At 45.8% G+C, this 70,597-nt stretch overlaps 2 protein-coding genes across 6 annotated transcripts; one reads left to right on the forward strand and one right to left on the reverse strand.

Moving 5' to 3' along the window:
* Positions 1-8,710: 8,710 nt before the first annotated feature.
* On the forward strand, positions 8,711-39,844 carry POMGNT2 (protein O-linked mannose N-acetylglucosaminyltransferase 2 (beta 1,4-)). 5 transcript variants are annotated; one of them, XM_041407912.1, is made up of 5 exons: positions 11,075-11,127; positions 17,628-17,780; positions 28,845-29,071; positions 33,909-34,062; positions 37,527-39,844. In XM_041407912.1, exon 5 carries the CDS (start codon positions 37,619-37,621, stop codon positions 39,353-39,355), a length of 1,737 nt encoding a protein of 578 aa, XP_041263846.1. In that variant the 5' UTR covers positions 11,075-11,127; positions 17,628-17,780; positions 28,845-29,071; positions 33,909-34,062; positions 37,527-37,618; the 3' UTR covers positions 39,356-39,844. The 5 variants fall into 5 exon arrangements, with proteins under 5 accessions (XP_041263844.1, XP_041263847.1, XP_041263849.1 ...); XM_041407910.1 differs by lacking the exons at positions 11,075-11,127; positions 28,845-29,071 and adding an exon at positions 8,711-8,795; XM_041407911.1 differs by lacking the exons at positions 28,845-29,071; positions 33,909-34,062.
* Positions 39,845-59,206: 19,362 nt separating this feature from the next.
* On the reverse strand, positions 59,207-64,794 carry GASK1A (golgi associated kinase 1A). The gene is made up of 4 exons (XM_041407716.1): positions 64,006-64,794; positions 60,380-60,502; positions 59,992-60,095; positions 59,207-59,417 (listed from the first exon to the last, which is right to left on the reverse strand). Exons 1-4 carry the CDS (start codon positions 64,792-64,794, stop codon positions 59,207-59,209), a joined length of 1,227 nt encoding a protein of 408 aa, XP_041263650.1.
* Positions 64,795-70,597: the final 5,803 nt, after the last annotated feature.

A 70,597-nucleotide genomic window follows, 5' to 3' on the forward strand; every position in this document is an offset into this window, starting at 1 on the left:
GTAAATACCAGAAAGCTGCAAAGAATTCACACATTTAAATCAAGCTTTAGTGAAAGACACAATTTCCAAAGTATTGGTTTGCACATTTACTGTATTGTCTGCATCCCATACCAAGAATTACTCATTCCTGGCAGCATTTTTGCCTGTGAAACAGTATTTGCAATTACACTTCCTAAAAAAGTCCAGCACTTTACCTTAAACAGCCCAATGCCTTTTTCCAAACTCACCTGCATGGAAATACTTTTGATGAAATACCTAAGAAGTCACAACAGACATCAGGTCTAACTTCAGTGTAAGCATCCCTTCACGTGACACATCATTTTTGTGCGTGGAAAGGAAGATAAAAGCCCTTTCACCACTGGGTGCTACTCTACAAGTTAATCACTGCACTAACGTGCAGATGTTCTTTTGATACGACCTTTTTCATACTCCACACAGCGGGTTGTTTAGGTTTTCTGTGAAGAAAATTGAGAGAGACCCAGTGGGTGACCGGAGTGCTGCATGTTTGTTATTATCCCCCCCTCACTCATCATAACATCATATGAGTCTGTGATTTCTTTTTTTTTCAAAGTCTAATGCAGTCACTAGGAGCTGCTGCTGCTGCTGCAGTAGCACTGCCTGTGCAAAATTAAAGGATCGAGAAGTAAGGACAGATTTAAAATCTACAATTTAAATCCAAGTGGCACAAGAGGAAGAGCTTAATTTTCTCTATCATTTCAGGCGTGAAGCAGAAGGTGACCCCGTGGAAATAATTTTAATAATATAAATGAGATGGGATGTGTCATCTGCAAGGGAGGGAGCAGGGGGAAGGCAGAGCTCACAGAGGGCTGTAGCTGCAGGGAGATGGAGCAGCTTCAGATGGAGATGATTTTTCTGTCAGCACAAGGCACATGAGGGGAGAGCTGGGGTATGCTCACAGACAGTGGTGCTTTGAAAGAGCAGGGAAATGATCCTGTCTGAGAGATGCTCTGTCTTGCTGTGACATGAATGGAAGGAGCCAAACTCCCTGCTCAAATACACAGGCAAATGCTGTATGTTTTCCACTAAAAGAAAAGAAAACGAAAAAAAAAAGAAAAGGAAAAGGAAATGAAACAAAAAAGAGGGGAAGGGAAGGGAAGGGAAGGGAAGGGAAGGGAAGGGAAGGGAAGGGAAGGGGAAAAAAGAGTACCCATGTTGCTGTTACCCTGGAGAGTTCTTTTCCATCCTAGGTATGAATTCTCCAGCAAACAGACAGATGCTGAATTCATGCTACATCCTTGAGGCCCTGTGTTCTCAGAGAAGTGGAGCATTATTCTTTGCCTTGTTTTCATTTATTTTGCTGTGCTAGGTAAAAATTGAGCTCATAGGAACATACTCCCTGGGGCAGACAGAATCCAACAAGGGAGCCAGGTTTACTACTGGCCTGGCTCTCCCAATTCACTTCTGTGGTACCTAGGGCTGCTGTCAAGGAGGGCAAAGTTCTGGTTAAGTTGTGGAAGAGTTCACTGGGACCAAACATTCCCACTTGAAAACAATGCCACACAAGGACTGGTAGTTGGCATTGCCTTCTGGGTGGTCTGGAACAGGATCATCCTGAAAAGCAGGACAATCAGTTTCCATTCTCTGTCACAGTTTGGCCATCAGAGGAAAAGATAAAGAGAGCATTTGCTCTTGCTGAGAAGAAAGATCTGAACCTTTTTAGGCAGGAGCCAGCTAGTCCAGACTCCTCTGCAAGTGGGAGAAGGGTGGAATGATGACCACTTCCCCAGGTAGTGGGCAGTGGGGTTTATGGAGCAGAGGAATCATTGTAACTCATCCCCACTCAGATTTGGAACCACAATGGTTGAGCATGCATGCAAAACCAAACAAATTGCTGAAAATGAAAGTGATTGTCCCAAAGGAAGACTGGGGTGCAAAGCAAGGATTTCTCAGCATTAGGCTTGATGTTTCCCACTGTTTTGCAGGATGGACACGGCTCTCAAGCTGCAGTCTCGGGAGGAGGTATAATGCCTCCTTGTTTCATATATGTGTCATTAAATGAAGGTGATGAAAGTTAGGCTATGCTACACTGGGGCAAAGCTCACATCTTACAAAGAGCAGATACTGTAGAGAGCAAGAGGCTGGACTGTTCAACCATAAAGTGAAGGGATAGTTATGTCCAGACCTCACACTTTTCCTATGTAGGTGTAACACATAAAACTGATTCCTTTCCTGTAAAATCACTTTCTAAAAATAGGATATGCACTGCCAAAACCTTATGTGAATGAAGGGCATCATAGAAGTGCACAAGAGATCCAGGGAATGAGGATGATGTGTGGCATAAGCAGTTTTAAAGCAAAAAAAATCAAAATTCTCTCCTGTGTGACGGCTCAGTACCAATGTCAATAATCTCTCAGGATTTCAGTGGGGTGACCTGGAAGAGATGGCTGAAGAGAGGGTCTCCAAGGGACTGCTCATCTTGGTGAATTTCAGGTGTCAGTTTAATCTTCAGCATCTGAGCTAACCAGTGATAAACTAGGCATCCCAAAATATATTCTAGCTGCAAGCTACCAGATATTTTTCAGAGAGTTACAGATGGATACTTGGGAGCCACAACACACACTTAAAAAAAAAAAAATGGAAAGAAAATATTCTGCTAACCACAAGCTGGCAGAAAGAACTGTTAAAAATCCTGTCCCTGAAGAGCTCATGAATAAAGGAAAGAAGCTCTTTGAAAAGAGAGACAGAGCATGTGAAAGTCGAGGTGAACTACATCTTTATTTGTTATTACCAGCCTGAAGAGTTAAACGCTCTTTTATTTTTTACAAACACTTACATGTAGAAAAAAGGAAACTACTCCTCTGTGAAGACTTTGTTTTGTTATTTTATTAAAGAACAAATTCTTTTTCATGTTACCATTTGCTGGTGTTAGTTTTGTTTCTCAAACAGAAGCAGGGAAGCCCTGTGGTACTGAAACCCAGCTGATACTAGGTACTTTTAGCAGTAACATGTAGGTGGTATTTTACTTAATTTACAAAATCAGGTGCTTAAGGCTTTGCAAAGGCAGATCTGCAACTTTAATGCATCCCCTTGTGACAATGGGCTGGAATCAGCCTTTATACGTGCATAGTTTACAGGAAGAGGCAGAAGGAATAGATGGGGGATATTAATCAAAAACAAAAAAGGGAATTGATAAATTTTACCTCACGATATACAAAAACGAAGATAAAACCAGATGTATCAAGCCAAGTTAAAGACCAAAATTTATGTAGTCACAGTTTGGTGAACACACAGAGATGTTGCACATTTTCAGCAATGTCTCTTACTAACAGTAATTCTCATGGAAGCAGGACACAGCTCTCTGTTAGAGGAATTCCTGCCAGGAAGGGTGGGAAGATGAAAGAAGTTGTAGTGATAGGAGGCCCTCTTTGTGCAGAACTTCAGGTGTGAGAGGCGGGGTCAGAGCACACAGGGCTAGGAAAGCAAGATGCAAGAACATCATAAAATATGGGAATCATTCTCAATGAACAGGGATGCCAGGCACTGAAGTTGGAGGACTTGTAATGACAAGACATGGATAGCAGGTCTCATAAACTTCCTGTGTGGAAGAAGAGTGATTAAATGGATCGCATTTCCTCTGCATCTAGATCTCTCTCATGCCCTGCCACAGTGGCAACAGCCAGCATTGCTCCTGACACTTCAAAAAATGCCTCTGGGTGGGACATTGCTCAGTGCAGAAGGGAACGAGTCTCTTACAACCTGCATAATGTTTCTCAAGGATTCTGGGCCCATGCTCTCCTACTTTCTGCTGGACAGCTCTTCACCTCAGCAGCTAAATACATGACAGTACTGTCACCTTAAACAGGCAGACTACAAAACACCACAGACAGCAGAGCACCATCAATTCAGTCACTGAGTGACACAAAGTACTAAGAGTGATGAATCTTTCCTACACGCACAAGAAATGATTGATTTGAATAATCGCCCGAGAATATTCACATGACACTCGAACAGTCGCTGTCATGATTACCAATGTCTCTCTTCCTCACAGCAAGTCTGTAATTGGCAGGAGTGTCTTAGATAATTTATACAGCAACAAGATTTTCACACTTTCCCAGTTTTGGATAGTTGCTAATATTTCATGAGACAGTCATTTTGTCATATAAGGGAGCTTTTGGCACATCTGTTGATGCCGACTGCCATTGGATTTCTCCATTTTCCTGTCTTTTTTATTAATTGTCATTAGTCCCCACCTGTTCCTTTTTTGAATTGTGAAGATTTACTTTTAGTTGAATTTAGATTAGTGCAGGCCTTTTTCTATATTTAACAGAAACATCTACTTCAAGTCTATATATTAATGGATTTCCTGTTATAAGGAAAAATTCCTTATTGCTCACTAGTTTGCCTGTACCATGGTTGTTAAATAAGTGAATGGCTAAATAAATCAGGTGTTTGCTTGTCTAACTGTCCTGCATTCCAAACCAAGCAGCCTACTCCAAAAACCAAGCACGGTCACCACCGTCACCAAGAAGTTGTCACCACTCCAGGAGGAGCTAGGAAAAAGCTACTCTCTCCATTGCTTTGCTTCTATGCTAGTGTGGATTGCCACATATTGCTCACTTCTGTGCTCAGTGAGATCCCACTGCCAGCAGCAGAAGCAGGGGTTGGTGCCCTGCTTCTAGGACTGGAAGTCTTCTTTTTCTCTTAGTATCACCGTGAAACTAGTGGATAATTTTAAGTGCCGTCCTTAGAAGTCCTTTTTTGATCTCTCTTTGTATAGAAGTCATGTTTGCTCCCCTGTTTAACAGCACATGTGCTCATTTCACCTCATTTTACCTGCAACAAGATAAACAAAACCTTAACTTTCTTTGGCAACACAAGCAATTACCCAGCCCTTGAGCTTAAGGAGAGAAACACTGGGATCAGAGCTGTGCTTTCAGAACACCCAGTGTCCTCACCACCTCGTGGAACAAGTCACTTCAGTGGCAGCACTGCTCAGCAGCAGATTTATTTCTTTTTTTACTCCTGCATGTGTTCCACATCAGTGTGTGAAAAATTGCTACTAGAGGGCAGATACTGATCATGATACAGCTATTACTGGCTGCCAGGTGCTGCAGAGATTGGGGTCACTGCTTGCTTTTTCCAAAAGAGAGACAGTTTAATGAAATCTTGCTCTTCAGAGGCAAGAAAGAATTTATCCCCTCCAAACAAATTCATAGTCCTGAGGTAAAATGACATGAATATGTATAATTTCTTTAGTGAATTACATGAATTTGTAAGAGAGGTTTGAGGCATACAGCACTTTCAAAGTCCCTCGTTCACCTCTCTCTGCTGCCCGCATTTAGCATATGCTGAGTGGATGTGCAGAGTTCCATGGTGCCTTCAGTCCCAAATGGCTTCACTGATGTTTTTGGCTGAAACAGTTTTCCTTGGCAGGATGATTAGGCAGCAGCACACTCCATGGATGTTGCTTATTACCTCTTACAAGACCAGAATTACTGGTGCTCATCCAGTTTTACATACTGGCTGGTTGTCCCACCAGGCTCTGCTGAGCTGTGATTATACCACAGGCAGACTGCTACATCCCTTGGGATTGTGTGTCCCCCTACCCCCACCAAATGCATTTCACAAAGATGACATTTAAAAAAATCTGAGTGGCTAGATCCCAGCAAGATTCCAGTAGATCCTTCCCTTTGTCCTGCTGAGGAAAGGATAAGAGCACAAGTGCCCACAATTTGTGCAGCACACAGAGGTAGTGAAAAGCAAGGGAGAGCAGAGGCATTGGGTTAATGGCCAAAAAAGCTGAGGCAGCCTCACACAGAGAAACGCAACAAAGAAGCTAGAGGATCTAGTTGACTTCAGCTGAGCAAGGCTTGGAGTGCTGCAGTCCCACGTGTTGATGTTCATGAGCAGGCACACCAGTGACTCTGATGGGTGGAGTCAGCTTCCAGGACCCAACCCTCTGATATTTTACCATTCAAAGAGAGTGTACACACAAGAGAGCTACAGCACAGGTATAGAAGGGGATGTGAGGAGAGGATGTATGGGTTGGAAACATTCCAATGTTTGATTCAGGCTGGAGATACAGCTCTGCTTATTGAACTGTAAAGGGTGACTTAGCTGTTCTAGATCCCAGTTGTGAGCCTATCCTCTGCCTGTGCCTGCAAAAGCTGATTTATTTCCTGAATGGCCACATCAGAAGTGATTTGGGCAATATAACTGTGTGACAGTATGTTGAAGCTCGAGTTCAGGCCAGGCAGTGTCTTCTTACAGATCTCATGTTGTATCTACCAGCCTTGTGCAGATGTCTTGGGCAACCTAAACTGTCCAAAATTGCATTAGGGCACCTGTGCCTGGGCACCTGAAGGGGCTGACTCTGCCATTAGCATGTTCACACTGCTTCCAATAGGTATCCCCTGTAAAACCTTGCATTAAGGAAAACTCATCCCTACCCCGTACAGACGATGTGCTTTAACAGATGTGGGCCTACGAAGTTCTTACTCCAGGAATAACATATGAACTGTTTTGCATGAAAAGTTTATCAGATTATGCTCTTTTTCCTACTGCAGGTTATTCTGAAGCAGACATGACAATAAATCACCACAACCCTATGAATATTTCATAGAAACACATTTCAGCTTATGGGTGTTCTTCTTTTCTTGAACGATTATGTCTGTGTCTTTAGCCATTCATCGTCTGTGATACGTGACTGGCCACTTGATTCAAATTACGGTAGTGTCTGGCTTTTGACTGGTTCATTAAATATTTCATAACAAGGAGGAAAAGTAGCACTGCAGATTACATTTACGTGAATATACAAGCAGGTATTTGTGAAATCTTAGTCAGGATTTCTCCTCACAAATGCTTTGGGAAGATTAATAGATATCTCTAAACGTTGTTGAAATAGTGACTTTTTATTCCAGCGAAAATTCCAATTAAATAATGAAAATTATGATCATGATTACTTGGCACTGTTGCTCTACTTAAAGGGATGTGGGTCCAGCATTCTGAAGTGTATCCAAGACTGGACTATGACTAAGAAAATTAATGAGAAGCAGAGTAGATGGTATCTCTTGAAATGCAGTTCATTAGTGTAGTAGTTCTTGAACAAACTGAAAAACAAATCTCAGAAGCCTGACATTTGCCTTGTCAGTCCATGGGAGCTCAACACTAGAATTCACAGAGACTGTAATGAAATGAAATTTTAAGTAGCAACAAGCATTCCTGAAAACCCTCAGTTCTTGTGTGTATCTCTTGTAACACAAGTTGATTCTTCAGATTATTAGCTACAAAATCTGCAAGGCAGAAAAAAAGAGGCTGGAGAAAGGAACACTAAGCTTTTAGACTTGATTTCCCCCAAATAATTATCAGCTTTTCAGCAGCAAACTTTTCAAACTGGTTAAACTTTTGTATTAAATTCGTGCATGCATGTTTAGCAGTCTTGTCACTAAGCATACAAACACCAGCTAATGTGAAAGATGCTACCAAACCTCTATCTGTCCTTCCCATTGAGTGAAAGCTCTGTACGGGTTTAGAAATGGGAAGCTCGCATGAGAAACAAAAGCCTCAGTGAAGTGGATGACAAAAGCCCCAGTGACTTTGGGAGAGGCTGGGATCGCCTGCTCAGGTGATCCAGCCTATTGGTGCAGGCTTAGCATTGGTTTTTCAAGCTGTAATGATCTCTGGGTTGCTTTGGTGAAGCTTGACCAGAGCAAACACCACCATGTGAATGTGACCTGCCACCGCTGTCACAATTTCCCTGGTGGGAAGAAACTTTTCTCCACTAAGGATACCTGTGCCTGCGATCTGTCAGGTTTTCCTGGTGGATTTGGAGCCATGTACTCATCGTAAGGATGGCTGCCCTCTGCTTTACCACCTCTTTCTGCGTGGAAGAGGGCAAGGAGTGTGGGCAGAAAGGAAGGAGCCTGTCAGGCAGGGGGAGCAGAGGCTGAGAAAGGGACCCAGAGCCACAGGGGTAGGACAGTGTGGGGAGGTGATGGGAGGTACAGCAGAAGAGGAGGCTCAGGGAAGACTTCATTGCCCTCTGCCTGAAGGGAGGTTGCAGTGAGGTGGGGGCAGGTATTTTCTGCCATACGTAGCATAAGAGGACTAAAGGAAGTGGCCTTAAACTGGGACAGGGGAAATTCATATAAGCTACTAGAAACAAATTTTTCCCTGTTAGGGTGGTCAGGCATTGGAATAGGTTGCCCAAGTGTGTGTTGAAGTCACCATCTCTGGAGGAGTTCAAGAGACACTTGGACCTGGTGATGGGTGAAGTGGTTTAGGGGTGCCAGCGGTAGTGCTGGGTGGACACTTGGACTGAATGATCTGAAAGGTCTCTCCCAAGCCTTGATGATTCGAGGATTCTATGATTCTGTGAAGGCTGGAGGAGATTTGGGAGAAAGACGAGGAGCTGAAGGTGGGCAACGCAGAAGGCTCCAGGAAACCGATCAGCCGAGGAGGCAGGGCTGGGGGGGCCGGGAAGAGAGCCGGGAGGGAAACCCGCCGGGCTGCCGTGGGAGCAGGGGTGGGAGCCGGCACCGTGTGCAGGGTGTGCGCGGAACAGCCCCGAGCAGGGCCGGGGGCACGGTGTGCGCCGAACGCGGGGACAGGCTGTGCGCTGAGCGCCCAAGCAAGGCACTCGACCTCAGGGCCCGGCGAACTGCAGCCTCCACAATGCCCTTGGCCCGCAGCGGGCATGCGCGGCAGACGCCTGCCAGGCCCACCCGCCCCGTTCCCGCCCGCCGCCGGGCGGGGACACCGTGAGCGAGGAGGCGGCCGGGGCGGCGGGGCCGGGCCGGGCCGAGCCGAGGGGCGGTCGCTGCCGCGGGCGGCAGGTGAGGCGGCGCGGGGCGGGGGCCGGCCCGGGCTCCCACAGGGGGCGGTTCGTGGGGGGTGGCGGTGGAAGCTGTCGCCTTCTTCCCGAAGGGAGAGCGGGTGATGAGGAAGTGGGAGGAGCGGGGCCATGTCCCTCGTGGTCGGCAGCGACCCCACGGCGGGGAGGCGGACGAGCCGGGGAACCCTCCCGGAGCGGGGCTGGCGCCGCGGCCGTGGACAGCTCTGCGCGGGCGGGCAGCGAGAGCGCTCCGGCGGCAGCCGCGCTGAGGGTGAGCGGAGCAGGCGGCTCTTCAGTTCCAGCTGGGATAACCTCCCCAGAGGTCACAGGCGCTGCAGGTTTAAAGCCTACTGGGGCAGATAAAGATGTAATTATGTTCTCCTGACCGTTCTCCGTGATGGTTGGGTGCCTTGGGACACCACCCCCCTAGCCCCCCGACAGCTGTCTTCGGCTTCGAAAGCTTAGCAATGAATTTGCGAGTTTGACCCCAATGGATACGGATGCCGGGTTTATCGCACCCTGCACCTTCTTAATTATTGCGTGCTGACTAAGCATGGTGGGAAAGTTTCTCTTGCCTGTGTCAGTTCTGGGCGTATTGCACATGCACATTCCAAGGGTGGGCTCGCCAGTGTCTGCTGGGTCCCTTTGCTTCCTTCCAGCCCCCCTCAGTTAACCCGGTGTTTAAATGGGCTATGAAGATAAAGAAAAATAATTAAATTGGAGAGGCACACTCTCCTCTGATGAGAATGACTGTATCTGAACAACTGCTCAAGCCAAGGGAACGTATCAGTGTTTTCACACCAGTGCCATAGCTGTGTAACTATTGACAAATGCTGACTTTAAAGGGTGACTGCTGACTTTGGTAATAAAACAGAAACGGCTCTTTTTAAGAGCAATCTCAAAACGCTTGAACTGATTGATTGGCTTGTTAGCTCAAGCCTTGACTTAGCTGGAAACCAGAAGAGCTCTTATTCTCTGCAAGGACGTTCTCCCTGAAACAAATCTGACTTATGCTAAACACATCAGCTGTAAGACAGGGTGTTTATTTTGCAATGTCATTTTCAAAAGTGTGGTAGATACCAAATGTGTGAACTAGATACAGGAAAGCTGCCTTGCAGTCTGCTTTTCTGCCAGAGTGCATTTTGAACGGTTTCTGATTGCAAGGTGGCAGTTTTACTTGGAGTCTCACTTTTGTGTTTTAATTAGCTGTCATCAAAGCTGGAGTTCAGCTTCCAACACTTGTGAAGTGTGCCATGAACATGTACTCTGGATGCCTGGGTAATGTTTTGGAACTAGTTACTTAGAACCCACTCTCTATTAAGCAGTGTGGATTGAGTGTATGGAAATCTCTTTCCAGCTAAATTTCCAATCTCCTCAGTTGCATCTCATTGTGAACTTACTGAGGTTTGCTTCAATCATCTGGAAATTGAATATTCTCATTCCCCTTTTTCTCACCCCCTTTCTCTTAAAAGTTGTTGTTTTAAAGTGTTCCATAAGTGCTGTGGGTTTAAGTGGTTCCCTGTGACATTAACCCACATTCAGTTGCTGCTCCCCAGAGTTTTTAATGTGTCTGGCCTGTGCTCTAACATAGCAAGGTCTTTAGGAGGTGTTTTAAAACACAGAGACCTAGAGATCTTCCACGAGTAAAACTATCAAATGATCAGAGCCATAGATGACTTTTCTCAGCAGAAGAAACTGCTTTCTATTTAAAATGGCTTTTCCAGTCAGGGTGTATCTAGGCTGTGAGGGAGTGGATTTTTCTAGGAAGTAGTGGGAGGCAGGAAGAATCATGAAGAAGAAGGTGGTGCAAAGGAGAGCATTAAACCACAGAGCCAGAATCAGATCAGAGATCCTCAGCTATGCAGATAAAATTTCTTCAAGACGACAAAGAATCTTCTCACACTGTGGGACAGTATTTTCTTAGGTTGTTTTCCAGGGTGGTTGCAGAATTCAGTGTTGAAATTTACATTGAGAGGTAGAGTAGGTCTGTGAGTTTACAAAGGTCAGGGAAGAGTGGGCTAGGAAGGGTCAGTGGAGTTTTGGGGAAGATGAGTGACGCTCCCCTCTTTTGCTGGCTGTGTTCCTGTGGAAGCCAGCGGCTGTCCCTAAGGGACTTTGCACCATTGGCACAGGACACTGACTGAGGGTTAGCATTTGTTGGTGGTTCTGCTGTGCTGGATAATGGCCCTCTTCCTTGTCCTTTTAGGTCTTCCCCCACTTTCCTCCACCTTCTGTGATAGAACACGTTCCCTTCTCCACCAGCACACCACCTTCTCCGACACCACTTTGCCACCTTTCCCACACAACTGTCTCCCTGTCCTGGAAGCCAGCTGGTAGGTGTGAGGGGCTGGAAGAAAGCAGCTTTCTTTCTTTGCCTTCCAAGTGTGCAGATTCTGCCTGCTGGCCGGGCAGGGGAGAGAGGGCCACTCACACCTGGTCGTGCCAGCCAGCGCCCAGCTCCGCCTGCGTTCGGCACAAGCTGTGAGCAGGCACTGGGCTCAGCGCGGGGGAGGCTCAGCTGGGAGGCTTCAAAGCCAATTACTGGACGCAGTCTGTGTATGACAAGCTTCAGTTTCATTAGCTGCCTCCCAGGAGTATCGAGCTGTGCGGCTCACCTTTGCAGAGATCAGAGTCTCCTCTGTGATGCTATTAGGTGTTTTTAAAAATAGCTTCATCAATCCACTTTAAAAGAGCTGGTCTGCTCTGATAACAGTGCCTGCTGGTGCTTTTCCAGATAAGGAACTTGTCACTTTTCCTGCTGTCATACAAGCAGCTTCTGCCCTATTTAGAATACAGTATAAAAAAAGACTACAAAATAACCACCAGTCTTGACTAAAGATTTATGTGTTTAGTTTAGTAACAACTGAACACTCCTTATTTAACTGCTTTGGACAGTATTGGCTTATGAAGAAGTTAGGATCAAGCTAAATGCAGAGGTGAAGATAATAACTTCACACACCAGTGTCTTGAGGAAATCTTCATGATAGTGTCTCTTACGTAACAAAATGACAACAGGCCAAAGATTTTTTTTTTTTCCTTTCTGTCCCAATTAGAAATTCACTATCTTTAAAAAGAATCTGAAATACTGTGTTGTTCATGTATGTGTATCATCTGTACAATGGTGGGAAGGAGCCAGATGAAATAGTGTAAAACCAATTTCAATCTCTTTTGGGGGTCTGAAAAGAAGTTACAAGCAGTATCATGAGGAAGCTGCAACTGCAGGACATACCTAGTAATTCATTCTATAATGGTGTATGCAGGAGCAGTGTTCTAATTTACACATTTCTTTGATGTTTTGTGAGCAGATGGCATTTTTAAAAAGGTCCGTTAATTCTGTGGGAATTTGGTAATGCCTAATTGCTGGGGGATCAGAAAAGAGTAGTAGTCAAAGTGAGGCTCCTGACTTCTCTGCTCTCAAAAGGGATACAGCCCTCTGCAGCCTCATTTTTAAGCTACTATCCTTTTAGAAATCCTTGCTTAAGAATATTCACCAGTGCCCTCAGCATCAATTTGGAACATGCTGATTGGTCTTCATTAATTGGACTGTTTTCCATGAACCAGACACTTGCTATTACAGGTAAAAAGTACTGGGGTGATTATTGTGGGACATGATGCATTGTGGATTTTCATAAGAAAGCCCTTTACTCTTTCCCTTTTTCTCACTTGTTTCATGGTTCCTTTCCTTTTATTTTTCCTTTCTCTGTTTCTGTCTCTTTCATTGCACCTTTGACTTGGTTGGTGTACTTCAGGCACCTGCCTTAAGTGTTTGCAGCAAAGGACCTAAGTACCTATTTGCACTGTGACATCAAAGGATCACATTTTGAAATTACAACTTTTCCTTTGAACAAAAAGAAAAGGTTCCTGGTTGCTATGGTGATGAGCACTGTATAAATGCCTATAAATAAATAAACAGCTGATTCATGGGCTTTGATTTGCACTATTTTTTGCTTTTCTAATGAGATATAATTAAATATCAGAATGGGAGGAAGTGACTTTCGATTAATTTTATTAAATACATGTTACGCCTTCTGTTTTACAGTATTTCAGCTGAGAACGGTTAAATAGTAAGATGTGTATTTTTCTCTCTGTAGGAAGTTAATGGTTTGAAAAATCATAGTCTAGTATTTATAGAAAAAACTTTCAGATGCCAAAAGGCAGTCCACTAAAAAGATGGTGTCCATTTTCAGTTTACTCAGAACTTACACTTTGGGCTAAATGCCTATTTTTTTTTATCTTTAAGACACTATTAGAGCTGTTGCAACATTTAAGTTCCAGTCAAAAGTGTCTATAAATGTAATTATGTTCTTCTGCAGTATTTGAAACCCCACTGGTGCACAACAACAAAACTTGAAAATGTCACGGACTTTTTCTTTTATGTCAAAATGACAAAGGCGCAGTGAAAAATCATATATTCCTTGTTGAAGTTTGAGGAGGAGGGGAGAATTGGCTTTTTCATAAGCTTTTTGTTCTCGGGTCTGTGATGTAAAAGTAGCTTTCTCTCTGTGCTAAAGGTGATAATTGTAAAATGGATTGGATGGAGACAATAAACAGCGCACTGGAGTAATCCCACACACAGGTGTTTCTCACTCAGGAAACGGGTTTGCTTTGATTAACAGCAAAGGAGAGTCTATAATGGAAGGAGCTGTCCTTAGGGAAGGAAAAAAGGTTTGTGTGATACACAGAGCTACTCCTTGGTTAAAGGATCGGTCTGGTTTCTCGGTGGAAACTGATTTTGCTACACTGGTCTGAAGAGAGATTATCTCAGCCCTGAGCTGTGGAGTGCAGCTTGTGCACTGACAGGGAGTAGTTCTGTTTTCTACCACAGATTTTTTTTGTATTCAAAGCAACTGTCAGATTTCCAAAGGACTTGGAGCACTATCCTGTCCTATTAAACAATGATAAAGTAACACCACATCCTTCACTGTCTTCCTTCCCTCTGTGCATTCAGATTCGTGTCTGTTTGCTTTACCAATTAAAAATATATTTGACTAAATATCTTTTACTTCCAGGCGTGGGTAATTGGGAGGACAAGGACACGTGGTAGTTTTTTGCAGTTACACACAACTTCTTCTCTCAGAGCAAAACATGTATCTGTGCACAGCTGGAGAAGGCAGGGGCAGAACAGGAGCAAGGAATGGTGTCCCTGAGGGTCTCACTTGAGCAGTGACAGCCTGCTCCAGTTTGATTTACATTTCATAGGCCTGTCACTTTAGTCACAGCTGAGCTGCTGCTGTGGCCTGGCTGGTGGTGCTCACCTGAAGAACAGTGACAGCATCAGTGAAATAGCCATAGAGCTGCTTCTGAATGGAGTTTTCTGCCAAGGGACTGTGCTCATTTCTCAGAGGGAGGCACAGTGTCCCGACCCTGACCCTGTGCCACCACAGCACTGTTTCATGTGGGCCTGAGGCTGGAGCAGGTTGTGCCTGCTGGAATGTCATATGTACTCCACTTTTATCAAAGGCAGCTTTACCTGGATTGAGGGTAGGTTTGGGCTGTCAGTGTTTGACCTGCATTACTGACAGTGGACAAGGCAATCCAGGGTCTCTCCTAAAAGAGTTGCTGCAGAGGCTGATGAGGTTTGTAGGCAACCGGAACCCAAACAGAATCTGCTGCCTGCCAGAGCAACAGGGAGATGGGAAAGGTGGCAAACAGGGAGTCTAGAATGTGCTTCAAGTTTGCAGCTACTCCCAGGGCTAGCCACATGGTTTTGGAGACCAGGCTGGTGCTGGAGCAAGACCAGGCTCCAGAGTCATTGACAGAATTTTATCAATTGAAAAGCAGCATTGTTAGTAGTACATACTGCCTTTAACGGAGAGGCATCTTTATTTAGAAATCTTTTCTTTGGAGAGGAGGATGAAATACACATATAGATATTAATGACAGGACAAACTGTTAAGGACAAGCTGGAGATGTTGTGTATCTCCTTTTCTGGCATGGTTAGGACAAAGGGTGAAACAGTGCATATACCAGATTTTTTTTTTTCTCATTCCTCAGAAGGTCTGCTTATGTGTGGTTAGAATTTTTTTTCTGTCAGAATTTTTTTAATAGATAGATATGATCCAGGACCATCTGGTGGAATATGCTGTTGTCACATCTAGGTTTTCTGATGTATTGCCTGTCAAGTTATGTTGTATGTTCAAATGAATTTCTCATATGATCTGCTGACAGCTACTGACAGTCCTGAGATGGGAACTTGGAAGCCTGAGGGAAGAACAGAGGGGCAGAGCTAGCTTTAAAAATGTAGCTTTCATTTCTTTTGGTTGGTGGGCTTTTATTTCTGGTATTTAAGGGTGACTTTTTTATTGAAGAAAGGTGAATGAGTGAGCTTTAAACCAAGTGCACCTAAACTACTGTAATTTTATTTGGAAAGTCTTGGAAGTCCACCTGTAGTTTTGTTGTTGATTTTATTTTTTTCTTTGACATTGGGCTCCTTAGTCGTTCTCTATCCTTAACTCTCCATCTGTAGACAATCTCACCTACTTAAATTGCAGCCTTTTCTTTCTCCTTTACTCCTCAGTCCTTATCCAGTCCCTTTTTAGAAAGACCTCAAAATATTTTTTGTATTTGTTAGGAATCCTAATAATCATAGTATGCTAATCCTAAATCCTAACACCATAATAATTCTGTAGTAAAATGAACTTAGATTTTTGACAAATTCATATTAATGTTTGCAAACAGATCAATGTATAAAAGCAATAAGCAACTCTGAAATAACTACAGAAATTCTTTTCTTGCTGGTACAATATTCAAATAATTAATTAAAGTAGATTGTTTTTGATGTCAAGATCCACAGTGCAATTGCATTTCCTCACACACTGATGCTCTGCTCTGCTTTGTAAACCAGAATCCAAATAAGCCATAAGCACTTCAGTTTTGTTTTTCATTTTTTTTTCTGCCATAATTTGAAGCTCCAAGTAGCAATTATAGGCTGGTGACAAGATAAATTTCACAACTTGTTGTCATTCATCATTTTTCAATTGGCTAGATCAGAAAATAATTGATTTGTGTTTGAAATTTAAAGGTTTTTATTTTATATAGTAGTAGTAGAAAGCATAGTTCAGGTATTTCTGACTGGGTTGGGAGGAAGCCTGTTTGTAGACAGAGGTGGGATTGCCCTGCAACGGCACATCCAGGTGTGGCTCTGAACACAGGCTCACCCCCTTCTCTCTCAAGGCTGTCCTGTTGTACCAGGCCTCCTGCTCTTTACGTCCTGCCTAAGTGTTGATGAAGTTGGAAGTCACCCTTGAAAAGGAAAAAGCTTTCTTCCGTGGGAATCTGGATCTTAAGATGACAGTCCCCAAGCTCAGGGGACTCTTGCTGAGGCAGAAGCTGGAAAGCATTTACTTGCCTCTGGTTACTCCTGTGAGTCCTTGATGCTACTTCCTGGACTGGGGACTGTGAGTGCCCTTCTGTGGCAGTCGAGAGAAATCATATTAAGCTGACCAGGCCTGTAAAACCAGAATATAGGGACCACTGTTGTGTATTCCAGTTTTGTTCCACACTTTTAAAGTATCAGATAAGGAGACTTGGAAATGATCCCACTCCTGTGGTAGGGGAGGGATTGGATATGCAAGGGGCAGTGTAAGGATGCAGTGGCTCTCCATGGTGGTGGTGATCTCTGTTGGATGGAGCACTGTTCCCATACTGTTCAAGCATCAGCCCAGCTGTTTTCAGAAGTGGACTTTGAAGGAAGCCCCATAGATGGAATATGGCCAAATCCTCTGCCTGTAACATGTTTGATAGCACTGCAGGGTGACAAAGCTGGTCTTCAGTCCTTAAATGCATTAAATTAACTCCAGGCAAGCTTGCTGAGAAAAGGGTAATGAAGCAGGTCCAAAATGGGCCGTGTGCGCTCAAGCACATGCAGTGGGCTTAATGCTCTAGGCAGCATTCCCACAGGCACATGGCTCTGGAGCAGCCAGGTCATGGAGCACACTGTGCTGTTTGTTAAATGTATTGCAGACCACAGGTGCAGCCAAAATCACTTAGCCAGGCATCAAAGAGAAAGTCAGGAAGGAGAGCAATTCCATCAGGAGAAACTTGTGAGAAGAGCTGGATCCAGTCTGACATAATGCTGGCTTGTGGAGGATGTGTTCCAGTCAGCACCCTCTCAGGGACCTGCCTAGCCCACTGCAGCTAAAGTTTCAGCTTCTGATAATTGAGATGAGGATCTCAGCACATGGATTGTGTTGTTTCAGGTAGAGGCAGCATCTGAACAGGTCTGCAGCGTGACTCACATTGTGCAGTCTTCATCTTTACTTGATGTGATGAGGAGGAGGGAGGGTGGAGATTACTTGAAGCACCTGGATAGAGGTAGAACATAATTTTTCAGAGTTCCTTTGTCTGGAGGAGTACACAGCCCATATGTAATTCAGAAACATGTTAAAAAATAGGGAGCTGTTGTCTTTAAAAATCGGTGAGCACCCAAGTCTGTTGGTTGAAAATCTTGCAATATGTCTAAAATGAACCAAGAAAGTGTGTATAAAAAGTAGTGATAAAACTAACCCCTTCATAAACTCAGAATAATGTGTATTTTCCACATTTAGGCTGAAATACCTGGAGCTGCACATGGATTTATCAATTGTCAGTTCTTCTGAAATCACATTTAATAGAGATGTTCTTTTCAGATGTAATCTGTAAACAGTTTTTATGTTTGTTTCTTTTACAGTAAATCTTGCTTCCCCCACTTTTTTTTTCCCCCCCAAGCCTTTTCTTCCTTCTTCTGTTTTAAACCTGATGATGTTATGCTATAGTTAAATTATCAGAGAGGGAGAGTGATATCAGTGTCCTCCACCTTGTAGTAAAAAAAAATCTATATTTTTGTTTTCTGCAGTGTACTGAGAGCAAGATAAACGAGCAGAGTGTTGCCATCCTTTATCACAGTCAGAATGATAAATGCCATGTCCTGGAAAGTTTAAAGATGTGTAAGAATGCAAATCCTTGGCCCACAAGGAGATGTGTTTGAAAGTGCAGGTCCAGCCAGGAGGTAAGCACATCTTTAAATCTAAGCAGCAGCATTGCTTCCATTGGGTGTATATACCTGGCACCTCGCTGTGTGGGGTAAGCAAAGCTCATTCTGTGAAAGGAGATTTGACTTATTTCAGTGGCTGGAAGTGGGATAAGAAAATGAGCCTTTTCCTGTCTCCTTGAAGAGCAGTCTGAGGGCAGTTCAGGTTTAGCTGTTGTGTTACTGTCACACAACAGTGTGAAGTGATGTAGATGGAAATGCTGATCCTTTGGTACCTTACAGTGCATCCCTCCCCTTCTCCTCTCTTTTCACCCTCTGCCCGTGTCTGCTAACCGTGAGCAGAGAGCCTTGTTTGTAGCAGGTGATACAGCACCACAGCACCTCAGCTTAGGAGGTGGAAGCACTACAAGAGGCTGAGGATGTTCCATGGGAGTGCAAAACTTTTCCTCCCTCGCAAACAGGGAAATATGTAGAAATTTTCAATAATTCACAACTCAGCCAGGACGGCCAAGCGTGTCCTGGGGAGCATCAGGGACAGCATCAACAGCCAGGCAAGGGAGGGAATTTTCCTGCTCTGCTCTGCACTGGGCTGGCCTCACCTCCAGTGCTGGGGGCAGTTTTGGGAGCCACAATGTAAATTTAACTATTAGAGAGTGTCCAGAGAAGGGCAACAAGGATGGCGGAGGGTCTGGAGAGGAAGCCTGGTGAGGAGTGGCTGAGGTCACTGGAGCCTGGAGAAGAGGAGGCTGAGGGGAGACCTCATTGTGGTCTTCAGTATCCTCACGAGGGGAAAGGAGGGACAGGTACAGATCTCTTCACTCTCATGACCAGTGACAGGATCCAAGGAAATGATATGAAGCTGAGTCAGAGAACAGAATGTTTAGTTTGGATATCAGGAAAAAGTTTTTCACCCAAACAGTGGCTTAACACTGGAAGAGGCTCCCCAGGGAAGTGGTCACAGTACCAAGCCTGACAGAGTTCAAGAAGCATTTGCACAATGCTCTGGGACATATGGTGATTCTTGAGATGTTCTGTATGGGACCAGGAGCTGGACTCGATCCTGATGGGACCCTTCCCTCAGCATATTCTGTGATCTTTTCTCTATCTGCTTCTTTTCCTGGTTGTTCTTTAGTGAAAGTGCTCTCTTTGGCTCTGTTTTCTTTCCTCCCCTGTAGTTCATTTTCACGCCGTGTTTCTTGCTTCTTTGTATTTGATGTCACGTGTGCTTTCTGAGGATGCAGTGTATTCTCTGCTCTGGTTGCTGTCCACATATTCTTGGTAGTATGAAGTCACCTATGTCTTTCCTCATGGATTTGAGTTAGTTTTCTCACTAGGAGGTAATACACCATTTTTGTGTACAAATGGAAATGTTTTTATTTGGGTCTTTTTGGTACTGAATTAGATGTCATCCCTCTTGCATCCTTCAAACTCTAAAAGAGAGATGGAGGCTGAATTTTCCTGATGCATTGATTTTACAGCATCAGTTTCACTGAATTACCACCAGCTGATCCAAGAGCATTGCAGCTGGCACTGGCATTCTCACATTCTACTCCTGTGTTTTAAGTGATTTTGTTTACTTCATACAGTGCAATGAGGTCTCGAGCTCATGACTGGAAACTTCTTGGTGTTTTAGTGATAAATACAGATAAAAAAGATAATTTTCCTGTCTGGTCTTTTTTTTTTTTTCTTTCCCTAGAGCAGTCTTTGAAGGTTGCACCTTCTTCTGTTGTACATCCTTTGTCCAAGTCTTTTTTTTGTTATCTATTCCCCTCCTACTTGTTTCTTCTCTTCCTTCCCTTTATTTTAGTCCTAGGTCTTTATTCTTTTGGGTTGTTTTGTTTAGGTTTGAGAAGAGACACACCTGTGTTTAAGTATAGTTGGCTATTTGGAGTTAACTTGGAAGTTTTCCTTACAACTGCCACGTAAGCAAAGAGCTCAGTAATTTGCCCCTTCATCTCTTCAAGCTTTTTCCAGTGTCAACTGAAAAGTTTCACAAGCTTTTGCCATTCTGCCTCCAGTTTTCATTGCCTTTTGACCATCTTGTGCTCCAAAGCTTTCTTTGTCACACCTGTGAGAGGCTGTGCTGCACAATTCTTACATCCAAACCAACTGATGTTTCCCTTTTCCATGGTGAAATGTTTCACCTTTTCCTTTCAAAACACACATGCAAGTATTCTCCTCTGCTCTTGCCTTTGCCTTAAAAAACTGCAACAGAGATCTGGATACTCACTGGCAGCTGGACTTCTCTGCTCAGTTGCATCCAGGAGCCCCTTCTTCAGCTGCTAGATGTTCTGAAGGCCACATGTGTTTAAAAAGGGGACAAGGGCTCATTTTGATATTAAATAAGGATTTCTTGGTTCTTGTATGGAGGTGGCATATATGGATCTTGGGATTAAAGATGAGAGGGATAAGAGTTTGTTTGACAACAGAAGGAGTTTCTCGTATTTATGAAAAAAATGGGTTTTGTACCACGCAGCTTACTTGCCAAAGTTCAGCTGAGAAAATGTTATTCTCAGTGAAAACAGATCATGTGTTTTCAGTTGCAAAGACTTCTTTGTATATGGTGTTAATTGCCTTTCCATATTCTTACTGTTTTACCTTAACAATTTGATTATACATGTATTTTTGCTCTCGAGAGACAGTGGGTGTGATACAATCTCTGTTTTAAACTGTTATCATGTAATTAGCAGGGAAAGATGTCTCTAAAGTCTGATCTGCTGGCTTCTTTGCTGCTCAAGAAGCAAAGAGCAGCTAATTATGGGATTTGAGTCCTTGACTGGAAGTCCTTGTTGTGTAAATTTGGCATAGGCTACTTCTGTTTCAGAGAGCTAACTCTTTCTTCAGCTCAGAGTTGTGTATTAGGACCATTCTTGAATGACATCAAGAAATTCTGATGTGTTTCCTGGTTATGCTTTATGTACCCCTTGTATGAAGTGGGCTTGCACACTTATTCATCTAGTTATGTTCTCTGATATTAAACCATATAGGTTTTTAAAGATCCCTCTTGTGTAGTCTTATAGCTAATACTGAAAAGTAATCTTTGCTCTCCCTTCTCAGAGCTTCTAAACCAGACTGGGATGTTTCAGCTACATTGTTCTCAAGCTATGTTGTGATTTTTTTGATGTCTTTTGGTACTAAAAAGTCACCCATTATATTTAGGGATCAATTTTGCATACTCTTCACTGGATAACACTCGTGGAAGTTCAGTTCTCTTCACTGGTGCTAATGTGAATGTTTTGTTCTAAGAGTGGTACTCAGCTGAGAGTTTAGACCTTGGGTTTCTTTAAGCTCAGAGACTCACGTGCAGTTTTAAGCTGTATGTGACTTTTGAATCACAGGTGCCCAATGAAATACTTAAGCACAGTCTATGTAGCCTACCTTGGAAATGCCTTGAAAGAATTTGAAATCAACTGCCTCTGTCCCTTCTTCTGTCCCAGGAAAAAAACCCTTCTGAGTTTGTGTGTAGGGACTGCACTTCCCCTGCAGAAGAGGAATGCACTGTGTATTGTCAGTGATTCCCTGGATGTGGTGGGGTTTTGCATGTGCTCCTGGCAAGCAGACAGTCAGATGTAGTTATGGAGTGACCACAGTCCATTACAGAGAGCACTCACTGGTACGCCTTTGATGCATTGGAAATGAGTGATTTGTGAATTGCTTCATGTCTTACTGTGCTGTTGTTTTCCCCTCTCCCAGCTGGCCACATGTAATGTAAATTGAGTGGGATGGTGGTGGATTGTGAATTGAAATCCCTTTGCACTGGAAAATTAGTTTCCCTGAGCAGATGAGGCTTTCATCTGTAGTTATGTGGACAAAAAACTCTCTCCAGAAAGGTGTGTGACAGTGCTTTCATGACCTCTTTTTTTGCACTGACTCAACCATATCATAAACTCATTTTTGTGAGCCAAACCAGACTCAGGCTGTTCCTCCTGTTGTCATTTATTTCAATTTTAATTTCAGTATATTCCTGCTTACCTTTCACAACGAAGAGGAGGAGTGGCGGGAGGGAAGAGGAGGAGCAGTGAAAAATCAAAAGGTTCACAAAGATTAATTTGCTGTGTAATTTTCTCCTTTAGAAGGAGGGAGAGTCACACCTGGGAAAAGAGGTTATCAGACCTCTAAGCACACAGATGAAATACTGTCCTTTCTAGCAGACACTGTGGTGTTGCACTGAGGCAGTTCACTTACTCAGCACTAAAAGTATACGACCAGATTCATTTTGAGGAGGCATGATGTGGTTTTCCCTGTGTGTCTGCATTTTTACTGCCTTTAGCTAAGTTAGGGCCCTTGGTGCTTATCACTTTTTAATGATTTGTTCTTACCTCTGCTCCTTGCTTCTGGCTGTTTGTTCTTTACTACTTAGGTTGTTATTCATGTTCATGTAGAGACCTGAGAGTTAATAGAAAATGAAAATTGGAGTTGCTCTCACCTTCCCTTTTCCTGTAAGGTTACCTGGGACAGTTCCACACACATTTATATAAGGCTTTGCAGCATCTCAGCTGCTGACTCTGTAATGGTTGTGTCAAAGTATAAAGCTAAAGCTGGTAAGCTAGCAGCTCATTGAAATGAACTTCTTTGGATTTATAAAATCACTAATTAATCATCTTGTAATGTGGGTATAAATATAGAAGAAATATGTTTATGTCTTAATTGTAATCTTTTATATGAATTTTGCAATAGTCATACATATGTATTATATACAAATATATATACATACTTAGCACAGAGGTCACAAGACAAGATATTATGTACAAAGTTCTCCAGTCCTTGCTTAATTTATGTGCATGTATTGTCCCAGTGGAACACAGAACTCTTGTGTGCATGCTTATTTTTAAGCCTTAAATATATTAAATGAGACAAGAGTGTTTTTATTTTAGTGTATTTTGAGGTTTAGTTTGGTTCATCACCTCAATGGTAAAGAAGTGGTCGTTATTTTGTGTAACTATAAGTCACTCAGCACAATGGTTGTCAGTCCTCAGTCCCTGCCTTCTGTGCTTTCTCATTTTGCATACTTGCTGCAGTAACACAGGTGCAGATTTGGGTCTTCATAGTTGCAAGAGAAGCTTTTTGTGCTGTAGCTTTAATCCCTTTGCCTGGGAGGAAGGGTTGGCTACCTCAGCAGATTGTTCCTGTCAGCCTGCAGGTTACATATAAGCACATCATTCTGCCACAGAAGGGGTGAAGCAGGATGAGCCAAGGCAGGAAGGTTGTAGATGTCCTCTATCTCTGACCTCTCCAGACTTGAGATAGGATTCACTGCCTATGGCCAATACATATGTATATTTTAGTCTTGTCTTCAAGGTCACAAGACCTTCCTCTTTGAGGCTGCTGGGTGTGGCAGCACTTATGTCCTTGGGAATGCTTCGCCTGTGAGAAGGATCAGCGCTGCTCCAACTCCCCCTTGTGCGAGGTGGCTTCTCTGGGGATGGCTGCATCAATGCTAGCTAGAGATGGAAAGCACATCCTGATGTAGGAAGCTGTCTGAAGAGCCCTTGATGTCTTGAAATACTCTGTAAAGTAGCTGAAAGACCACTCTATTCTTGGCTTTGCAAATACCAGCACATGGATCCAGAGCTGAACAAAATGAATGAGGGCAGATGTTTTTAACTGGAGCTGTCTTGAACAGCAGTTGCTTTATTAGGCTGATGTTGCTTCTCTCTCAGTAACAGCCAGGTTACAGTTCAGTTACTTGAAGAGATTCTCATTGCCAAAGAGTTGACTCAGCATTTGATGCAACAGAGGAGGGAGGGAGGGAGGGAGAAGGAAGGAAGGAATCTTCCATCATGGAAGGGCCACAGGTGAACAGCAACTGTCAGTAGTTTTGCAGGTGTTCCTCTTTTGACAGATATTTCCTGCTTTTGCTCTGAAGCTTTCACCTTCTTGTGTGTATTGAATGTCATATTGTTTATTTATGGGGTGTTAAAAAACTCCACACAAGTGGGTCTCAAGGAGGGCTTGTAGGGAAATAATACTTTGATTTCTTGGTGGAAAAAAAGGGGGCAAAAATTAACCACCTTGGTTTTAATTACTATTCAGATAATTACAACAGCAAGTCTAATACAAAAATATCCCATCAAGTCAGGCTTGGACTTCTTCCTCTTGCTGCTGTGCCCTTGATAAATATGCCTAAATTCAATAGTCTTTCCATGAATTGTCAAGCTGCTGAGGGCATGATGAAGCTCTTCCTAGATATTGAACTGTAAATGGTTGCATATGACACCTGGAGGAGTTGAATTGAGCTTTTACAATTAATTCAGTGTATTCATCACACTTTCCCTGTTGTGTGCAGCGGTTCATGTTGAAGCTGAGAAAGATGATTCATTTGCTTTCTTCTCCCTCCTGTCAGTAGCAGCAGTAGCCCTCAGAGCAACAGTAAATGCCTGGCCTGCAGCCATGTGTTACTACTTCTCTTCTGGGCCTTCAGATGATACTGTAATCAGATGCGGGATGAGGTATGAATTATTTTCCCTGGGGAAAATCAGACTGAGATTTTTAAGTATTAATCAAAACCCAGTTGTTAGGATGTTTTTTAATTGCCCAGCAGATGTTTTTCAGTCTTATGGCTTATGCTGTCAGGAAACACCATTTGTTTTTGGTTTTTTTTACCTCCTGTATAAGTTATTTTATGATTTGTGAGACCTAATGATTTGTTCTAAAATTTCATGTGATTGTCAGCACCCCTGGGATATGCTCCCCACTCAGAACATGGATGTTTTGTGCTCCCTTAGCATCAGTCCAACAGGTTACACTGCAGGGAGGGTATCCTGTGATACTGTGCTCCTACCTGTTGTTAATATTACACTGCTGAGCTAGGAATAGAGTTGGGTTGTATGCTGGCTGCATCCTTTAAAATGTGAGGAGGATGTGTTGTACCGGTGTGGCTGAAGGGGGCGTTGGAGGCAAAACAATCAGTTTGCAATTACGGGACTCAAAATGGCAGTAAACCTTTTTATTTCCCCTGATTTGATTTAGATTCTCCTTTAGCTTGGCTCTGAACTATTTTCCTGTCATGCTGCTGTTCTAGCTACTTCCAGACATTTGTCAGAGACTGGCTAATTGAAGCACATGCTCCAGCTTGGCTCGAAACTTCTGTTGTGATCAAGATTATAGATGCTGTTACTGCTTCCTTGTGGAGTTCTTTCCATGAAGTACTAGGACTTTGGTTTGTAGATTTGGATTCTCAAGGTTTTAAGAAAGCACAAAGTCTCTGAACATAGCAAAAGTGGAAGGTTAGAACAAAGGCAGCTTCAGGCAACAGTCCTATCATAGAATATTCTGAGTTAGAAAGCACCCATAAAAATCATCCAAGTCCTGGACCTTGGTCCTTGAAGCCTTCCTGTAATTCTGCTTGTGAACTGAGATCTTCTCATCAGTTTTGGGACAACTGCAGCCCACTTGCAAACCAGGTGCATAATCCAATGAAGGCAGTTAAATTCTTGGACATCTTAAGCCCTGTCCTTTAGATACTTCCACACAGTTGTTATCTGTTTACCCCTATAGATCTGTCTAAGTGCCTGTTGCTGTTTTGTATTTCTGTTACGTCTCTTCCATACCTTGGCACCCCTATGATGTTCACATTCAGGGATGTTTTTCCTTTCAATAGCTATATTTTGCTGTGATAGTAACATCTTAATTTCCTAAGACATCTGTGAGACTTGCTGGTTGTGACTATCCTGTCAATAGACAGGAGAAGAGGCTCTCTTCCTTTTCCTCCACAATTCCCAGGGCAAGTAATTCTGACATGGCCTCCAACTTGAGGCTAAGTTGTGGGTCCAGGAAGGGTTTCCCAGGTGTGCAGGAGGCCCCTGGACCTTCTGCACAGCAAGTGAAGTGGGAATAGAAGATGGGAGGAAGGTGTGTGGGGAGCAGAGTGTGTCAGGCTTGTGGCAACTCCTCCAGCAGCTCTTTGAGAGCAACAGTGACAGAGCTGGTAACTTATTCCTCTCTGTCCTTTACCACGTTTACTCTGTCACTTGTGGTCTTAGAGGCCCCAGCTTCTGTCTTGAGCCCTGGAGCCCATGAATACAACCTTGGAATGCACAAGAGGTTTTGATTGTTGGTAATTTTTGACAGGAAGCTGCTCCCATATTAATGGATGCTGGTGTGGTGCATCCCACCCAGATCCCATTGACAGGCTCGGTCTTTTTGTCTGTAAAATGGGAGATGTGTGTCTGCAGGTGAGGTTGTGTCTTAGTGTTGAAATGTCATCTGAGAGAGGGCAGATGATGCCTGGGCAAAAGCAGTCAACAAATAGCAACTGTGGGAAGCACCAGGGTGAGGCCGTACCCAGGGATCTCACAGGCAGTGTTTTACCCTTGGTTGCTCATGTCAGTCTTGCTGAACATCATTGACTTACCAAACTGCTCTTATGAGCGTGAATTATCTCAGATTCCCTTGCAGACACATTGGCACTAATTACGTTTGCAGGTGCGCAGTTGGCAAAGCTGTAGGAGAGGGAATTGATTTATCTCTGTCACCCTGCTGACCTGCCATTGCTGATGGCCAAATGGGAACTTGAAAGAGCACAAGTGACACCTAACTTGAATCAGAACAGCTACCAAAGCCATCTCCTGCCTTGGGAATTGGCAGGTGACTCTCCCACACCTTTCTCCCCCCAACATACAACTGCAGGAGCAGGCCAGTGTGTCCCTGCTATGCTGCTAGGGTGGTTCCTAATAGGGCTGGAGGGGTTTATTAGAGTGAGTAGTTTAGCACGTGACGAGTTCAGATAGCAGGCAAGTATATGTTTTATATGTATAAAACATGCTCACATCTGCAGAGGAGAATAAATATCTATGAATTTGTCTAGTTGATGTCAAGACATGTAACCTGTATATGTGTAAAATATGTTTGATCATACTTAAACCTTTTTAAACCTAATATCTATGTAAAACTTGCATCCTACATCTCTTAAGCCTGGGAGCATGTCATTCTTGAAGCACTTGAGCAAAGGGTAGTTTTGCCTCCGAGATATTCTTCAGAAAAAATACCTTTTACCATGTCAAAGTGTATTCTTCAATATTCAATATTTGGCTGAATTCCTGGTCCTTTTGGCATGAGTTTTAATTTTAGCTTCTACAGAATCAAAATGTCATCCTCTGTGTGAAGTCCCAATCTTGGTGTCCAGAAACCAAATGCTTCCTTTGTGTCCTTTTTGTATTTGTCAGTACAAAGACTTTTTTTGTTAGTTCAGGCATAATTTTTTTTTGTGCTCTCAAACTGAAATGCACTTTAGGTTCAAAAGCACTGCAACAGGAGTAATTTCTTATAGAGAGTCCTTCTGGGACTATAAATAATAAATGCTGTGACTCAGAGTGATGCAGGCACCCCTGAAACATACATGTGCACTGCAAAGATTCAGTAAATAATGATTTACCTGCTCTTTGTCAGCCCTAAACCAAGAGGGATCTATTCAGACTTTCCTGCTAGCTTGATGAGTTTTGTTTGTGCTGTACTGCTTTTTAAGAGTTCTAAAATGTGGTGCTGTTTTTGAAGGCTGCAACTTTATGAGGGGTATTAAATATTCATCTAATTCTTAGTTCTGAGCCAAGATCTCCTATTCAGACCTTACCGGCTTGTAGTAGGTGCTGACTGTGAGGAGCTTGGGACTGGCACACTTAGTGCCTTATGGTGCAATAGTAATGAACAGTTATTATTTCACAGTTGCTGGAATTATTTGATTATGGTTCCTCCCTCTCCCCTTAATGATGTAGTTTTGTACTTTGTGGTGTGGCAGATCGACAAACAGGACCCTCTTCAGGACTGGGGTTAAACTCTCATTTGTGATAATTGTGATAAGTTGTACCTAAGAAATCCATTAATATAACTCATTCCAGGGGTAGAGAAGCTTATTCATAAATAGAAGACCAGTCTGTATATGTTGTCCTTTCTTCTCCAGTAAAATAAAAGCTTGTCTAAGAAAAAGAGACCCACATGGTATGTGTGGGTTATCAGGGGTCCCACTGATGAAGTCTCTAACCAAGATCTGTGGGGTCAGTGGAAAGGCTCTCGTTAGCATCAGTGGGAGGTAGGTCACACTGTGGAGCTCTCTGAAGTGCACAAAACACAAAGTCAAGATGTGTTTTCTCAGGTGGAGTCAGCTCCAAATCTAACTCCACTCCTAGAGTTACAAAATTCAGAGGAAAAATATCAGACTTGTTCCGCACAAGGCAACATCTTTGTATTCAGGGGCGCAACAGGACAGTGAGATGGTCTTAAAAAGAGAAGGGTGACTTTGGATTTCCTTAGTTCCAATAGGACAGGCTGAGGGCATGGGATGAGCTTGCTTCTCTTTGCTCTTCTCTATTATTTATTTCCTCCAGGCAGATGTGACTGAGCAGCATCTCTCTGAGATCCTCTCAGGACAAGCATAGGCTCATGGTGTAGCTTGAAGTGCACCTTGAGCATGTGGGAGGAGGTATTAGAGAACTTTTCTTCTTTTTCATCCTTCTTATTTTACCTGTTAGGTCTCAAAGGGAAGATCCTCACAGACAGAACAAGATATGTTCTGCAAGTATACTATCAACAGGTTTGCAGAGCCTCCTATGTTTGCTTGTGATCTGCCTGCAGGAATGTCCCTGCAGGGCTGGGGTCTCACTCCTGTGTTTAATGGTGTGACTTCATGCCATGAGCCTTTTGGAGGGCTATGCTGCATGTAGATCCATTGTGGGATAAGAACTGGAAGTATTCCCAGTCAGTTCTCTCTGGTTTGCCATCTTCATGAAGCTGCTCAGCCCCCACAGGTTCAAGCTCTGCTGTGAAGTTTTGTTTAAGGCGCTCACCTCCATGAGCTTCTGTGCAGTAGGAGATTCTCTTATAAGCTCCTGGATAATTTCTGTGCCTTTGTGTTTAGGAATTACTTGTTTCCACCATAAAAAATAACTTTAGTATGAAAATACTGTTCCCTGGATCTCTGAAGGAGGGCAATCAGATTCCTGTTCAATTCAAAGCCATTTGCTGACCGTCACAGCTGGGAAATTCCTTTCCTGGTGCCAAGGGAATTACTAGAAAGCACGATGAAAGGCTTTCAAGCAAGTGACTTTTTTTTTCCCTTTCTCTCCTATTGTTTTCTTCTTTTGTGTGAAGTGTTCGGAGTAGCAGTGGCATTAATGATCCTCAAAAGCAGGATTTCCAAAATGCATGTGTCCCCCCTCCCCAGAGCAGTTCGCCGCCCGTCTCCCAAGACATGCTCAGCTCCGTGAAACAGCGCGGTGGTGTTTGTTTCAGTGTGGCCGCCCGTCGGGGATTTGCAGGAATACTGCAGCAAATCATCCTGCATGCAAGGCTGACCTCTGGGAGGCTAACAAATTGAGGTGAGCCAGCTGGAGCGATAGGACACTGCCGGCAGACAGAGCATGCTCAGACCTGGGGGAGAAAGGTGGCTCCGGCTGCCGATGGTGCGCGGGTTACGGTGCCGGCAGCTCTTAGATGGGATTTTTGCTTTTTCTTTGTGGCGGTGAGGAAAGAAGAGGACTGGAGAGTGCTCGTTCCCCTGCAAAGCGTAGCTTTAAGGTGTCTTCTTTTTTCTTTCTCCTGTGAAAGAGAGGCACCGGATAGCATTTCCTGTTATTTAGCAACACCAGGTATGCGTGCATGTGCTGAAACAGTGATCTACCAGCGATAGTACTTCCAGGACTAAAAAGGTTGCATATGCTCTGAATTACTGTATTTCTTTGCTGGGTGTCATTGTAACTGTGCTGTGTTTGCTGTGCTGATCACATACGGCTCTGAATTCAGTTTTGTTGGCAGCGTACTGAGGAGAGGGGGGAGGCTGGCATGTTTTCGATGGTATCTCCTCGCCCCCCCTTCCATGCAAGTTCACACTGAATCCCTCCTCTGTGTGTGTGCACATGTGGGAAGGGAGTCAGTAGTTCATTTGTAATCCCGCATCGTTGTAGTCCTGCTTTGTTTGACTAGGGCTTTGCTTTATCATTTTTAAACAAAAGTCTCATGGGGAAAACATCTCTGATATGGACTAAATTCTGTAGGTTTGCAGAAATGTATTTCTTGCCCGACACGTGCTGGTATGGGATTACTTTTTTTTTTTTTTTTTACCTTCCCCTAAAAACATGCTAATGTGGAGCTTGTGGTAACCAAGGAGGGATTGTCGCTGTTCTTATTGGCTGCGCTGTGCTCCGAACAATTTTGGCTCCTGCTTAGGATTTGCAGCACACAGGAGCGGTCCTGGTGCTGATGGAAAGCAGGGAGAGTTCAGGCTGTGAGTGCTGCTAAGCACCAGTCCCAGTACCCGAATAACACAGGTACTCTGCCTGCTGGAGAACACAGAAAGAAAGGATGGTTAAAATACAGAGAACAACAAATGGCAGCTAAAGCCCAGAGGCACAGTTGGAGTGGCTGAATCGTGTTGTTCAGTACTTTGGGATTTCACATCATATTCTTTTTAATTCAGTTTTGCAGTATTAGTAAATTTTCCCTTCAGCCACCCTGCTCCATCTTTGCTTTAGGCAGACTACTGAAGTAAGATAAACCTGCTGCTCTCTTGATGCTTTTTGTTCTGACAGAGGTATCTTGTTTACAGACTAAAAGCAAGAGACCAGGCCAAAGGAGAGATTTTTTTACCCATGTGACAAGGCTGTTAATGACAATGTAACCAGATAGGTTTCAATGGGATGCTAGGTGAACAAAGATCAACTGGAATGAACTCTGCCTGTTAAGCTTTTGCCTCTGTCTAGCCATGGTTATTTTGAGTAACTTGGGTTTTCATCTTCAGTCTTTGGACTCTCAGAAGGTAAACAAGACTTGAGGGACTGAGAGAAATACCTTTCTCTTTTTCTTCACCTTTTTAGCTCATTTTCCTTACATCTCTCGCCTCAAGCTTGTTTATCAAAAATGCATCTTTATTAGGGGAATTTTCTTGAGATCTGGGATTTTGTATGGGGAAAGAATTTCATACTCCATTATGGATGGAGAACTCGGAAATGCAGATCTTAAAAGCCCAAGAAATATTCTTTTTAGATTTATACTTTTAGCTCAGCTTTGTGGCTTGCTTCTATGCATTGACTGCTAAGTGTTGGAATTTTTTTTAACCTGTTATTCTATAGATCAAGACAGGAGTATCAACAAATATTAAATCAATGGCTGGTAGTCATTGTGAAAGTCAGGTTGGATCTCTTCCTGTCCCAGCTCTCACAGACTTGGAAATTAAATGGAAGAAAACTTAGGGTTTTTATCCGTAAGTGCAGCTGGGAGGTGTCCTGTAGCCACCAGGCTTCTCCTGTTCATATGGAGGGGACTTTTGCAGTAGGGACCATTGCACGGAGCCTCAGTCTCTGTGTTTGCAGCCTTGTATAGAAAGATTTACAGTTTTGCTTTCTATACTTCACTTATGCTGAGCCATGAAAACTGAAGATGGACCTAATTTTGATCACAACTACTTATAGATAAGGTTTTTATAAGACAGGGGTTTTTTTTTAAATATATTGTTATATTTTGATCTTTTTTTTTTTCTGAATAAAGCTCTATTTTAAAAATTCTTCTTGAGACTCCATAGTCAAGATATTCTTGTTTTTCATGTCCCCTCTTTGTATCAGGCTTCAATAATTATATTTTTATCTTTAACTGCTGGGCTTACTCCCTCTACAAGAATCTGCTCTTTTCCTGTTTAAAAAGTCAGCACTTCTACAGCTGGCTGCTTTTTACAAAGAAAATGTTCCAGTATATCAATCATTCAGTGTACCATCCTTTCTTTAATGTGCTATGTACTGTGAAAGATATATGTATCTCATTAAATAAATAGAGTGAATAAGATGATAACAGCTTTTTGGGCTGTGGGGATTGACTTGCTTGTAGTTCTGTGGGGATCTGTGACAGAGATGAGAATAAAAGCAAATTCTTGGCTGCCAAATCCCAACTCCCCCTGTTTCCAATTGGGAAAGTTGCCTTCTAGCAACTTCTGCTTTGAGGATGAATGAAGTAGGTATTTAAAACTGCATGTGTTACATACACTGAATCCTTAGCTAAGCCTCTTGCATCAGGGATGGGAGAAAGAGCAGAAGACATTTTGCAGGGGGAGTGCAAAATGCCATGTTAGCATGCTTTTCTTTTCCTGTGCTGGTCCTGGAAAGCCAGTCTAGCAAGAGGTAGAACCAGGGCTAGGGAGTGCTGATGGGGAAAATGTCCTTGAGGAGAGAATAGCTGCTCCTGCCCCTCCCACTGTTACCGTAACAAGAAGTCCATTTCCTGTCCATGCAACTCTGCCCTCACTCCTTCACTGTCCTATGGCAAGAGCAGCCCCAATCCACTTCCAGTTGTGTTGCATTTCTGGGAACTGTGGAGATGGTTCTCTTTGGACACCCTGCCACCACTGGCAAGCTGTGCACAGGAGCTGACCAGCTGGGCCAAAGCCAAGCTGGCCTTCATGAGGAGGCATTGCACAGAGTGGTGATGCTCTCTGGAAGTGTGTCTCCTTCATGCTTTTTGGTTTTCCATTTGATGAGGCTTTTTAGCCTACTGTAGCTATGGAAAGCTGAACATTGGCCTGAAAAATGTTGGGCAGTTGGTAAAAAAAGTTCATCAAGGCAGACAGACAAAACCAGCACTTCTCATTTGGTTAATACTTGCAGGAATAGGTGACCCCTCTTTAGACATGCTGGTCACCCTGTTCACTGTTGTTTTCCCTAATCAAGCTCCTGTTTTTCCCCTTTGGGGGTCTTAGTAGTGTATGTTTGTCTTTTTTGTAGTTGGGATTTTTTAATGTGGATTTTGTAGCTTTTCTCCCTATTTCTTATCTAGATTGCAGGTTTTAAAATGGAGAGGAGATTTGGAACACTGTCCATCATATTAATAGCTTTAGTGATTCATCCTACTGTAGCTTCACAATTAAAAAAAGAACAACAGAACTCATCTCCTAAATGAATCCAAACAGTTCTTCATGCCAACTGCCTATTAGTGGAAATTCCTCTCTCATCCCGCCCACTCTGATCTACTAGGCATGTTAACAGGAGATGGAGAACAGTGTCACCATCTATGCTTCCTGTGTCCTTACCACTTCCTGAGGATGTTTAATACATCACATAACCTGTAGCTAACAGGCAGAAGGTGCTGCTGTGTCCAAACTTGCATGAGAGTGTTATGGATCTGCAAGACACTGGAGGGCTCTGCCAGAAGTGCCTGCTGAACAAGCCAGATGAATATTCCTGAAGACTTTACCTGCTCACCAGCAGCCAGTGCTGGTTAGAGAAGTAGCTGAGCTGTGAGAATGAAACTGTGATTCTTTTGAAGTGCTAAGTGAATGGGGGTGGAGGAAGAAAATGGGGTAAGCTCTTCATGCCTGTGAACTCTTGGAAAAAGAGTAAAGATGAGCTGACCAAAAATAGAGTGCCTCCCACAGGCTCTTAGCTGCTGGAGCAGCATCCATTGTGGCTGAGCTGCAAGCCTCAGGATATGCTCTTAATTCTACTGCACAGTCTTGAGCTGCCCCCACACCGGTGTTTTTGTTGAACTCCCCTTGTCTGGCTCTAAGACTGCTGCCTCCTGCCCTGTCAGCATCACTGCCAGGGAAATCTGCCTCTTCCACCTCCCTCTCTCACTCCTGTTGTGCTCCTGCAGCCCACTACTCTCGAGAGTCCTCAAGGGCACATCCCATGCCCTCCCATGGGACATCATTGTCCTCTGGCAGCCTGGCAGCGAGAAGCTCTGTGCAGCTTTTACACGCACGTCTCTTCTGGCTTGGCTCTGCTCTATCACTTGCTGTGTCTCCTGGTGCTGAAGGATGGTGCTTTAGTATTTCAAAGCAGAGAGTGAAAAAATGTCAGTCCAATCGATTTCTTTGGTAACTGGGGCGTATTGCTCACGTGGAGCAGAGCCCTGGGTATCCCAGCGTCACTGGGGTGGGTGAATGTGGTAGGGATGGGGAGGAGGGAGTCTGTGGGCAGCTTGGGGGGTGACTGGCCTAGGGGCTGCCCTCTATGTAGAAAGAAGCAGCACAGACACTCTGCTCGTAAGAAAAGTAGCAGTGTGTCTGGCCTGCCACTTCTGCAAGTGCCTTTCAGTTCTTAGGATGTTCTCTGATGACACCGTGGGAGTGGCAACTCTAGACCCATTTAGTGAGGGAGATTTAGTAATGGAAGTTTGTTTTATTGTGAAGCAGCTCTCTTCAGGTGGAAAACTAAATGCTTTCACTTATTTCAGTGTTTCCCTCTGCCTCCTGGGAAAGTTTCTTATCCCAGGTCTACTGCGGCTGACAGCACTTTATGACTGATCTCAGCTTGGGGTGAGGACATGGACAGTGGGGGACATGGACAGTGATTGCTTGCCTTTACTCCCTCGGTGCAGCCTCTCTTGGGTATGTAAAAGCAAACAGTGGGATTGTTTGTTACTATTTGTGCTCTATCCTTCCCTGAGGGACCAAAAATTATAGTTCCTGAAGGTCTGTTTTCACTGAAAGTGTCAGATTGAAAAAAAAGTGGATGATAAAATGTGGGAAAACAGGCAAAGAATTAAGACAGTTCTCTGAGTACCTGTGAAATTCTCCTTTCGTTTCTGCCTGCAGCACCCCTTCCTGTCCATATCCCGTTGTTCACTTCCATCAAAAGCAGCTTTCTCCCAAGCAGCATGAACCAGGATTTAGGAACTGGCAGCGAGGAACAGAAATGAAGATGGATTACTTTAGCACTGCTAACATTTAACATATATTCCTGACACCTGGTTAGCTAAAGCACATGCACTCACTTCAGCTAAGTGCAGGGAAGTGAAAGAGCTGCAATGAGGGAAGAGGTAGAAGAGGGCCTTGCAGGTGATTTTTTGCTAAAAGCTGAGCTGTTCATTCCTAGCCATTTAGCAGGTATGGCTGTGGCAGAGTCTGAAATGAGAATTGCTAACCTCTGAACACTGGCTCCATCCAATGTTCAGAAGCCACATCTCTGAAGTGCCTCTTATGCCCTTCCCTTGGGGCTGGAGGGGAGAGAACAAATCAGTCAGGGGTGAAACTTTTGAACAGGCTGTTTTCAAGGAGACCTGTTTGGCTCAAGGGTTTTGTAATGGTCAGCAGAGCTCTCCACCACCAAAATGCCCATGAAATGCAGGTGGCATCAGTGGTGTTTCTATGGACTGTGGGCTTCTCGTGGCTTTGAAACACCCACACATACACACTCACCTTGCCATAATGGAGTAATAAAGAAGCCTTGTGGTTTTCCCTCCTCTGCCAAGTTGTTGCAACTTGCATTGACTCCATTGAACTTGTATGTGCTTTGTTCTTCTGACGCACAGAAGTAAAATTTCATAATGCCTGCGGGCTGGCCTTCCTTTAAGAGTGTGTTTGCAGGAGAGTACTTGCTTGTTAAAGGTCTCCTCCATGAACTGATTATCAAGCTTTGCACATGGCTGCTGGGGCTTGATCCTTTCCTTGCTGATGCTGTTGAAGTCACTTAAAGCTGTGCTCACAAGATGAGAGGTTTGTAGTGGAGAGGTTATGTACAGAATTGGGTGATATCATTAGACATTTTTCAAAGACAGTGAAGAAGTAAAATAAAGCTTTGAAACTTAATACCAATAAAATAATTCAGGATCTGTCCCCATCAAAATTTTCTCTTCCTGAAAACTGATTTGATTGCATTAGCAAAACCTGAGTGATATACTGCTGTCCCCAGTGGGTTTCTATTCCAGACTGTCCATAGAATAGCCGTGGTTGAGAGTTGCACAGCCATGAGGAGCAGCAGTCACTCCTGTTGACAGAGGAGGACAGATTGAGATGTGATGTGACAGCCATAATTTTTCTGTGCAGGATATCCGTGGCACCTGGGACAAGACCCAGTTAAAATTGCTGTGGTGGAAACAAAGGCTAAGTGTTAGAAGAGTTTATCACAGTCCTTTATGCCTCTCTCGATAGAGGCTGGCTGAAGAGATGAATGAGATAGAGAAGCATCTTTGGGGCATGGTTTATGGAGAGTTGACCCTGCCCTGATAATCAGATGATCACTCTAGGTCCCTTTCCTTTTTTTCCATAGTTGAAATCAAAACAACACATTTTTAATTTCCTGCTTGCTTTTAGGGAGTTTATAAATGAAGAGGTTTTTCAGACCACTTGCCAAAGGAGGTGCACTTCATTTCTCTTTCATTTGAGTATCTAGAAATTGAAGTGAATTTGTTGCTCAGATCCCCAGAGATCACCTCTTGAGTTTGTGTGGCTTACAGCTAGCACTCGTTTCTTTGGCATTATTCAGACTTCAGTACCTTCAGTTCTTCCTAAGACAGATCCCCCAGGCTGTTGGGATCTCATGAGGTGTAGGTATCCCTTCTGACTTCACTGAGTTCCATGATTCTCCATTCAATTCCAAGTTGCAGGATCAATATTTTGAGTTGCAGTAGCTCTTTTCAAAGGAACTCCTTTGGCAGTAGAGGAGGTGTTTGCTTTGGTCCCAAGTATGCCTGGCTAACTTCCTCCACATTGCCACATAAGAAGTGTCTCTTGATTAAAATGCTAAAGGATGCTTTTGGATGTCAGAACATGTGCTTGAGACATTGCTTTTTTTCCCCCACGGCAAACTTGCACCAAAAGAAATTGAAAATTGCTACCTTTAAAAATGGCAGCTAGAAACACTCTAGTGAGGTAAATACTAATCTGAAATTTCCCTTCCTGAAATTCCCCATGAGTCATAGATGCAATTATTTACAGCCTGACTAGCAGTGAATCTTGATGCATAATAAAAATTGAAGCCCATAAATTCTGTAGGTGAATCAATATCTCAATTGAAGTTCACAGATGAAGTTATAATCAATACTCTGATATAAGCCAGTAGTGCTTCTGCACAGAAGGAAAACAGTGGCAGGCTCTAACAGAAAAAGAATCAGGGAGACTTTGGAGCAGCACAGAAAGGGTTCTCAGGTTGGAATGGGAAAATGCCAACAGTGAAACCCTTCAAATGCATTAGCTTATCGTTTGTATAAGGGCTGGCTGTGCTGTGTGAGCCAGACTCTCACTAAATGAAGGTCTGATTGCTTTAATGACACATCAGTTCCTCTCATAAAGAGCAAAGCTCTCCTCTCTTCCATGCCAATATTTCTTTTGGAAGACGATGGCAGTTCTTAGCTTTTGATCCTGGATTGCAGCCAGAGCAACACCCTGGTGACTCGGGATTTTCCCTCAGGGCAGTTCATAGACCTGCAAGTCCTTCCCTTACCCCTGGATAAAAGGAAATTGAATGTGATGTTCACTAGTTCACATTGCACACTGGAGCGTAGCAAGATCTGTCCTGGCAATACCCGCACAGTGAAGGTGAGGGCACCTCGTGTAGCAAGATCTGTCCTGGCAATACTCCTGAGCTACTGCTACCCGCACAGTGAAGGTGAGGGCACCTCGGAATGCTCTTGGCCATACAGAGCGGGAGGAGGAGCTGGGGCTCCGAGTCCTCTGCAGGCGACCCAGTGATGGCACTGCTCTATTTCCTCTCACTGTGGGAGTGGTCTGCAAAAAGCAGAGTGATCCAGAGTCACAGAGAACGTACTTTTCTTTCTAACAGGTCTTCATAGAGCTCATCCTTAAAGTCTTTTACATTTTCTTCTTCAAAAGCATAGAAATGAAAATGAGAGCAGAGCCTTCCTGGAGAGCAGCTCCTAGTTCTGTTTGCTTTATATTTTTTCACAGTTTTGGGGAGAGCTTTGTCACTTTTTTCTTCTTTCCCCTCATTCCCTGGAAGGGGAAAAAATTACTGAAAGAAGCCTAAACTCTCTTGAATAGTCCATAAAATATGATTTATGGTAGAGCTGTAAAGCTGATGTTTAAACGTTTCTCTCTTGTTTTATTTTCCACAGGTCTTTGCCCTCACCATGTCTAAGAGTGTTAATGATGTGTTCCCTCTCCATTGCATTCCCTACCTGTCATCCTGCTAGGATCTAACTACAGAATGAACATAGCAGCTGTGTTCAATGCCCTGCTCGTGTCCATCCTCGCTGCCGTGCTGTGGAAGTACATCAAACTGTGCGACCATGCCGCCACGGTGGAGGAGGAGCTGGTCCTCATGCGCCAGTCTCAGGAGCTTTCTGAGGCTCAGATTGACTACCACGCAGCTCTGCAGGCCCTGGTGGAGAACGGTACCAGGATGGTGTGCACTGGCAGGATGCACACCGACCGCATCTGCCGCTTTGAGTCCCTCTGCTACTCCACTGAGGCCGAGGAGTTTGTCTACTTTCACAGCAACTCCTCCGTCATGCTGCCCAACCTGGGCTCCCGGAGGTTCCAGCCGGCTCTGCTCGACCTCTCCTCTGTGGAAGATCACAACACCCAGTATTTCAACTTTGTGGAGCTGCCAGCTGCTGCGCTGAAGTTCATGCCAAAGCCGGTCTTCGTGCCTGATGTGGCGCTGATTGCCAACAGGTTCAACCCAGACAACCTGATGCACGTCTTTCATGACGACCTCCTCCCCATCTATTACACCATGCAGCAGTTTTCCGACTTAGATCCGGAGGCAAGACTCTTCTTCATGGAAGGGTGGAGTGAAGGTGTTCACTTTGACCTCTACAAGTTACTGAGTAACAAGCAGCCGCTCCTCAGAGAGGAGCTTAAAACCCTGGGCAGGCTCCTCTGCTTTACCAAATCCTATGTGGGACTGTCCAAAATCACCACCTGGTACCAGTACGGATTTGTCCAGCCACAAGGGCCAAAGGCTAACATCTTGGTTTCTGGTAATGAGATCAGGCAGTTCACCAAATTCATGATGCAGAAACTGAACATCAGCTTGGAGGAAAGCTCCAGCGAGGAGTACATCGTAGTGTTCAGTCGGACAATCAACAGACTTATCCTAAATGAGGCAGAACTAATCCTGGCTCTTGCTCAGGAGTTTCAGATGAAAACCATTTCCGTCTCTCTGGAGGAGCATTCATTTTCTGACATCGTCCGGTTGATCAGCAATGCGTCCATGTTGGTCAGCATGCACGGGGCCCAATTAGTCATGTCGCTCTTCCTGCCAAGAGGGGCCACCGTGGTGGAGCTCTTCCCATATGCTATCAACCCCGAACACTACACCCCCTACAAAACCCTGGCAACCCTTCCTGGCATGGACCTGCACTACATTGCCTGGCAGAACACCGACAGGGAAGACACCGTAACCTACCCGGACAGACCTTGGGATCAGGGCGGGATTGCTCACCTGGACAAGGCTGAGCAGGAGCGCATCATCAAGAGCACGGAGGTGCCGCGGCACCTGTGCTGCCGTAACCCTGAGTGGCTGTTCCGTGCCTACCAGGACACAAAGGTGAACATCCCGTCTCTCATACACGTGATTAGGCAGACTGTGAAGTCTAAGCCCGGACCCAAGAAGCAGAAGTGGTCTGGTAGCCTCTACCCTGGCAAAGTGAGGGATGCCAAGTGCCAGGCCTCTGTCCAGGGCACGAGTGAAGCTAAACTTGCTGTGTCCTGGCAGATCCCCTGGAATCTAAGGTATCTCAAGGTCAGAGAAGTAAAATACGAAGTGTGGATACAAGAGCAAGGGGAAAACACTTACATGCCTTATATATTGTCCCATCAGAATCACACCTTCTCAGAAAACATTAAGCCCTTCACAATATACCTGGTGTGGATACGCTGCATCTTCAACAAAAATCTTCTGGGACCTTTTGCAGATGTGCTCTTGTGTAGTACATAACCCGCTGCACTACCTGTACAGCTCTAACCTGCTCTCCAATCCATCTGTGGTTTAAAACTTCTCGTCTTGTAGTTTGTAGAGGGCTGAAGAGGACTAGACTGTACCAGTGCCTAAGTGTCCATTTTATTGCACTCCACATGTATTCTTTCAATGGTATTTATTTCCAGTGAGTGTTTGGGAAAAAAAAAAAAAAAGAGAAACCTCTGTGTTCTTCAGAATAACTTCCAGAGGTTAAGTTACATGCTGAATACATGTAATTGAAAACAGAATGGAAGTGAATTGTGTGTACCTTGGTCGTGATTTAAATTTGTTCCTATTGTGTGGTGACTATTTAAGCACAGCGTTAAAGCGCAGTTAATTCCATGGCTAAGTGGGCAATTCTCATCTGCTTTTTCACTGTGAGTTATATTTTTCCGTAACTCTTGACTGTAACTTTGAGTTCAAGATTTTGTATGAGAGCCTTCATTAAACTGCTGTAAACCTCCTCAATACTTTTTTGCATTTTATCATTTGTCAAAAGCATTACTGTGATGGATTTGCCCATTACTGTGATAAAATGTGTAGCTGTAGCTTCCTATGTTTATATTTTAACTGAAGAGAATAACTACAGACTACAGCTTTGTGTTTAGAATCAGATTTTAATGCACCCCTATTGCAAAAGGTTGTAGTAATAGATAAGAGGTAGAAAGGATGGAGTAGATTAAATAATTTACTGTGGTTTAGGAGTTTTCATTTTGTGAGTTATGTGCAGGTGTGTGAGAAAGGAGTGGGGTGATTTGGGAGAGCTGATGGGAAAGAGATTGCATTTACAGCAATCTGCTCAAGAAAAAAATATTTTTGGTGTTTCATCAGAATAATTGGTTGATAATAGCTACTAATAGGTACATGCTTTGCTGGGGAATAGGCAAGTGATGGCAAACGAAAGCTTTCTGTGCACAGGTGTTCCTGGATGTTGGTGGAAGGAAACAGTCAGGCAGGAGACAGGTAGGTGTGCCAGGGAATTGGGCTGGCCACAGAACATGGCAGGGATCAGGCTGATGACACTCACACCTCTGTTACTCCAGTGGGGGGAGTAGTTTAGTTAGACTTAAATCCATTTTCCCTGAGGTCAGAATCTGACTTCATTGCCAGGGTAACACACAGACTACTTTGGACCTGCTCCTGCTCAGAACTCCTTTAGCTCGAGACCCTAAATGGCACTTGTCTTTGAAAAATGGCTCTGAGTCACAAGTGCAGTTCTTGAGCAGAGGAAAAGGAAAGGGGCAGGAGATTTTTCCCTGATAGATATTAGCATCCTCTATAGCTTATAACCAGTGTTGAAGCAAAAGGAAAATTCTTCTCCTTTCCCTCCCAGTCCACACCTTCCTCCCAAGGTCTGGATGGACATTTGAAGAATAGGATAAATGTCTTGTTTTCTGGGCTGATAGATGAGCATCTCAAGGCAGGATTGTAAATGTGGGTTCAAAGGAGAGGGGGAGTACAAATGGCTATATAAATTTGGACAAGAAACAGAAGGATTGAAAAATGAGCAAAACACAGCACAGCACTGGACCTTTGGCAAATGCTACTTCTGTAAATTCATTTTCATTATGTCTTGCTTTGTTTTCAAACATGTTTATGATTTAAGGAGGGGAAGAAACAGAACATGAGTCCCAAAGTCTGCATTTGCTTTGCAATTGTAACCTTGCCAACTAATGGTTTTTGCCTTGATATTTTAAAGGGGCACAGGAATATGCCCATTGTTGTTTTCTTGGGACAAAATGGGCTTCTTGCTGAAGTAAGTATTCGAGCTGTGCCCCAAAGTCTCCATGTGGCTGCACATTCCACACCGTATATGTCAGAGCTGAGGTGAGAAAAACTTCCTAAAAGATGGCAGTGAAAGCAAGCAGTTCAGGGACGCCTCCAGGATCTGTGGCTCCCCAGGAACTTGGTGGCTGATGAGTTCCTGCTCACAGAAGGGTTTTGCAGCAGTCCTGCATCCCCAGATCCATTCTAGCTGAAGGTAGCCCTGTGGCCAGTGGCCATCCTGCTGGCTCTTGCAAAGGTGGCATTGTTGGTATCCTATTTGGTAGTGAATGAGTCTTCAGACATCTGAAATTTAGTCAGCATTCATTTTGTATCAGCTCTCAAAAATAATTTTCTTTGAGAGTGTGAGCTGCCTGTATTCTCCTAACCACTGTTCATTCTCAGCAGGATATTGATCTGCTTGTTGCCTTCCTGCCTGCTGTTCTCCGTGCTTTTTGTAGTAATCCTATGCCTGTAATTTGTAGATCATCCCATTTCACTTAAAATTAGTTCCATATGATTGCAGATTTTGTAACATTTGCAGATTGGTTACAGCACATTAACTATTTTCTTCTCATATCCTAATGACTAATCAACAAAATTGGCTACAGAGCAATGAAGTATCATATATGTGGGTTTCTGTGCTCTTTACTTTGGCATGAAACAATCTCTCGTGTTCAGAGACAGACTCATTTTTTCCAGAAGATAATCAGATGTGCTTTCCAAAAATGTGCATTCAGGTTCTGTCTTCCTCATCAGTGCTATGAGTACTTTATGAGGTGGAAAAAAAAAAAAAAAAGGGTTTTTTCCTTTTCAAATTCTCAGACAGCTGAACACTGAAGTTGTGCTGGGGGTGTTGCCATTTGCCTCCAACACCTGCCTAGTGTGAAAGTGTCTGTGCTGGCACCTCTCTGCTATACCTGAATTTCTCCTCTGCCAGAGCACACAGCAGTGAGAGCCCCTGGTGCAGCCCATGGCTATCGTAAATTGGGCACAGTAATGTTATGCTGATTTATACCACCTCTAGAACTGCTCTGGAGTGCTGGCATCTTTCCATAGTAAATTTTCTTTCTTTTAATAACTTTGCCATCAGTGCTTTGCAGGCCCATTCCACTTCTCAGGCCCAGGCCTAACCCGTGCCATGAGCTTTTTGTTTCCCATGCTCCTCTCTGTCAATGCCACTTCTTGATGGATCAGAAGGAATGTTTGCCTGGCATCATTTAAAGTTCTGTCCTATAGTGAATGCAGACTCTCTGTGCACAGGGCCTGCATCCCTCTCATGTGCAGGAAGGCAGGACTGGAGCTGGATTAGCCTGTTTTTTTCATTGTGTGAGCTTGTGGGGCTCCTTTTGACAAGTCGCTTTGTGCAATAGTCTTGGAACTTCTAGAGCTGCATCATTTGTTTCTCTTCCCAAAGGAAATACATTATGCTCTCTGGTGCTGTCTGTCTGTGCTATCCTGGAAGAAGAGAAGTAGCTGGGATTAAATCCAGAACCCTTTGGGGCAGTGCAGGATGCTGGTCCTGAACTCGCTGCTGCTGGCCTTGTCCATGCTTGCAGAGATGGATCATGCAGGAGGATTTCCTCTGGCTGCAGTTTCATATTTCCTTCTAAATAGCCCAAGTGCAAGGATGAACCAGCGGCTGTGGGAGGGCTCTTAGTGACGTGTATGAGGATGAAGAGGAGCTGAATGGAGGGCTTGCACCCCTGAGGTGTTGGAGCAGGAGCTGCAGGTTGATGGTAACGCCTCCATGGGCAGTGGTGGGCTGGTGGCAGCCCAGGTTGGTCACCCAGGGTGGGTTTTACAGCTCCAGAAGGTGACTGGAGATGGTTAATCAAAATACTTGGATCTGCAGAGTTCAAATTGAGATGTTTCTGTCTCCTTCCTCTGCCCCCTCCTGAATCTTTTTTGACAGATCCTTTTCTTAAGGAAATTATAACTCTTAAGAGCAGTAACTTGGGACTTTGCAAAGTATCTTTTTTGGCTTTATCACATCAATACATTAAATACATTACTCAAGGTAAATGTACAACAGGATTATTTGTTAAAGCTGTCTGCTGATTTTTAAAACTTTTATTCTTTCTTCCATGTCAAGCCACTTTTTTGCCTCCATCTCTTATGGCTTTGCATGTCCAGCGCTCTGGGATCTGTGGATGTCTCTTGTCCCAAGACACCAGCACCTCATAGGACCCAAATTAAGTGAGGACACTGAGGACGTTATTCATTTCAACACCCTGTGGACTGGCAAGGACTCTGACATAATCGTTTAGCCTCCTCAGAGCAGGAGTTGGTCCAAGTCCACAGCAAGGAGGTTTTCTGGGACCCCTGGGTGAAAGGAACCCTATAAGCACACCATCATTTAATTTGCATTGAACAAAACAGTGACTTCAGCATCTTTATTGCTGTATCTCTTCTGCTGAGCTATATAAATAGCAGACTTATTTCTATAATATTTTTGCTTCTGGTGTCTATGCTGGTGTAAGGTAGGATTGGTTTAGTGGATAAAAGAGCACTTAATTTTTCCCTGCTGGACTTGGGGTAAGCACACTCTTGGAATGGCTTTCAATGTGATGACTGACAGTCCATCTGTGCTGTGGGTGGTATGAGAAGCATCACCATCTGCACGTGTGTGAGGCACATCACCGTCCTTATGTAAGAGAAGTCCTCCCCCAGCGTGTCCCTCCTGAGGGGCTTTCAGCCAAACCCCCTGCTAGCGTGGGGTGGCTGCAACAGAGAGCCATGGTGAATTTACGCTGATCGAGGGCCCAGCCCTGCTTGTCACCCTCTCAAGCTGTCCCTTCAGAGCTTGCTGATTACTAAATTAATTGTTGGCACGTTCAGACAGATGCGTGGAGTAGCCTCCTGTTTGCTCGAAATAACTTGGCAACGATCGCCACCTTTAAATGCCGCTTAGTCCTGCCGTTTTCAAATGTGCTGCCTTTAAAATTTAATTGAGTTTCCCTTTGTTGGGTGTGCATTCAAACAGCTCGCTCCAATTGCCTGATTTACCTTCTGGGTTAGCCTTGTCCCTGGATGCATAATGTAGCATCCACGACAGATCTACTCAGGGTAACATCTCTGTTCCCTGCCCTAGAGACTCCCTGCTCCTTTGTCTCTCCTTGCTTTGATGTTATCCTGGCCTCTGGCAATAGCCAGCCAGCGTGTGGGTAAGGTGGATGGAGGTGGGACAGTCTGCAGGCATTCCATCCCCAGCAGCACTGTTGTTTTCCCGCTGTGGTTTTCCAGCAGCGTTATCCCGCGGATGTTCCTAGCGGTGTGATGTTTCTGTGGTGAGTCAATTCCTTCTGCTTCTTCATTCAGTCTGCCTGGCAAAAACCTGCCAGGGCTCTGTGATATCCACAAATAGGTACTGGGGCAGCAGCTGCTCTGTGGGCTCCCATGGATCTCCTGCTTTGGGGTGATTTCACCCCAACCGGAGCTGGGTACTGGCCTTTCCCCTCCTGCCAGCCCCAGGGGCCAGGTCTGCTTGTGTGGATGGCAAGGTGTGACACAGGATGAGGAGACACAGGCTCAGGCTGCTGCTCAAGCTGCCTAGCAGGGTAGAGGCACTGATGGCCATCTGGCCGAGGTTTTTGTGAAATATGTCTGGGTTTTTTTGAGATTCTCACTCCAAGAAACATGGAGGAGAGGGAGGCGGCATGTGGGGGAATAATCTGGAGTGAATTACTGGAAGATCTCTATTTTTTAGGTGAGACACCAGTAGAGGACTGTAGATTGAAGCCTTTTGTTTTAGCACAGGACTCCAAGATTTGCTGATTCCACAAGTCCTCATCCCAATCCTTCTCCTCTGTTTCAAGGATTTATATCATTCCCCATTACTTTGTCCTTTTTATTTGCTCTTCTCTAGATTCTGTCTTCTGTTTTTCCATTAGAAGATGAAAAATCTGAGTGGGCTTTATGCAGAGGGGAGCAGGGGGAGAGCTCCATGAGAAAACACCTGTGTGTCCAGCTGTGGCCAGGAAGCCCCTGGCAGCAGTGCTTCTGCAGGACAATGCAAGATGAGCGCTGCCCTCCATATTTCATAAGCATTCTTTTTCATCTCTTTCCTTCTGACAGAGAAAGGTGCTTTCCTCCTCACATTAATACTTGTCAGTTTCAGAGCCAGACAGCTGTGAAAAATCTCTCTCCTTTCTTCTTCCTCCAAATTGCTTCCTCAGGATGGTGATTGCTTCAGAGGAGCAATTAGATATGCTGTTTGCTTAGGGGGAAGAATGGGATTCTGTTGTCTGGGAGTGAGAGCTTCAGATGCTTTGGATTCTTGCTCTTTTCCCACCTCTCACTTGCTAAATTTTGATGACTCTGTAGAACATCCTCTGGTTATTGCTGATGCCTGGAAGATGCTTTTCCTTGGAGAAAGTGGACAGAGCTGCTGCAGCTCCAAAGGGCCAAACACCACAGTTGCATGTCCCAACTGCTTTTGTGAGAAACATTTTGTTTCTCTGACAACTTTTCCTTCCTCCACAAAAACCCCAACCAAACAAAATCAAACCAAGCAAAACAAAAGAAAAAAAATCTATTAGGGAGAATTTTTTTGAAATATGTAAATTCCAGAGCTATCTTTCCACTCAAAACTGGTTTTGAAACAATTTTCAACAATTGATTAGGGTCTAGAGGGGGGGTTCTGATTAAACAGTGGTTTATTTATGCCATTTTCCCAGGCTAGAGGAAGGGCTGGGAAATTGGTGGGGCTGACCTAATAGTGCCTTTCTGCAGTGCAGAATTTTCAGTGCAAGTCTAAGAGCAGCCTTTTCCTCCCAAAACTGTGCTGCAAAGCTGGTAGGTAGGAAGAAAACTACCAAAGAGCAATTAGCTGCACTCTCTACATTGCACGTTTCCCTTCTAGGTGTCATCACCTTTCTGAGGAAGGTCCTAATGTGAGTGTTCTCCTCAGGGAAAAAAAAAAAAAACCAAAAAAAACCAACATATTTCTTACAGGCCAGGTTTGGGAAAGCTCTGAGCAGCAGAGTGCACTTCCTATAGCAGTGGTGTAGGGAAGGGTGGCAGGTGTGTAACACCAGGCTGTGACGGACACAGCTGCTGATGTGGTTCTTCCTGAGGTGAGCACCACTGCTCTTACCCTGCTCCTGCTGAGTTCATCCTTCTCCAGTTTGATGCATCCTCACCAGTAGCTCAAGTGAGGGCCACCTACACAGGTGAGCACCACACACAAATAAGCTGCACAGTTCCAGGCAAGGGTTTTGGTTCTGCTTTCTCAGCTATGTTTCAAAGCAGTAACATTTCAGGGGAAGCCAAGACGCACAAAATGACCCATGTGGAGCAGTGGTGCACCCTGGTTTGTGCTGCCTCAGGCCTGACAAGCCATTTGCCTGGAAACACTCTCTGCTTGGTGGAATTAGAGAGTATCTTACAGCCAATCCCACATGATCTGTAGGAAGATCAGATCACCATTAGGTGATCAACAGCTTCAGGAGCAAGCAAACATGCCTGGACCCAGCCAGGTGGAGTCAGTGCGTCCAGCTGTAGCTGCACGGATCTTTTCCCTTTTTATCCCTGTTCTGATCTGACAGCTTTTTTCATACCCTTTGCCTTCATGTAAACAACCACATGGGCTGCAGTGGAATAAACAAAAATCCGGCCCTTGAATGTCATTGCTTACCAGGAAAGGGACCAACGTGGAGCTCCGTGAATCCCGTGTGCAGCGCTGCAGGCACAGCCACCTTTCTGGGGCTCTGCCCTGGTGGGGGCTGCAGCCACCTGCACTGCCTTGGGAGCCTACTTACCTTTGCATGGATATACAGCAGCAGGGCAAGTCTGACTGTGACTGTAAAAGAGATCCATTCATTGTTTAACTCTGAAGCTGCCTGACTCACAGGGGAACCTAAATTCCTCTCCACAGAATCTAAACAGACTGGAAATGCATGGAGTGTTTTGAAACGCTTTAAAAATGTAAACTATCCATAAATGCAAACTGATTGAAAATCTGCAGCTTGAAGCAGAGGCAACAAGAAGCAAAACCCCAGTGCAATTTGTTTTAAAATGTTTTGTCTATATCCATTTAAAGCACTCTGGTACCTCTATGCCCACGTGCTGCGCACCTGCTGCTACCCCAGCCCAGCTCTCCAGCTGCCAAGAGCTCCAAATATTTCAGAACCTTGATGTAGAGTGTTTCTTTCAACATCTTGCCTACTGGAAGCCATGGTCCTACAGCACACCAAGCCTGCTGAGGCTCCAGACTGCTTCACTGAGCTTGATTTAGTTGCTTGAGATCAGGCAAGTTGCTATTGTTCACTTGGAGGTGTGGCTCAGGGTAAATAATTTCCCAGTTTAGCTAAGAAGGCAGCTCAAACTCTGCCAGAGTGGGATCCCACACGTGATTGCAGGGCTTCAAGAGAAAATGCTGCTGACAGTGGGCTCACTCTGCTTTCCCATTATCCAAGCTGCATCGGTGGTGACACCAGGATGATGGTCCAGGGCCGAGGCTGGGAAAGAGCAGGGGGTTGGCACATGGTGGTGGTTTTCATCTGGTGTCCCCTGCCAAGCCCACCAGGTCGCCCTGTCCCTGAGCTGTGAGCCATTTTCTCCTCAGTTAACTCAGTCTGACAGTTCCAGCTGGTCCCAAGCCATCCTAATTGATGCCACATCTTTCCCGTTTCTCTCCAGCTTTCAAACACGTGCCCAGGCTCCTGCCAGCCCCCATCAGCCACTCCCCTGGTGCCAGCAGAGTAGCAGAAAGCCACAGAAAGGACCAAGTGGGCTTGCACCAATGGTGCAAGGCCAGGCTTTGCCAGGTCTGGATGGGACTGGTGCGTCACCTCCCACCTCAGAAGTTTGCTCTTGGACTCTGCAAATGTAGGATTAAAGCATCTCTGCATTTGGTGGCAGCTTCCCTGTCCTCTTCCACTGGTTCCTGGCCATGTCAAAGGACCATGGAGAGCCTGTGGGTGTGCTGGCCTTGCTCTCCATCATTTATCAGAGTTGTTTCAAGCTCTCTACCCAGAGAGAGGACCTCTGCCATGCAAGAGGGTTGTCTCAGTGCAGCCACTTATGTTCCCCTTTATTCTCCAAATTTACTTTCTTTCCTCCCATCCTCAGAGACAGTGCAATGAATTAAAAAAGACACATGAATAAGGGTTTTATTTGAAGGGACTGCAAAAAAAAAAATTGTGGAGTATAACCTGTTTTGTTCTGTTTTGTTAAAATGGATATAAAAGTCTGTCCAAACTCATTCCACACCTGAGCTGAGAACTGTGGAGGACTCCTCTGCAGGCATTCAAAGACCTGATCTATGACTACCAGGTTTTAGGTGAAATGTTTTGTTCTACCTGATAGCAAAAGTGAAAGATTAAGCCCTTCTAGCTTAATTCTAGCTCTTCCCAAGCACACTGAGGAAAGGGACATATTCCTCTCATGTTTGGGAACTGACATTTCAACACTGAGTTCAATGCTTGGGTTTAAGGACTTTTTTGGCATCTGGCTGGGATTTTATTGAGGTTGAAAGACAGAGCTTGGGAGTGTTTTATTAGCTGTTCCTTTACCTATGAAAGGAACATCTATTGTTTATTGGTTTAAGAGAAGTACAAGCAATACATTGAGTTCTTGTTTAATAACTTTCCCCAGTGCTCCAACACAGTGGCAACTTAATCTCAGTGTAGGGTGCTCTCTGCAGCTGGAGAAGATTCCAAAACCATGGGGAAAAAACCATGCAAACCTCCTTCCCCTTGGGCAGGAGAAGCCTGTGACAGAGATGTTGCAGAGGGGCTGTGAACACTGGTGGTGGGATCTTGTAGAGTGTCAAATAATTTTGACTAATAGCTGAATATGTTAAAAAAAAAAAGTCTGGATCTCCTCATGGGTAATTCACAAGTAGTAAATTAAACATGTTTTGCTGGGAACATCTTTGCCACATGTATCTTGTGTATGTTGCCACCTCAAAGTTTAGTTGTCTGCATGCGTTTGGCACCGACATCTCTATAAAATCCAAGGAAAATAAGCTGTGAAGAGCCAGAGAGCTTTTAAAAGAGGAATGCTTTACAGAGGAAAAAAATACAGCATTGAAAAGACATCCAGCAGTTACTTCTTCTCTTGGGCTAGTTATGGTTTAAGATTTATTTGTTATGGGAGTAGTGAAGCTGGACCCAAGCTATTAATCCAAACCAGAGGGAGAGTGTTCAGCTGAAAAATATTTTCCTACCTGCCAAACTTCCCCCAACATGTAGAAAATCTGTTTCCCTGCTCATGCAGCTGGGTTTAGCTGTACTTTGTGTCTCAAGGGACCTATGATTTTTTAATTTCTCAGCGGGATTTAATTTTTAAATTCTCTTCCTTTGCAGAGGAAGAAAGAAAGGAGAGATCATGGTGCTTGTGAGAAGGACCACAAGTGCAGGAACTCTTGGAGGACAAAGCCAGCCTTGGTGAGGGCTCCCTGGGCTCCAGAGAGGTGATAGTTCCAATGTTCTCCGGACAACACAGTCTCACCTGGAAATAGGAGTGACCCCTCAGTCCCAGCATCCTCATAACTGAGACTGGGCTGAGCATCTGGATAAGGATTTGGAGGGAAGATTAGGGAATAGGAAGACAACAGGACTTGAATGGAAATATTTGTTTTGCCCAAGGATTTTCATTTATTTGATTCACCTGGAAAAGCTGCAGCAGGCTTATTAGAAAGCAGCTCAAGATTTGGTTTAATCTGCAGTCTCCTTTGCTCCTCTGGAAAGGGGCTGTTCCACTTTCTCCCCACTCCAGCCTAGTTCCCCAAACACTACCTACAGAACAGAGATGGGGATGTTTTTAATGTTTAAGTTAATGGTTTTGAAATATTTATTCATTACATGTCTGTTGGTGCCTCATTAGGGTGTTGGTTGAATTCATTATTTAATCTTTAATGAAAAAAGATGGGGAATATTTTCTCTTCCTATCTAAGTGCTGATTAAAATGAATCCCAGCACTGTGGGGGTCTTATGCAGTGGAGCCTGAGCTCTCCCCATTAGCTGGGTACCACACTACCCCCTATTAGCCCATTTTTACAAATAAGCTTTGATGCCCTTAGTTCCAGAATTTGCTCATCAGAGACCTCATACCTGCCTCATGAGCCCTGCCCAAACCTTTAGAGAGCTCCAGCCAAAGCACTTCCATGGAGATCTCATACGGAACAACTCCCTGAGGGTGTGTAAGGGGCAGGAAGGTGGGGGACAAGGGGGCACTTCCTTTACTGATTCCCCATTAAATGGTTTCCACACAAGCCATGCTGCCTTTGTGCCCTCACCCCATCCATTTCATCAATGTGTGGCCCAGCTGCAATCTCCACTGCACTGCAGAGATGGGGAAAAAAGATTTTGTGCAAAATGAATGATGGCTGCCCCAACTTGTGTGAACCAAGGATGAAGGTTTGCTTCTGCACCATGTCAGAAGGTGCTGACAGGAGGCACCTTTCTTCTCCTGCACCCCTGCAAGAGCTTAAACTCTAATGGCATCACATTCAAAAAATTAATGGTAGCATCATTATAACTATTAGATTAGGGGTTTGATGAGCTGACAGGACTTGACTCGTCCCAGGTTATGACTGCTGTAACCACCCTCTTGTGATGTGATGGTACACAGTCTGGGAGGAGGCACTTCTTGTGTGTGAAATGGCAGAGGTGAGTGACCTGGGACAGCTGTGAGGAGCCATCCTGCCTAGCAAATCTCCTTTATGAGGATGGAGGAGAAGGGGCAGAGATTTGTTTCAAAGCTTCCAGCAAGTAACACTGGGATCCGTCTGCTCTGCCCCTGCGAGTTCCTCAGGGCCAAAATTGGCAATGCCAGCCAATAAATAACCATGTCTTTAGAAGCTTTGCTAAGCTCTTTTTTGTAAAATAAGTCCACAGAGGCTGTGCACAAAAGAGCTGTATCTCCCCAAGGACAGGCTGTGATCAGCCTTGCCATTTGTGCTCAGAGAGTATTGCCTTTTTAATAAACCAACATGATTTTATGGTATTGTTTTCATATAAGGAAGAAGAAAACAAATTATTGATTCTTTACTCACAAAGAGGTTGCTTTGCAGCCTCCCTGTAATACCTGCAATGATTTTGCAATATATAATGATTTGAAAAAAGGGACAAGGACAGTTCACCTGTGCTTGTGAACATCCTTGACAGTGCACTTTTATTGTTGTAGGAACACACTGTTTGCCTTACAGACCTGTGTAAGGGCTGTACAAGACCAGAGTCTTGCCACAAATTCAGATCTTGTGCCATTTCCCTCCCTGGCTCTTTCCCCCACTGCCCACTGCAACCTACTGCAGCAGCCCTTGGAACAAACATGTTGTCCACCAGGCAAGCCTGTAGCTGCTGGGAATCAGGCACTCCTGGAGGAGAGAGCAACTCCAACACCAGCACCTCTGCAATCTGTGGCTTCAGTTTTCATGGAGCAAAACTGGATCTTGGAGGTGCCTCTCTTGGGCCTGTCTCAGGGGTGTCCTTCATTATGGGAGCCTCTCTGCCCACGCTGGATGCAGATATGCTGCAGATTCAGCATGTTGGGGAGGAGGTCATCTGGGAGGTGAGAAACAGACCTGCGCTTACCTGATCAGTTCAGGCATGGCCTAAGCTATTTTCCACCCACAGCCAGGAAATCTGTGAGAGGGGAAGAAATTGGATTTCAGCCTCCCTCGTATGAAGCTGGAGCCCTAATCACTAACCTATCTCAGAAATGTAAATTTTGCAGAGTAACTCCTGCAGACCTGGTTTGCAGCACTCAGCTGGTGACAGACCTCTCCCTGAGATGATTAAAATCTGATTTACAAGGCACGGTGGACAGATGGCATCTGTTTTCTGCAGTCAGTGGTCCCTACAGAATAAAAAAGGCAAACTTCAAGGCCATAGCTCTGCAAAGACAGAGAAATTACTGTCCATATCCATGCAGGTGCCTGCACTGACACATCTGCTCCCACCAAAGCAGCAAGGTACCTGCTTACCCTCCTTCCCTGCCTCTCAGCATCCAAATGTTCCCTATTTCCAAGCCCTTCCCCTGCCCCACATCCCCTAAAGCCACTGTGAGGGCAAGCCAGGAGGTGGGTAAAAGCAATTAAAACAGAGGACAGTGCCTGGCTGCGTTGTGGAGCGTGCCCAGCAGGCAGGGGCAGGGAAGGGATGACGCTGCAGGCAAAAAAGGCAGCATCTACCTAGAGCAGTCAAAATGCCTCAGGAAGATGAGATCTTTTAGAAAGGTGAGTGCAAAAGCATCACCAGGAGGGAGAGGCAGGGAAGGACTGAGCAGATTTTCCCTCTGCACAGCCTGGGGCCAGGCTGGAGCGGAGCCCCAGGATGTGAAGCCACATTGCTCACCCAGGGGCTGTCAGCACGGAAGCGCGGCTGTGCCTTTTTGGAGCTTTTGTCCCCCACCTCTAGAACTGCGATCAGGCTTGAAAAGGCCATGCCCAGCTGAAGTAGAGATGCCTCCCACACGTTGATTGTTTCCTGTTTCTGGAAGAGGAGTAAAACTAACGGCAACGAAGAGGCTGCAGCTGATTTCATACCCCCACATGGGCACTTAACCCTCCAGTTAAGCTCCTCAGCAAATTGCTCTGGCCTTTGGTGGAAGCCTTTGATCTCTGCCCTCTTAGTTTACAACTTCGACTCCAATGGGCAGGATGAACTCTTCCTGAACACCTAATTATGGGTCTTTCCCTGGGATGCCATGTTTCATGCTCAGACAATAAAAGAGGAAGTGTTTGACCTAACCTGTCCATTCCGTGCATAGATATTGTGCCATGTCTCCCCCACACTCCAAATCAAGTAAAACAATGCTGAATTGCCTTAAATTTAATATAATCACCAATTCCTTGCTCCCAGACTATTTACTGTTGGCAAGGAGCAGAGCTGGCAGACCCTGGTGAACTGAACAAAAGCCATTAAAAAAGATTTGTCCCAGTTGTGGCAAATCTCAGCCTCCTGGTATCTTGCTGGCACCTAGATGTGATTCCTAGAAGCCAAATCTGCAGCTCAGTTTATTAGATCCCTTTTTTCCCCCAAGATTTAATTCAAAGGAGCCAAGAACTTGTTTCAGGGAAGGTCAAGGCAATAAACGTCCAATTGTTTATGTACACAAAGAGCCCTGGGATATAACACACTGTGCTTACTCCAAGCTTTCCCAGATGCCCAAAATGGCAAATTAAAAACAAATACATGCAAAAATACAGCAACATTTACAGTGTAGCCTGCACCACTCTATCCACTCACCTCATCCTCAATAAAAACTACATCCCTGCTTAGATATGGCCAAACATTAAATCCAAGGGAGCAAAATTCACTCAAAAAGCAGGACTGGAAGAGGTGGTCCCATACCTGCTCAAGCAGAGAGCCTGGGCAGCAACACCATGGAGTCAGCAGCTCTAGTGATGCTGGGTGCGGCCCAAGGGAATAAAAACTGACTCAGCCCAGAAGAGGAGGAAATGTGAGGCAGGTCCTTCAGCCAGGAGTGAAGTGAAAACCCAGGGAAATTCCCAAGGACCCCATGGTGATAATCTGGGGGTGGAAAACTACTCCTGTTTGAGAGGCTGTTCCCATCTGTGGCTTGCTTTGCTTACAAACCAGAGGATTTCAAAGCCCCAGAGCACGGTTGGATTTGTGTTATCTGCCAGTTGGATACACACAGCTCTAGTAGATGTATCCTTTTAAAATCCATCCCAGGGACAGCTGCAGCATTCAAAATGTCCTGAACTTTATGAGTTCTCTGGAACAGAGACAATCCTACCAAAGCAGCAGCTATCCAAAATAGTTCTAGGGAAAAACTCCAGCACATGACCGCCATTTGAGATCTTCAATCCAAAAATCCTGTGGCTGCTGTGCACCTGGGTCCACATTTAGGTCCACACTAGGGTGGGAAGAGCCATGGGTGCTGTGGCATTTCGTTCTTCAAGCAGCCGCTTGCTCTGTCTTGCTCGTAACAAGGAGCAATGGTCTGCTTCCAAAAAGATAGATTTTTGTAGGAAAGAGAGTAGTGGGAAGGGGCGGCGGGGCAGGGGGTGGGGGGAAAGTGGTGCTGGTGAAGAGATATAAAGTACAGCTGGGCAGATTAGGCTGCAAAGGAATTAGGGACTTAATGATGCTTTAGCAGCTTGAAATCTGCCAGTCCAGAGATGAGACTTTTAAGACGCTCTTGGCAAGCCCTGGGAAAAGACAGCCTGTGGAGCCAATGCCACCTGCTGGAGACAGCACTCGGACACCAAGATTCATGGCACCAGTTAAACTCATGGTTTTTAGAGGTCAATGTACCCAAAATCCCCCTTCTGAAGCTTGAAAACCTGAGCCCATGTCTGGCAGGGCAGAGACCTCAGGAACCCACAAACACAGCCCCTCTGCCATCCCCAGGAATGTTTGGTTTCTCCCAGGTTCCTTGTCTCCTTTCTTCCATTTGCCTTATCTGGCAGGTAATTATCCTTTCAGCGGTAATTGCTGCAGGAGCCATATGGGATCCATGAGCTGCTAATGCTGGGGGATTTTTTGCAAATAATCATAAGACCTGTACATCATTGTTGCTGATATTGGCATGATCATCCTTGGTGTAAAAAGCAGCCAAAATTGCCAAAATAAGTTGCAGAAATGGTTGCATCAGCACGGACATGAAGAAAAAGTTATAGTTTCTGAAATCTTAAGGGGTTTTAATTGAGAGAAAATTGTATGAGTTACAGAATAAACCCAAACCTAAAGGGAGGGAAGGAGGAGGGAGGTGAAGCTTCAGTGTGGACACCACCCCACTGGGATTTGGGAAGCAGCCGCTGACAATGCGGCAGATCCGGGGGGGCTCAGCACTTCCCCGTGTGTGTACATGGTGCTTATCTAATAAGCCATTTCTTGAGCTCCAGTGATTCTGCTACTTATATCATAAATTTAATGATCTTCACTTTACTGGCCATTAATCTGCTTCTTTTCCTGACAATTTTATACTCTTTTGATAAACTGTTTGTCTAACCGCATGGAAGAAACAATGTCAAGAGCTGTACCTTAGGCGTTCGCCCAGCTAATGAAGAAAATCCATCACAAGGAGAGTTTATCTATTGCTTTTCTGGATGTAAATAAAACATCAGGCTAATTTACTTCCATTAATCTCAAAGACTGTTGCTACAACAATAATCCTATGTCAGAGCAGATTTTTTTTCCCCTTTTTCGCATAAATATTTAAGTAAGTACTGAAAGAATAAATAAATTGCTTTCTAAAAGCCAGATTATTTTTATATACAGAGATTTAACAATGAATTTGGATTTACTTGCTAGCCGGTGCCTTTCAGGCAGCAGTCAGCCCACGCTTTCCCTGTGCAGCACAGGGATGCTTGGGTGGGTTTAGCAGAGCACCCTGTGGGGTCTCTGAGTGTCACCTGTGACTACCCATCCTTAAGGGGAAGGAAGCACAAGGATGGCTCATCATCTCACCCCCAAGTGCCACCCCAGTGGTGTCACCCTGGCCACTGGGTGGGTTCAGCGAGTGCTGGGGCTGCTCTGCGAGGCCCATACGGGGCTGCAGAAAAGCCTACTTAGTGTCCTGTGTCCAGCTCAAGAAAAGGCCCTGAAGTGCAGCAAATGGGCCCTTCGTTTACAGAGGGTGAGGCCAGCAAAGCACTGGAGCAGGCTGCGGGGGGTGCCAGGGATCACCAGCTTTGGGGACGAAGATCAGGCTGAACAGGAGCAGTTCAAGTGCCACCCCAATGGTGTCACCCTGGCCACTGGTGGGTTCAGCGAGTGCTGGGGCTGCAAGGCCCATACGGGGCTGCAGAAAAGCCTACTTAGTGTCCTGTGTCCAGCTCAAGAAAAGGCCCTGAAGTGCAGCAAATGGGCATTTCATTTACAGAGGGTGAGGCCAGCAAAGCACTGGAGCAGGCTGCGGAGGGTGCCAGGGATCATCAGCTTTGGGGACGAAGATCAGGCTGAACAGGAGCAGTGACACGATGCGTGTTTGCACGTGTGAGCGCGTGTTCTCGGCAGGTTGGAGCCAATCTGGCCCTGCCTGCCCACCCCCAGCCCTATTTTCTGCCAGCTGAGAGGTGAGCACAGCCAGAGAATTGTGAAACACGGATCGTGTCGCTCGGATCACTGTGGAATGAAGCAGTTCCCTCCCGCTGGAACTCCACGGAGGTGTGTGCCCGTGCTCCCAAATGCAGTTCTCAAAGCACATTCCAAGGTGCCACAGGTGAGCAGGAGGGTGTTTCAGGGATCCCCCCTGCCAAGGAGCTCTTGTCTCTCCACTGGCTTTTCCCTTGCTGAGCTGCTGCTGCCTTCTTAGAGACAAAGCCATCCTGCAGCCACCTTTTTTTGTGACCCCACCCCAACATGATCTGTGATGACGTGCAGTAAAATTCGGTAAAACAGCATCCCTGCTCAGATGAGATCTAGTTTGTCAAGCATGGCCCCACAGGAATATTTCCAACTATAAAGAAGTTACAACCATAACAGTAATTTTGTCATAGGAAATATGACATGCTGATAGCTGGAGCAAACCCAACACAACAGGGTAAAGGCTGATGCAAACAGACCACAGGATCCCTCTGAACAACCATGACTGCAGTTCAGAGCCTGTGCTGGTTACATAGGCAAGCCCATGGAAAAATGGACTAATTAAAGAAGATTAATGATCAGTCTCAGCAAGATCTTGGCTTTTGCTTCTCTCATTTATCCATACATGGCTCTTTGTTAAATCACGAGGGATTTTTATTCACATGTATAACTGCTTACAGATGTTCCCACATGTGTTTAGCCAGCAAACTCACATTACAGCTAGAGAAATGCAAAAATCCCCACTATCTTGGGCAATGTTAAGGTAGAGCAAATGCAACCAGAGGCAAGGCAAAAGCTCTGGTCCAGCTCAGCAATGTCCACAGCTTTGGCCACTGCACAGAGCCCCACCTGTCTCTTGATTCTCGCTAGAACTTGGCTCACATGGGATGAAAACCTCTCCTTTGATGAAACTTCTCTCTTCACTACACAGAGCCCCACCTGTCTCTCGATTCTCACTGAGAACTTGGCTCACATGGGATGAAAACCTCTCCTTTGATGAAACTTCTCTCTTCACTGAGAAAAAAGCAAGACTCTGACTTATGCTGTACATCGTAACTAATGCTCTTGTTACCTGTTTTTCCAAGCATATTTTTTGGATTTAATTTTGTTACATTTAGTATCCTTTAATCCTACACAGCCATGCCTGGGTATGGCTTTTCATAGGAGCCAGGATGAGTTATTTCATTCTCTTTCAAGCTCACAAGCTAAGCTCACCTCCCAGTAATAAATCCTCATGATTCAGGCTTTAGCCGGGTTTCCATGACCGTCATCCATCTCACGGCACAGCAAATAGGGTGATAATTCACCCTATTTGGGTGGAGAGAATGCTGGGGGAAAGGGCCTCCCTGGCTAATTGGAGGGCAGGACTCCAGGAACAAGCTGATGGCACTTTGGATGCTGCTGTGCCTGTGATGCTGAGTGCTGATGCTTCCTGAGAGCACTTGTGCCTGCCTGTTTATTCATGTCACCCACGTCCCACTTCACCCTCTCTTCAGCAAGAGGGAAAAGGGGGAAAAAGGTAATTGTCTGTGCTTATCAGCATGGGAGTTAAAGCATCCCCTTGCAGACTCTCAAACAGATATAGTGCTGAGAAGGATGGAGCAGGGAAGGTATCCATACCCAGCTTTTCCTCTCCCGCTGCATGGTTGGCATGTTCTCCAAAGTTATTGCAATGGGGCAGCTGTACCGTGGTGCAGCTGAGTGACAATGCCAGTCTCACTGAGAATTTCCAAAGACTTGAACTGGAATTGGAGTGCCTGAAGCAATGGATGCTCTTCCTGCAACACTGGAGAAATGGAGGCCTTTAAAAAGTCTTCTGGTGGCAAACCATAAACCCACAGGCCAGGAACTGAGTGCTCCAGGCAAACACTGACTGCATGCCTCAGCTGGGAAGCACACTGCAGGGAATGATGGAGCCCATCCCTGCATATCTTTTCCTCCTGTTCATTCTGATTTTGAATTATCTCTCAGCCCTGACACTTGAGGACCTGCCTAGCTGGGATGCTGCTGTGCTTCATCAGAATGGGCTGCTGGGATAGAGCCTGAGGGGTGACAGGAACAGGATGGGCTCCGCTGAAGGTGCCAGCATGCTCAGAAAGCATTTTGCACTCGACTGCCTTCTGCTAAAATAGCTTGGCATTTTTGTTAAAACATATTTCTGCAAGCCTGGGGAAGAGTTACATGCAGTCATGCCCAGGAGAGCAGCCAGGAGCGCTTTTCAGAAGTGGGGTAGTTTTGCCTTTAATCCCCTGACAGTGAAGGCAAAGAGCAAACAAGAGATTTAAATCTTCAAACCTGACATTGAGAGCATTGTCAGCAGCCCAGACCCACCAAGGCACATGCATGGACCATGGCACATGGCACAGAGCAGTGGCTCTCACTGGGGATGGTACCATGGGCTTTGTGAGGGCAGCTGCTGCCCAGTGCTGCTGAGCTTCAAGGTCCTGCCTAGTCTCAGCTTCAGGCAGTGGCTCATGCCCACTCGCAGGCACACATCACCTCTTCTGCAGGGGGAAAGGCAGAGCTCAGCTCTAGTGTCTTGTCTTTGTTTAATCCACTTATAAAGCTCCCCACTGCTTTCCTCCTGCCTCTCTGTCTGGCATGTTTAGGAAATAGCGAAGACATCATCAAAAAGCCATGGAAAGGCTGCCAGTGACTTCTTCCACTGCTTTTTTAACTCCTTCCAGGGTCCCTGTGAGCTGTTCAACTGCCCAGTTGAATTCCAGTTTCTATAGTTGCTGTGTGTGTGTTTGTGTGCGTGTGAGTAAAGGCACCCAAAAAACCTCACGGATGTGCCCTCCCTTTGAAAATCCGTGCTGAGACCATAACTTGATGACTGTTGCCTTTCTCAAGCAGTTGTGACTTGTCTTAGGAGACATCTCCTCCCCATCTTTCCTACTCCCTGTGATTCCATCTGCCACTCCAGGTCATCCTACAAGGTGACGGGAAACACCTTGTGGAGAGCCCAGCATCAGCATGGAGTCTCATAAGGTCCATGCCAAGGGCATGAGGTACATCCACAGCTGCTGGGATGTGCACTTTGATCCAGCTGGAGGTCGGTTCAGCTCGGCGAATCCTCAAACACCGTCAGGTTGTGCTCCTGGATGTGGCGGAGCAGGATTTGTGCTCGCCTGTCAATGGTCCGGAGCAGGGGTCTCAGCCCTTCTGCGCCCCCCTGGCTCTCCCAGAGCTCCCGGTCCAGGCGCAGGGACTGCAGCAGCAGGCTCTGCAATCTGCCAGAGCGCAGCTTGGCCACCGCCGCCGCTGGGAAGCTGCAGGGGGGGAGCAAAAGAGACAGGGAGGGAAGGGGTTATCCAGGGAAGGCTGAGCAGGGAGGGAGGGAGCAGCGGGGCACTCGAGCCACGATACTTCAAGAGGAAATGCTCGTCTACCCAGAGGAACTCAGGACAAGGAGCCTTCTGCTTAAAACTCTACCCATGGTGATCATGCAGGATAGCTCCATCAGACACTGACCCAAACAAATTCCAAATCAAGAGGCCTCTAGCATGCCAAAATGCCTCATGGGCAATGGCGCAAGAAATGCTGAAATACCTGATTATTCATTATTTTTGTGCAGCTGCCAATTAGAGAGGAGAAACAGGCTTTGGAGCCTGCCATCAGCCACCCAGAGCAGAATAAAGAGTTAGTTTCAGGGCAGGGGCATGTGGGATGCTTTTGAGAGCATAGCCACCCACCCTGTTCTGGGGACATCCAGAACATCCATCCCCATTCAGAGGGACACCCCACCAGGGAGGCCAGAAGCAGCAAGAAGGTGAGCACACACATGGCTGCTGGACATCCTCTGTGTGCCAGCTCAGCCCTTGCTCAGCACGTGCACATTCCTACCTGTCTATGCCTTGCAGGAGCCTGAAGTTGAGCTTCTCCTCAGGGTGCTGTGGCCTGCCCGCGTTGTCGATGAACACCAGGCGGGACGGCGCGCTCCTCCGGACCTGCCAGCAGGATGGCAAGGGGAAGTTCACTCAGTGCAGAGACACCAGTGTGGGGGTTAGGCTGCTTTTTAATGCAGTGAGAAACCCTGAGAGTATTTGGGGGAACGCAGATGCCAATGTCTATGTCCCTCCATGCCTGAGCATAACTCCCAGGTATGGGATGCAGGGACCCAGCATCACCATGGGACCTACATTCCCTTTGCTACCACCTCAGCCCTTGCAAGTGCCTCCCAGGCACCTCCATGTTATCCCCAGAGCAGCCCTTGGACAGCAGAGAGACATACCAGGATGTGGACCAGGACCAGCTCTGCTGGATTCCGGCATTTCTCGTGGAGCATCTCCTCCACGCAGGGCTCAGAGGGATCAGGCTGAAACCCACAGCAGTAGCGGTCCAGGCGGTCATGAACCTGCAGGAGACATTTGGGGACCTTAACAGGGACATGTGCCTGGAAGGGGGAGGTCCTGTTGTGCGCTGTTCTTGTACAGAGGAAAATGAAACATTTCTAGGGATCCTCAGGAGACGTGCAATGGAAAAGCTGCACACACTGGTGAGTGAGAGGAATGGAAGGACACATGCAGAACCCCTTTGGCATGAAGAAGGTGTGAGAAAGGTGATGGTGACAGACTTTTCTGATGGAGTTCAGACACCTGGTACTTCCACATTCTGTATCTGACAGACTGAAGGGGTTGTGCTTCCAACTGAAATGAAGATGTACACGATGATGAATGAATTAAAAAAACCAACAAAGCACCCAAGGAAACCTAGAGTCTGAAACCTCAAAAAATAATTTATTTTTCCAAGTCCTGGTGCTCTGTATGATGGTTTCATCTGGTTCCTGTCACATATGTAACCTTTCCTCCATCCCTACGGTAACCTGAGCAGCTCTCAATGGAAAGAAGAAAGGAAAAGTATTGGCAAGGGAAAAAGCAGTCTGTGCATACGCAGAGCATGCCTGGCATTTAAGTTGGGCCACGGTAACTTGTTTCAGCTACATTTGTGTTTAATCATTTTCAGGTGCTGCTAAGGCTTCATGGTGTCCAGGCTGTCAAACCTCCTACTTCCCATCCCAGTTCCCTGCAGAAACCCTGGAGCTGCTTGACAACTTCGTGCTTCAGCCACACCCTTGGAGGAATGAAGGGCTTTTAAAAGATATAAATCTCTGCCAGACCTGGCCTCAGTATTTATGGAGTTTCCTCAGCTGTGTCAGAAGCGGCTGGTACATCCTCCAGGGTGATTTGTAGGGCAGACAGGACCTTGGCTGTCAACAGACCTCCCCATGGCTGTGTGCTGACATGACCCTGTAGGGGAGCTGCCTCACCTCCTCCCAGTCTCAAGGCCTGTTTATAAAAAAACCCCATGTATATATATATGTTCCTTTAAATATATATTAAATATTTTTATATATATATATATATATATATATATATATATATATACATATATATATAAAATACAACATAAATATGTTTTCTGGTTGCAGCATGAAAATGCCTGACTCGCTCATTTGCTTGGCATTGCTGGTGCCAGCCCAGGAGGCAGGGCTCAGGGTGCAGAGAGGCTCCTGGAGCCACTGGGAGGGCTGGAGCAGGTCTCAGGCAATCCAGAAGGCATCTACATGTGACAAGAAGACAGAAGCTGAGTGACCCACAGAGGCTGCCTTGTCTCCTTGCCCTGGTAATTAACACTAGTTACCAATTACAGGCTGTGCTTTGACACAGAGTTCACTCTGAACCCAAACACTGACCAAGCACTGGAGAAGATGCTGCAGGGAGATCACAAATTGTGATCTCCATGGCCATTCCATTCATAACCCTTTGAGAAGATGGATTAGTCCCACACCGGAGACTCTTAAACCTCTCTGTTTTCTGAGGTTTGATGAAGAACTCAGGTCAGTATTTCTCCTTTGGGAGACACTCCAGTGAAAAAGTGCTCAAGCATCTTGTCACAAAACACATGGAAACAGAAGAAAATATCACATTTCCTCCTCGCATCTCCTCGGCCTGCCTACTGGAGAGCTCAGCACGCCAGTTTCTCTCACCTGCTATGTTGTTTTGCAGGCTGCACAGAAGGTGAAGACAACCTGAGAGAACTTACAGAGACATTAAATGGGCTCAGCACTCCACTCACCCACCCACGAGCACCTGTGAAACCAAGGTGGATTGTTATGAACCCACAGAGGTGTGAGGTGGAGCCAGCTCTGGTGTCCAAGAGGAGCCCCAGGAGAGGGACCAGATGGCTGTGGAGATGCTGAGAGTGCCCTGACATGCTGACAAGCCCTCCCTCCCCTGGCCCTCCCCTGATTTTTTGGTATTAATTTCTCCTTTCCAGAGCCTAAACAGCTCTAATTCATGGGAATTTTGGTGTTATTGCTAGAAGACAAATACATGAGTCACACTTTCTCCCATCCAAGCTCAAACATTACTAGAAGCTCACCTTCAGCCCCTCTTATGCCCATCCTGGGGCATTTCCTTGCATCTGATAGGTTTTTCCAGTTATGATTCAGCCTGGGATGGCTTCCCCTGGGGAAATTTTCCTGGCTCTCCCCCTGGCTGGGAAGAGGGTGTCCCAGGTCAGGGATGTGGCCACAGAGTTGATTTGGTTTTGGCTGTCTTTAAGTGCAGGACAAAGACATCAGCAGCTGTCCCTTTTCTACCAGGCTTGGCATTTTGCCCCCACTAAAACTTTGCACGTAGTGGAGGGGTTCCCCTATGGCAAATACCAGGAGAAATTAACACAGAAGAAGCCAAATTTTAAGGGAAATTGAAGAAAACTACCAATATTTCAATGCCAGGGTACAACAGGGCTCAAATCTCACCAACTTCTCCTTCCCCAGCAAGGGTGGGAGATGCTAAAAACACTTCTGGAAGATACTACTCCACTTCTATAATATCCTCTTTACCTTTATGTGACTTGTTCTGCATGGGAGGATTCCATTAGAATTATTGAGGAGAACCTGTGGATTGCCCTTGAATTTATAATTGCACTGCTTCAGCCCTTGAGGAGGAACTCTCCTTAGAACTAGATACTTTCTCCTGCAGTCTCAGCCTTTCCACTGCACTCAGCAGTACTTTGGCCTGGGGAAGGGAAGGGGATTCATTAATCTTCTCATTTCTCTGGTTGTTTCAGCTAAAATATTTTCAAGCCCAGACAGAACAGCTCCACTTCTACCAGCCATAGTTGTAAAAAAAGAGAAATAAGGAAAACATATTTTAGTAGTTTGGGTTTTTTCCTTTCCTCCTTTTTTTTTTTTTTTTTTTTTTTTTTTTTTGTATTAATACTTGTCCTTTGAGGCAGTTTTCTCTTGTCTGATAACCAGCCCCCAGGTGCCTAAACAGGCTTTCTTTTTCTCCACAGAAATCACTTTTGCCTCCTCACAGCTGCCCTCCAAGACCTGATAACTCTCTGGGATACTGTTGTAATCCCTTGTAGCGGCAGGGTATGATTTTCCAGACAGAAGATTAAGTGCTATTAATGCTGAGGAGGAGGAAGGCAGCGCTGTCCAAGGCACGGCTCCTTATTTCCAATGCCAGCAGCACATCCCTGAGTTTGGATGTGATGGGGCTGGTGCAAGACATGCTGCCTATCCCTAGGGATGCCCTAGGGATGTCTCTAGGGATGTCCCAAGCCTCTGCCAGCACAAAATGAACAGCAGAAAGCTTGCCCATGCGAGGACAGACTCACCACAACCTGCCTGTGAGTCCCAAACATGGACCATACTCAGGCCAAAGTGCTTCTGCACGAAGTTCTGCTGCTCCCCATCAGCTGCAGAGTGAAAACACATCCCAAGAGACCACACCTGATGTGACCCCGCAGAGCAGGAGACCATGGTCAGACAATAAAGGTGCAGGTGCAGGGGAACCTGGGTGCCACAGCTGATGGGACAGGCGGCCTCAATCACCACAGCCCTACCTGGAGAAGGAAGTCAAAGAGGGCCAGGCGGCTCCACTCGCTGTGTGGGATGCTGGAGCAGGGAGCATCCCTGGCCGCCGGCATCGGTCTGTGCAGCTGCAGCATCTCCTGGTACTGCAGCCACCCCAGGGCACAGGAGTTCTGATCATTGTTGGCATCCTCCAGGTGCTGGAGGTCAGGAGCCCACCAGATGATGGGGCGCAGGGCGCCGTCGGTGTAGCTGTAGGGCAGGAGGCGGCTGGTGAAGCGCCGGGCCACGGCGGGCAGGCTGCGGTTCAGCCCCAGCACCCTGTCCAGGTGGAAGGCCAGCACCTCGTACAGGTCCCCGGGGCGCTTGATGAGCCCACAGCGCCCATCCTGGCAGTCTCCTTCCGGGCTGGCTGCGAAGACATCCTCCTTGGCATCTCCCGTGGCATCCCCCACGGCACGCAGCCTCACTCGCATGATCTGCCCGTGGGCAGGGACACGGGTTTTGGAGATCACCTGCCCGCTGGACAGCAGCCACATCTTCTGGAGGTCGTCAGCAGAGAGCCAAGGGGGAGTGTCCCTCTTCAGCCTCCTGCCCCGGCCAGGGGGCTGCTCCTGCTGTAGGTGAGTGCGGGGCATGGGGAGCCTTCTTCTGTGGGCTGGTCTTCCAGACAGGGTGGCAGCCGCCTCCCTCGGGGGCCCTGCCGGGGACGAGGCCGGCAGCGGGAGCAGGGAGTGGTCCGGGGGTGGGGGCAGGTGGATGAGAGCCAGCAGGGCCAGGGCCAGCAGCACCCCGACAGCCGCTGGGGCTGGGGGCTTCATCCCCGTCCTCCGCCATGGGCGCTGGGCCTGCGGGGACAGAAAGGAGGAATGATGCTGGAGTGTCACTGCAGGCAGAGCCCTCGGTAGGGCTTGCTTTAGGGAAGCAGCCCCTCTGCTTGTGTGATCCCTGCACTGTGGCAGCAGGGTTATGGCTGGTGCCATGATTTGTGCCAGAAATTAGCTGCAGTACTTTCAGAAGCAAATCAGAGCAAGAGCTCACTCCCCACCCAGAGGTTGCCATATCTGCAGCACTGAGGTACAGGATGACCTTATGGGCAATGAATTTTTCATGGTCAAATATTTCACTTTAAAGACCCAAGAAATGGGAAAAAAAAAAAAAAAAGAAAAAAAAAAAAAGGACCAAACCAGAGCAAATTCCTGTCTAAATGTGGACACTTTTCCAGTTCCTAAGAGGTTTTATTTTTCAGACCCTACTCTGGGCACCATCACTGGTTCCTCTTCTGGTAGAACACTGAACCCATAACTTGGGATATCTCAATGTTGTGCCTTGTGCCGAGACAAGGCATCTGGAGCTCTGCCCGTCATTGTATCTGGCAAAAGCAAGGCAGCTCCAAGTGTCAGTCAGGACCTGTGACTGGATATGTTTTAAACAAAAGGGTGCAAACTCCTGGAGGGCTGGAACACCTCTCTATGAAGACAGGCTGAGAGAACCAGGGTTATTCAGACTGGAGAAGAAAAGGCTCTGGGGAGAACTTACAGCACCTTCCTGTGCCTAAAGGGGCCCACATGAGAGCTGGAGAGGAATTTTTTACAAGGATGTGGAGTGACGGGACAAGGGAAAAAGACTTTAAACTGAAAGAGAGGTTCAGATTAGACATTAGGAAAAAATTCTTAGCTGTGAGAGTGTTGAGGCGTCGGAACAGGTTGCTCAGATAAGCTGTGGAGGCCCCATCCCTGGCAGATGGCAGACATTCTCCAAGCCAATCCAGTCCCTGGACCATGCTGCATCCACGCCACATTCACTTGGGTTTGGGCAGCCTCACACACTTCAGGAGGCAGGAGCCACAAAAAGCACCTTGGCACCATTTCTCTGTTTTCAACAGGCATTTCCAAGCAGCTCAAACCCACACTGGAGTAAAGGCGATGGTCAAGTGGATACATTTTTTTCCAATTATTTATTTTGGAAGCACAAGCATATCCATGGCAGACACAGCAGGACAATATATTGCCAAAGAAGGGATAAGAGACTGTTTATAAGAGGAAAAGCTTAAAAAAAAAAGAGCTAAAAAGCTAGGGAGGTGAGAGCCAGCAGCCAGAATTACTTCCAGAAAGCAGCTGGGCAAGCAAAAGCATTTCAGCTGTGGGGCTTTTAGGACCACAGGCTCCCACTGACCACAGGGACCCACCACCAGCACAACTCCTGCCCCATGAGCAGCTGCCACGGGCAACCCCAGTGCATGAGCTTATGAGCTGACACAGCACCATCCTAAAATCCATCAGGCTTCATGTCCTCAGCTTGGGGAGACTGCTTCAGACAGCCCCCTGGTGAGGAGCCACATCCCTTGAAAGACACTGCATCAGCTGAGGGGGGTAAGAGCAAGCACCAACTCGCTGGCCCCAACCATAGGGGTGTTCCCTCCGTGCCTCCCTTTCAAGGACTGAGCAGACTTAATGCAGTTTATAAGAGCTACTGATGGTGCACCTGGAGTGATTCGGCTTTATAGCTCTCACTTAATTGCTTCTCTCCCAGAAACACAATGTAGCGCAGCAAAATATAAATGCTCTTTTTCAGACAGGGTTTACAGCAGCCTCTGCCAGGAACCAGGGGCTGCCTGGTATGGGTCTTTGGGACCTGCCAGGGGACCTCTGGTTAATCTCTTCCCAGAGTGGAAAGGACCTAGGCTAGGGTGAGGCTGTCCAGAGAGGGATGTCCTGTCCTAAATCACAAGCAGGGTTATTCAAGGCTTGGCATTAATTGTCCCAGGCATCAAACTACATGGCTAAATCATTGTCTTAGGTGCCTCTCTGGGGAGGGGATGAGTGTGAGCGCCCCTAAGCACCCTGAGGGGCAGCAGGACTTCTGTCAAGAGGCTGGTTGTGATCCCAGCTCTCTCCTACTTGAATGGGATTATGATTTGCTGTGGAATCACAGCCAACGCCAAGTGACACAGGCAACACCCAAGCTCAGCTACTCAAAACCTTCATGTCCCAGATTTCAAGCAAATTCTGCAGAGTGCAGACACACATTCTTTCCCAAACACCTGCAATCCATGTCTGGCCTCCCAAACAAGAGTTTAGGGGAGGTGCAATGTCTAAATCCTAGTTTAACCATATTAAAATAACTCTGTGGCATATAAAGGGCTGATCCTGGTATCCTGATACCCACACTCCTTTCTAATCATCACTGTAAGTGCCTCACAGTCTGTTCCTCTGGCCTCAAAGTATGCTGAATTAACAGCAGTGATACCTATGGAATCAATCCCAGAGGACAGGGCTAACTGTAAGTCTCAGTATTCCCATCTGCATCGAGCCAAGTCCCTTCCCAATCTGTGCTTTCTTGGGCATGTTTTCCCAGCGCCTCCCCTGTCCCACCCTTCTGGAGAGACACAGCCCATGCCACTCTCACCAAAAACCCCTGCAACCCTATTCTTCAGCACGGAGGATTTTCAGGGTGATTGTTTTTGTTATCCAGCTGATAACAACCCTCTGGTTGCTTATACCATCTCTGGGTATCTAAAAAGCCTGTCTGCCAAAACTTCCGGTATCCTGGGGGAGGAATGCATGTGGGAGCCACATGGAGAACCTTCAAAGCACTGCAGGAAAAATCCTTTTAAACCCACAGCCAGAGAACAGAGTATGCCAAATGGATTGCAACGATTGCTGGCTTTTTAATGTCAAGTCAGTTTACAGTCCAAGTGGTTAAGGAATCATTATTGTCCAAACTCACTTTGTCTTCCTTGTCAGTGAGCTCGGGTTCGGGCATCACATGTTGGAGCCCCATTGCTCTCCCACCCTGAACTCGAAACCCTGGGCTGTGAAGTTGGGCAAGGGCCAGCACAGGCTCCTTTCCCCAGCGCTGCTCAGAGTTTCCCTGCCACATCAACAACAAAAAGAAACAAAAAAGGTGAAAGTACAGTCTCTCTGTTATTTCTGGTGGTTGATATTGCAAATTTAATAATAACCTAGGTGATAAAACATTGCAGAAATAATACTGTATTTACAAGCCCTGGGTAAATAGTTTTCCAAAGAGCCTTTCTCTGAGCCCATGCTGTAAAAAAATGCTGCAGTTTAAGCTGTGGCTTTGATTCAACCCGAAATGCAAACCATACGTACAGCTCTGCTTTGCCAGGCTGACATACTGACAGTACAGCATGTCTTTGCCAGAAATTAGGTCCTTTTCCCAGCAGGCAAAATCCATAAAAAGGCTTAAGAGAGGTACTACTTGTTCCAGGATGCCAATAAGTAAATAATATATATTCTCACTTATCAGAGAGACATACAGCACAGCCCAGGCTCTAAAGGCACAGTGGAGAGCTGTGCAGCTTAGATGCTAGGAGATAAAACTTTCTAAGTCTAGTTGGGGGTGAGGTGGGGGAGGGTTATCTTTGACATTGTATTCCCAGGACACTTGAACCTTGGCAGAATTTGAAGCAGAGAAGCCTGTTTCCAATTTCTTTTCAAAGTGTATCAAATTGGCTTTGTCGAGCTTGAAAGAAAAGAAAAACAAACCCCAAACTTCATTATCCAAGAATGTAAGAAACAGCCCTGAGACTAGAAAGACGACACGGAAATACGTGGCTGTTGAAAACTGGATTGATTCCTGCTTTCCTCTGGCATGCAGAAGAGTCCTCCTGCCCCTGCACTGGCACTGCAAGATGCCTTCAGCAGTAAATCCCACCGTCCCAAAGAGGTGCCCAAAGGAGTCAGGATGGCTCAGCCATGGCCATGTCACTCTTGGCCACCTGCCTGCCATAGACTCCCAAGCTCAGAGGACTTTGCCAAAGGCAATGAGCAGGTTGAAGGCAGGCCCGTGCATTTATCTGGGTGCACACTGAGAGGGGTGTGCTCTGCACAGGGGGTGCAGCACACAGGGCTCTGCTCACCCTCCCGGCCCCACGCTCGCTGCCCGCCCAATGAACCGCAAAACCGCCTGGGCAGCAGGAGGTGCAGCCTGCCGTGACCAGTTTTAACAAAGACTGCTTGAAAAACAAGTGGGAAACCTCGTCTGCCTGCCCCCCACCTCTGGGAATGCCTCCAGAGCCTTGCACCCACACATGGTGCTTGTGGCAGCTCCCGGTGCAATGGGAGAGCGGGCACGTCAATCAGACCTGGGACTGGAGCAGCCTCTTCCTTTTCGTACTGTGCAGGAGGTTTTCTTGGTTTATTAAGCGCATGGCATGTGGGCTGGATACCTATAACCATGCAGAGGAAGGACATGGAAGCAAGACAAAACTTCTTCATCCCTGGAGTGACTCTGGGCAAGTCTGAGCAGAGGGAAATGCTTGGCAGGGTCTGTGACCCATCATTCAAGTGTATAAATGCCTTCCTATATTATCCTGCTCAGGGAAGATAGATGCCTGGCAGAGTGGGAATTTAAAGACAGCTATTAAATGATGATTGCCAGTCCCAAAGGTAGCTCTGGCTCAGAGTGGCTCCCCAGGAGGGCAGGTCTGCCATGCTCCTCTAGCACATGGGGACAGCTCCACCCACACTTGCCTGCACCCACATCCCCATGGGGCATGAAGAGTAAGATAGCCCTTCATTTGGCCACATGATCCATCAAAGTGGCTGCAATTCCTAGCAGACCCACACCAGCTTTGTGTCTGGGCTTTTTTCCCCCAGAGATGAAGTTTTTTTTTCCCTCAAAAATGCCTTTCCAGAGGGGAGAACCATGACATCACTACATTTTGGCACTCTGCAGACACCCTGAAGACCATCTGGCTTGGCTCCAGGACAGGGATGTGGCAGGTAGGCCATGCCTGTCTGCTCAAGGTGCTCCTCCAGCCCCACTTCCACACAAGTGGCTTGGGAAGCTCAAGCCAGGCACTGGGAAGGTGGGAAAGGGGACTGCTCCCATAAAGCCTGCAAAAGAGTCACAGCAAACATTGGGTCAGCTGAAGCTGGGGAGATGGAAATGTGACACATCAGCACACGGTGCTGGGTCCTTCCCTGCAGAGTCAGCAAAGTCCTCAGAGCTGACACACAAACCTCCCCACCAACATGTCCAAAACCAAACCAGAAAATGACCGAGTTAAAATGCCTGGGATGAAACCTTAAAACATGCTGTACTTTGCTAAATTTTGGACAGTCTGCAAAGCTTCTGGGATCATTTATAGCCTAAGTGCAAGACAAACGTGCTTTGCACTAGCAGAGGGCAGCACTCTGGCAGCAGCATAAGTGGATCAGACAGTGTTGGCCCTGTTTAGGCTGAGCACTGACTTCAAAGGGATGGTGCCAACACACCACCTCTAACTTCCCAAATAATGTTGCCTTCACAGCCCTTCCCAGTTTCCACTATGGCCTTGGGACAGCAAATTACAAAAACCTGGAAAACTTCAAGCTCCACAGCCTCTCTCTAGTAATAACCTGGAGTGTCCTCAGCTCCAGGCCCTGCAGCAGCTCCTCGAGCTTTTTGCTTCCCAGGGATGAAATATCCTGTTTCTTGCTCTAAACCTCCCACCTAGAGTGACTATTTTCAGTTTTTGGGAGGCTCCTTGCCCTGGAGGTTCTTCTCTGCACAGCCATAGGCTAAGCACAGCCCCTTCTCACACATCCACCATCCAAAGGACCATTTTGAGTAAATCTTCAGCCATAGCTGCAAAGTGCTCTGTTTAACACTGCT

Source organism: Onychostruthus taczanowskii, unplaced genomic scaffold (assembly GCF_017590055.1).
Source record: "Onychostruthus taczanowskii isolate IOZ18803 unplaced genomic scaffold, ASM1759005v1 scaffold28, whole genome shotgun sequence".
In the NCBI taxonomy this organism is placed as follows: Eukaryota; Metazoa; Chordata; class Aves; order Passeriformes; family Passeridae; genus Onychostruthus; species Onychostruthus taczanowskii.

What these genes read in the sequence shown, in the direction of transcription:
- POMGNT2 (XM_041407910.1), top strand. Translation starts at nt 37,619, where the DNA reads ATGAACATAGCAGCTGTGTTCAATGCCCTGCTCGTGTCCATCCTCGCT.
- GASK1A (XM_041407716.1), bottom strand. Translation starts at nt 64,794, where the DNA reads ATGAAGCCCCCAGCCCCAGCGGCTGTCGGGGTGCTGCTGGCCCTGGCC. An exon ending in TCTTTGACTTCCTTCTCCAG is followed by an intron (nt 60,503 to 64,005) that starts GTAGGGCTGTGG and finishes TGTCTCCTGCAG; the next exon opens with GTTCATGACCGCCTGGACCG. An exon ending in CTCCTGCAAGGCATAGACAG is followed by an intron (nt 59,418 to 59,991) that starts GTAGGAATGTGC and finishes CCCCCCCTGCAG; the next exon opens with CTTCCCAGCGGCGGCGGTGG.